Below are 72,089 nucleotides of genomic sequence, written 5' to 3'. Positions count from 1 at the left end.
ATGTGAAGATGGTGAATAAAATATTCTACTTCAAACCAAGTATGGGTTGGTATCATGAAGGGCACCTGGCTGTAGAATGTGATTGTGAAAAATTTCACCCCATCCATGCCAGCATGGAAATAGCAGATGTAAAAAATGCTCACACACACACACACACAACACACACACACACACACACACACACATACACACACACACACAAACACACACACGCACACACACACACACACACACATGCACACATGTAGCCTGTTGATGACCTTGTCCTCTTAGTGGATCTGTAAAGGAATTAAAGAAATTCCAGCCATGGGAACAAAACTTGGAATTGAGTGGCTTTAAGGTTATCCTGTATGACTAAAGTTTTAGTAAGTAGGAAAGATGGCTGAACCCTGGTTCCTTCAGGTAAATGGCCTGACTCAGTATCTAGAAAAGGAGTAGGTATAAACTCTAAAAGCAGTGCATAATATATTCTATGGACATGCAAGAGATGTAGTAGAATCACTTGTCTTAACATATTATGTCATTCATGCAAGCATGGAAAAGTGGATGTGAAACGATGATGACAATTCAATGGCAATATGGAATATGGATACTCTTTTACTTGTTTCAGTCATTTGATTGTGGCCATGCTTTAGTTGAGCAAATCGACCCTAGGACTTATTCTTTGTAAGCCTAGTACTTATTCTATCGGTCTCTTTTGCCGAACCGTTAAGTTACGGTTGTCAAGCGATGTTGGGGGGGACAAACACAAACACACGCAAATATATATACATATATATGACAGGCTTCTTTCAGTTTCCATCTGCTAAATCCACTCACAAGGCTTTGGTCAGCCCGAGGCTATAGTAGAAGACACTTGCCCAAGGTGCCATGCAGTGGGATTGAACCCAGAACCATGTGGTTCGTAAGCAAGCTGATGATAATAATGATGATGACGATGACAATGATGATGACAACAATGATATGGGTACCTCAGAGCAGACACTGAAGTTCTGTAATTTGTCAGTTTCTGTCAAACTATCCAACCCATGTCAGGCTAGAAAAGAGATGTTAAAGGACAATAAAGATGATACAAACACACACACACACCAGATGTTAAAACAGTGATATTGTAGCATATGGCTAAATATACTGCTGACAGGTTATTACCTTGTCTTACAAAACATAAAGCAACACACTGTGCCCTGTGTCTGGGATGGTCATTACTAGAATACTTAATCAATCAAAGCTGACCTAAATATTTATCTAAATGTATCTATCATCCTGTAGTATTTTGTAGTCCAGTACATTGTTCACCTGCCCAGTCTAATGTTGTTGTTGTCATTGTTGTTATTGTTCAACCCCATACCAGTCCAGTTTGTCCCAACCAGGCATGGGCAACCTTTCTTGAGAAGCAAGCTGCATTCAAGTATTCTTTTTAAGTCAGCCATTCATAATGTCATGGGCTGCACGTAGCCTTCAGGCTTCAGGTTGCTCATGTTTGGTATAGGTCAGAGGTTCTCAATATGGACAGTACTGCTCCCCAAAAGGGCATTGGACATACTGAAGGAGGCATTAGGCTTTAGCAATGACTTGAATGGAGAGGTAACATCATCATCATCATCATCGTTTAACGTCCGCTTTCCATGCTAGCATGGGTTGGACGATTTGACTGAGGACTGGCGAACCAGATGGCTGCACCAGGCTCCAATCTAATCTAGCAGAGTTTCTACAGATGGATGCCCTTCCTAACGTCAACCACTCCGAGAGCGTAGTGGGTGCTTTTACGTGCCACCAGCATGAGGACCAGTCAGGTGGTACTGGCAACGGCCATGCTCAAATGGTGTTTTTTACATGCCACCTGCATGGGAGCCAGTCCAGCAGCACTGGCCACAACCTCGCTCGAATGTAATTAATATACTAAATTTACCTATAGTAGTAATTATATTATTATAGGCACAAGATTGGCTGTGTGGTAAGTAGCTTGCTTACCAACCACATAGTTCTGGGTTCAGTCCCACTGTGTGACACCTTGAGCAAGGGTTTCCTACTATAACCTTGGGCCGACGAAAGCCTTGTGAGTAGATTTGGTAGACGGAAACTGAAAGAAGCCCATTGTATATGTGTGTGTGTGTGTGTGTTTATGTGTCTGTGTTTATCCCCCCACCATTACTTGACAATAGATGCTGGTATGTTTATGTACTTGTAACTTAGAGGTTCGGCAAAAGAGACTGATAGAATAAGTACTAGGCTTATAAGAATGAGTCCTGGGATCGATTTGTTTGACTAAAGGCAGTGCTCCAGCATGGCTGCAGCCAAATGACTGAAACAAGTAAAAGAGTAAAAGAGATAAAGCTAGTAATGATTATTAAAATAAAATGAGATCTCATCAGGCACAGGAAAGTCGTTAACTTGCAATGTATAAAGTAAATTTATAAATTTTGTCTTTGGCTGCTATTTTTAGCTTCTCTGGTGACCACATAGAAGCTTCATCAGTGGCTCAATAATATCTGTTGCACTCCACCTATCACATACAAAATAAGTCAATGCCAGAGCAGAGGTCTTTGAAAATAACTGGGCCAATAACCATAACTTAAATTATATTATCCTGTACATCCATTTTTTAAATGATAGTGTGGCATAATCTCAGACAGATTTGGCTGCTATTTTTAGCTTCTCTGGTGACCACATAGAAGCTTCATCATTTGCTCAAGACTTACTGTGGTAATATGTGTTGCACTCTGCCTATCACATACAAAATAAGTCAAAGCCAGAGCAGAGGTCTCTGAAAATAACTGGGCCACTATTTCATGGAACAGTTTCCTGTTGCCCTCGGTAGATGCAAATAAGGCAGTGCTGTAGGCTAATGATGCCCTCATTAATAATAACCATATTGCTCTGGATGATCTTTGTACAGTGGTAGCCAGCACATAAAAACAGGGACCTAGTTTTATTTAAACAGGATAATGTGTTTCTGAAAGCTAATGAAAGATAAACAAAACTGGTTGATTTTGGTAAACAGAAGAAAACCAAAAACACCATTCTCCTCGTTACATAAAATTGTCATTAACCTCTTATCAAAAAATCAAGAAAAACAAACAAATAAATAAATAAATAAATAAATGAATTGTAATTGAACCAACAAGGGCGTCTCTATGTGTTCACTTGACATGCTGGAAATAGCAGCCAAGTCACCCTCAAATCAATCCTTATTACTCTTAAAACGAGTAATAAAAATTTAAAGATGAGATTCTAGATAATACTGTATCCCCCTCATTGTTGTCATCGTTGTTGCCATCATCATCATCATCATCATCATCATTATCATTATCATCATTTTAATGTTTACAGCGGACTCACAGTTGAGGGATTGCGAGTTCGAATCTCAGACCGGGCGATGTGTGTGTTTATGAGCGAAACACCTAAGCTGCACGTGGCTCTGGCAAAAGGTAATGGTGAACTTCTGCTGACTGTTTCGCCACAACTTTCTCTCACTCTTTCCTCCTGCATCTTGCAGCTCCCCTGCGACGAACCAGTGTCCTGTCCAGGTGGGGAACCTATACACCAAGGAAACTGGGAAACTGGCCCTTATGAGCCAGGCATGGCTCGAGAAGGAACAAACAAACAATGTTTAGTTATCCATGCTTGCATGGGCTAGACAATGTTTACTGAGACAGATTTTTCTGCAGTTGGAAGCCTTTCCTGTTGCGCACCCTTACCTGTTTTCAAGAAGGATATTTCCTAGTGGCCAGACATGTTTTTGTAGAATATTGCATGTTGCACCATCATGCAACTCTAACTTTCACGAACGTAGCATTCATTAACATTCCTCTTGCATTTCTTAGGTCAATGCTTTTGGATCCACGAATTAAGTACAGTGAAGTACTAGGTCTATTCTTCTTCTTCTTCTTCCTCCTCCTCCTCTTCTTCTTCTTCTTCTCTCCCTCTCTACCCCCTCACAAACACATATATGCACACACACACATATGTATGTACATATGCACACAAACACACATACACACACATACATACACACACACATGCGCACACATGTTCCCACTGGAAGAAACTGCCCTGGAGAGAAATGAGCTCCATTAGGTAAAAAGAAAAAAAAACCCCAGATGTCAAAGACATGCATCATGTCATGACACTGTTGCTGATTCCATCAAGAGCTAAGACCACCATCACCATCTCCATCTCCATTACCATTCCCATCTCCTCCATGCCACCACTGTCACCACTCACTCACCTTTGACAGGCAGTCTGACAAAGTGAGCAAGCTGAAACTTCAAAGTCACTATCAACTTGTGAACCTTTTCTTTGTAAAAGTTCAATGAACTTCTCAACTAAAAAGCATTGAGTAACCCTTCAATTTAAAGTTAAATTGTTTTTATTTATACCTTGACATAAAACAGACATTTATACATTTATATATTGTGTTCTTACAGAAAAAGAGTTGGAAAATTAACTAGAATGCAAAAAAAAAAAAAAAATGCAATTTCTTGCCAGTGGCATGTAAAAAGCACCCTTCAAATGTGGGGCTTTATTGAGGTGATGGTAAGTGGCTGAGATCTTTGGTAATATGTCGTACTTGAGAAGACACGTCAAACCAAGTGAAAGCATAGTTGTGGCCAATGCTGGTGTCACATAACTGGCACCCATGCCAGTGGCACATAAAAAGGCATCTATTACACTCTTGGAGTGGTTGGCATTAGGAAGGGCATCTAGCTGTAGAAATCATGCCAAATAAGACTGGAACTTGGTGCAGCTCTCCAGCCTACCGGTTCCAGTCGATCCATCCAACCTATGACAGCATGGACAGTAGACGCTAAATGATGAGGATGATGATGATGTTCCATGCTTTAAGCATCACAGACAACAATTATTACAAGAAAAGATTTTTTAAAAGAATGGAAATTTTACATCCACCCCACTTCTTTTGTAATTTTTCAGTGTTTATTTTCTTTTGATATTTTTGTTCAGATTTATGTTTTAAACATCTGACTTCACGTTTTTTCAAAATTATACTGAACTTTAAAATGTACTTCTTAAAAAATAAAAAAGCAAGTTAAAACTGATGACCTTTATGAAAGGTGAATGGGTTGTAGGTGACTAAATAATATCCTCTCTTCCTCTCATTTTTTTGTTTTCAAACTCATTATTTACTATGTTTAAACATACACACTTGAAGAAATCACAATTTTTGGCTTACTAGGTTATTTCAGACTCTATTGTATAGGGACGCCTATATATAATACCACACACACACACAAATATATATACATGTATACACAAGGCTTTGGTCGACTGAAGCTATAGTAGAAAGCATTAGCCCAAGGTGCCACGCAGTGGGACTGAACCCAGAACCATGTGGTTGGGTTACAAGCTTTTTACCACACAGTCACGCCTGCGCCTAGACATGCGCGCGCGCTCACATGTCACCACTTAAATGTTTTACATGATATTTGCATGGGGTTATATGTGTTATGATGATTTTGTTTTATAAAACAAGACGTAATGTGTCGTTGAGGTACCCATGCCTTCACAATGTTATTAATGAGAATACAAAACGAAGCAATGCCAACCGAATCGAAAACTCGAGTTCGTTGTAAGCCGACGGTTATATATTTGTAAGTATATTGCCCGAAGGATTGTAGGTAACTGTTACGATTTTGGGCTTTCTCAGGGTGTTAGCGATGTAATCAGAGTGAAATGGCTCGATTCTTGTAGGAAACATGCAGGAATTCTATGACAATTATACGTACTCCATCTAATACAATCATAATAATTTAAGAATTTTTTTTGTAGCGAATTATATAATAAATAAATAAACATAAATATACTTACTTCTGAAGCATATGACATACGTTAAAATTCAGTTCTTATTTACTATTCACTGATCGGTGTTGTCACATCTCCAGCTGATCACCAAGTAAACATTGCGCAATATTGGAAAGTATAACGTGTTTATATATACCACAACAACTTGTTTTTTTTATATCTGAATACTTAATTTATGCAAGAACGATGTGGTGAATAGTGCATATCGTATCCTCAGTAAATAATGTCTCGTTTGACATTTGATTCACAGCATTGCGATTTGGGGGTTTTGTTTTTGTTTTTAGAATGGAACCACAAGCAGAAGCAGAAGCGATTGATGCTACATAGCAGCTAGGGGAGGTAATTATTAGAAGGGAAACAACAACATTCTGAAGAACTGAAGAAATTTCTTTCTCTTAAAAAAGTCGGCGACCTGTCAGAATCGTTTTGCACGCTGGAAAAATTCTTAATGACATTTCTTTCGGTTTTTCATTCTGAGTTCAAATTCCGGTGAAGTCATCTTTGCCTTTTATCCTTTCCGGGTCGATAAATTTAGTATCTGTTAAGAACTGGAGTTGATGTAATTAACTAGTCCCTCTCCCATCACGTCAAATTTCAGGCCTTATATTATACTGGAAAGAATTTTTCTCTTCTATATTAATAAATACGAAATTCTTTCTGTCCATCTGGGACCCCTGTCTCTCAGTCTACATTTGCTTTACATAGACATATTATACCTTTTTGGAATCAGGATGATCCCGGGACTGAAAATCTGCCCTTCATTTGGTTCTTGAATATCCAATATTAGGATCTGATTTAAAAGCATTTGGGTTGCTATTTCTAGCAGGTAAAGCGACCGCGAGAGGTTTCAGAGCCATAGTGTTACTGAGATAGGTGAGCAAGAGTTACCTCCCTCAGCTTAAAGTTTTACTAAGGAATTTAGTGGTTCTTCTATCTTTTTCAGTCATCAGATTGCGACCACGCTGGAGCACCGCCTTGAAAAATTTTAATCGAACAAATTGACATCAGTTCTGTCTTTTTTATGCCTGGTACTATTTTTATTGACATCTTTTACCGAACTGTTAAGTTATGTGAACGTAAACTCATCAACACCAGTTATCAAGCGGTGGTGGCGGACAAGCACAGACTCAAAACCAGAATATTTATATTATTGTTGGCATCCTTTTGTCTCGGGAGACAATAGTGTTGCGCATAAACTAACCCAGTCTGGTTTTTACATTTCATGTCCTCTCCAGTTTTGCGCAGGCCTGGGCTAGATGAAAGAAAATCCTGGGTAGCCCAATAGTCAGGATTCCTCTCTTGACATTGCTGATTTAGCCTAAAGGTGTGCAGAGCATTATGTTTGGCACCAGCTTAGTTGCAGGAGCTGTCGGAAGAGTGTCGGGTCAAACACTAAACCGCCTACGGGGCTCCACTACAGATTTCTTTGAAGGGTGTCTCTTTTTCGTAACCCTGGATAGGGGCCCATACCAGGTACTTCAGCCAGGAGTCATGTCAGGCAGGGTCGCCACTCCCTGAAGTAGTGAAGAAAATCGCTACCCACTACCTATGATTATATATATATATATAATAATACTAACTATTGAGTTTCTTAACTCTTTGGATCTTCCTAGAATGCCTTCTCACAAACTGACATTGAAAAAAGGAGTTCCAATCATACTTTTGAAAAATCTGGATCCCCCAAAGCTGTGCAATGGAGCAAGACTGATTGTCAGATAAATGCATCCACATCTTTGGGAAGCAACAATCCTCACTGGACAAGGAAAGGGAGAAAATGTGTTTATTTCAAGAATTCCCCTGATTCTAGTAGACATGCCCTTTGAATTCAAGAGACTTCAATTTCCAGTAAGAGTTAGTTTTGCAATGTCAATTAACAAGAGTCAAAGACAATCAATCAAAATTACTAAACTTCATTTCATGCAGCAGTGCTTTTCTCATGGTCAGCTCTATGTTGGTTGTTCTAGATTTGGAAATGGCAACAATCTCTCCATACTCATACCAAATGGTAAAAACAAGAATATTGTTTATCCTGCTGCTTTACAGTGATTTCCAGATGTCACACTGATACGAAATTCTCCAAATGTGATACTCTGTGATATAAATCTGAGATGCTAGGATACCAATAAATGCTTTATTATTCCTTTCCTCTTTAGTTTTGGGCTGTAGGTCCAATTATCCCTCTGCTGGAGCTAGCTTAAAAGTCTGCAGTGAATGTGGCTTTTAAGTTAGTTTAAAGTATAATAGAAACGGATAAATAAATGTTTATGGTATTTAATAAGCTATGTTAGTGTATTTAGTTTAAATTACTACATCTTCAGCATTCTTAGATTATAATAATCCCTTCTAGTATAGGCACAAGACCTGAAATTTATCAACTCCAGAACTCAACTGGTACATATTGTAACGACCTGGAAAGGATGAAAGACAAAGTTGATCTCAGTGTGATTTGAACTCAGAATATAAAGAGTTGGAAAAAATGCTGCTAAGCATTTTGTCCGACGCACTATCAGCTTACCGCCTTATTCTTAGACGATGATGATAACAACAGTTTCTGACTTAGATACAAGGCCAGTAATTTTGAGAGGAAGGGTTTAGGTGATACCATTGACTTCAGTACTTGACAGGTTTTGGGGGATAGAACTCAGAATGTAAAAAACTGGAATGATTAGCAAATTATTTCATCTGTCTTTTTTTCTTTTTATGATTCTTTTGAGCGCCATTATTATTGGTACAGTCACAAAGACACAAATGTTTAGGAAGTTATACACATACACACACACACACACATATATATATATATATATACATTATATACGATGGATTTCTTTCAGTTTCCATCTACCAAATCCACTCACAAGTCTTTGGTCGGCCCGAGGGTAAAGTAGAAGACACTTGCCAAAGGTGCCATGCATGTGGTTGGTAAGGAAGCTACTTACCACACAGATACACATGCGCCTGATACTTACCACACAGCCACTCCTGCGCCTATGTATGTATGTATGTATGTATGTATGTATGTATGTATGTATGTATGTATGTGTGTATGTATGTGTGTGTGTGTGTGTGTATGTGTGTATGTATGTATGTATGTGTGTATGTATGTATGTATGCATGTGTGTGTGTATGTATGTATGTATGTATGTGTGTGTGTATCCACCTACACCTAACCCTACTGCCCCGCCCAACCACCCCCCACACACCTCCCCAATCCCTCCCCCTCAGACCTCCACGAGACCTACCACCCCTCCTACTTCTATTCCACCCACCCCTTCTCCACTTCCGTCTGTTGTTACCATTCCCCCCGATCTTCCCCTCTCTGCGGCTGAACGCTCCGTCCTTGGTAGGGGTCTGCGTTTCATTCCCCTCACTCCATCCTGTAAGGAATTCCAGACGCGAGTTGATGTCCACAGCTTTGTGCGCCGTGTCCGGTTGGGTGCGCATTACCACGACTCGCCACCCACACCCAACGAAGAGGATTGCTTCACTGGCCTGGGCCGCCGACCATCCCCGTGGACGCCTGCCCCTGGCCAGATCCTAGCAGTGGATCTTTTCGCGGGCGCTTGTCAGCGTGCATTGGAGCGGTTCAACTTCTCCAGGCGCCAACACCGCCTCAACATCTCCCCGGCTGAGCTCTTGGCTCTCCGTTCCCTCCAACGGCGCGCTGACATTATCATCAAACCGGCTGACAAGGGTGGAGCTGTAGTGGTGTGGCGCGTGGACCTCTATAGGGCCGAGGCTTTCCGCCAACTCAATGACACCTCCTTCTATTCCCCTCTGCCCTCTAACCCCACACGTAGCTACCAACAGACGGTATCCTCTACTGTCAACGACCTCATCTCGTCCTCCCGTCTCCCCCGCACTGCATCCAACCTAATTGTGCAAACCCCACGTACCCCCACCATTTACTTCCTCCCCAAAATCCACAAACCCAACAACCCTGGCCGCCCCATCGTCTCCGCCTGTAACTGCCCCACGGAGCTCATCTCTAAATACCTCGACCATGTCCTTGCCCCCCTAGTGGCATCTCTTCCCTCCCACATCCACGATACCAACCATGCTCTCCGGCTTTTCAACTCTTTCTCCTTTCCTCCCGGCTCCTCCAAAATCCTTTTTACTATGGACATCCAAAGCCTCTATACTGTTATCCCTCACCACGAAGGACTGCAGGCCCTTCGACACTTTCTTGACCTCCGCTCTAACCCTGTACCTGACACCTCCACACTCATTCGTCTGGCCGAACTTGTCCTTACTCTGAACTGCTTCTCGTTCGCGGGCGAGTTCTACCATCAGGTCTCGGGAGTGGCCATGGGAACGCGAATGGGCCCCAACTATGCGAACCTGTTCGTTGGCTATGTTGAGGCCCAAATATTCTCTAATTTCACTGGTCCCACTCCCGAACTATATGGTCGTTACATCGACGACATTATCGGTGCCACCTCACTCTCCCGCGAACATCTAGATTCCTTCCTCTCTTTCGTCCAATCTTTCCATCCAGCCCTCCACTTCACTTCCACTATCTCCAACACCTCTGTCTCCTTCCTCGACATTTCGGTTAGCATTCTTCACTCCACTCTTACCACCTCCATTCACTACAAACACACAGACTCACACTCATACCTCAACTTCTCTTCCTCCCACCCAGAACACACCAAGCTTTCCATCCCCTATTCCCAATTCCTCCGTCTACGTAGGCTCTGTAGTGACAACCATGACTTTGAGACTCAGTCTCAACGTATGGCTCACCACTTCACCCTACGTGGATACCCCCTCACCACTATCCACACCGCCCTTGCCAGAGCACGGTCCGTGGACCGTGTATCGGCTCTCTCTCCCCGAACCCGCCCTGTAGTCTCCCGCCTCCCTTTTCCCCTCACTTACCACCCCACGACCCTACGTCTCCAACGCACCATTCTTCGAGCTTTCCGTCATCTCCAGTCCGACCCGTCCACTTCACACCTCTTCCCTAACCGACCCCTCCCCTCTTTCAAACGAGCCCACAACCTTCGAGACCTTTTGGTCCATAGCTCCTTCCCTGACCCTACCTCCCAACCCGGCTTGTTTCCCTGCTCCCGCCCACGTTGCCGCACTTGCCCTTACCTCTCCAACACCACCCGCCTCACTAGCACCCACCATCGACCCTATCCCATCATCCACTCCTTCACCTGCACCTCCAGCAATATTATCTATTGCATCTCCTGCTCTCTCTGCAATTCCTTGTACATCGGACAAATGGGACGCCGCTTGGCTGACCGGTTCGTGGAACACCTTCGTGACATCCACCTTGCGAACGACACACCGGTCTCACGCCATTTCCGCTCCACCGGTCACTCCTTGCAACACCTATCTGTGTTCGGTTTGTCCTTACACAGAGGCCATCCGGATTCCCGTTTGCGCCGTGAACAGGAATTAATCTTCTCTCTTCGCTCTTATACGCCATTTGGTCTCAACTCTCCCCCCTCCTCACCTATCCTTTCCCCCCGACCCCTACTTCTTCAGTCCTTCATCCTTTCACCCCTACTCCCCTTCCCTTCTTCCCTCTTTCTCCCTCCCTCCTTCCCTCTTTCCCTTCCCTCTGCTCCCTCACTCCCCCTCTCCCTCTTTCCTCCTTCCCCCCTCCTCCCCTTCCTTCTCCCCCTCCTCTCTCTCCCCCCTCCTCTCCTCTTCCCCCCTCTCCCCCCTCTTCTCCTCACTACACCACACGACTTCACACATCACATCATATATGATGTGCCATACTAATACATACACCAACTAATACATACTAATACGTACTAATACATACTAATACATACTAATACATACACCAACCCTATACATACACACGTCCAGACCCCTCATACGCACTTATACTCTCTCATACACACACACTTATACATACTAATACGTACTAATACATACTAATACATACTAATACATACACCAACCCCATACATACGCACGTCCACACCAATCCTACGCACTAATACTCTCTCATACACACACACACCCTTATACATACTAATACATACACCAACCCTATACATACACACGTCCAGACCCCTCCTACGCACTATTAGCTGGTCCTTCAACCATATTATCAACTCTATTATCTCCCCTTATTTCGCTCTCGCGTCTCATGTTTGATCTTTGACCTCTGGCCGAAATCAGATCGCCATGTTGATTCGTTAGCTACTGCACGCATTTTTTTTCTCTCCTTCTTTCTGTGTTTTTTTTCTCCCCGTGTTTCTTTTCTGTGTATCTTTCTGTTGAAGAGCGTAGGCTCGAAACGTTAAAGACTTGTTTTATTTATATTTCCTGAGCGCCATACTAATACAATTGTTCGTTTGTTTTCCACCTGCCTTCGTCTTTTGTCTATTTTCATAAAGCTTCCCGTTATATATGTATGTATGTACGTACGTATGTGTGTGTGTATGTATGTATGTATGAGTGTGTGTGTATGTAGTATGTATGAGTGTGTGTGTGTATGTATGTATGTATGTATGTGTGTATGTATGTACGTACGTATGTATGTGTGTGTGTGTGTATGTATGTATGTGTGTATGTATGTATGCGTGTGTATGTGTGTATGTATGTATGTATGTGTGTGGTATGTATGTACGTATGTGTGTGTGTGTATGTATGTATGCATGTATGCGTGTGTGTTTGTATGTATGTGTGAGTGTATGTATGTATGTATGTACGTACGTACGTATGTATGTGTGTGTGTGTATGTATGTATGAAGGTATGTATGTGTGTGTGTGTATGTATGTATGTATGTAATACATACATGCCTGTAATATAAAAATGTGATAAATATGACTTTTCTGTAAATGTGATATGTGTCATCACAATACACCAGCCAGAATTAAGCCTGCCATTATTCCCGAATCCTTAATGTTGAGTTTCCACAAAGTATTCCTGTGGAAAAAATTTTCTTGTTCATCACTAACTGTACAAGGATTTTCAGGAAAATAAAATAAATGTGTGAATACATGAAATGTAATTTTAGAAGACATGTGGCCGCTCATATTTCTGAAAGTGTCAATCAGTTTTAATTCCATTTCAACAGGAAAGATAAAAAAGTCATTTTTAAGAAGTCAGCACAGATCTATATGAATTCATGTCAAATCTTTTAGCTCATGTTCTATGAGATTTTCATCAAAAGTTTTATCTTTTAATATTCTTCTTATTTGAGGTTCTAAAAATTTTGGTATTTTTCACTTATGACCTTAACAAATATCTTCCTTTAGAAGGCGATGAGCTGGCAGAAACTTTAGCACACTGGATGAAATGCTTAGCGGTATTTCGTCTGTCATTACGTTCTAAGTTCAAATTCTGCTTTGCCTTTCATCCTTTCGGGGTCGATACATTAAGTACTAGTTGTGCACTGGGGTCGATGTAATCGACTTAATCCGTTTGTTTGTCCTTGTTTATCCCCTCTATGTTTAGCCCCTTGTGGGCAATATTGAAACAAAATATCTTCCTTTAGTGAAGGTTAGTGCAAAGAAGTAATAAAACTACTGGAATTGATTGAGTATTAATTCTTTCAGAAATTAATGATGACCATTCTTTTATATTATAATCTTAAGATATAAAGAGTTGCAGTTCTTAATGAATTTTGCTTGCATGTTCATTAACATAGCAATTGCTTTAAGATTTTCGCATACATTCCACAGGCGATTGCAGTATTAAATTGCACTGAAAAGGTTTCCATGTTAAAATTAGATTCTTTTAAGTGCACTGAATGATCGACGGGGATAGTTACATATTACCATTATGGAATAAGATATCTTTTAAACTTCAAAGCGATGAATCTATAAATGTTTTCCATTTTCATACAATACATTTAGATAAACTTGCAAGAAGTTCATTTATGTCATAGAAGAATCCATTTTGAAATGAACTGCTAAGTTGAAATTTCTTGATCTATAGTAACATACTGTTGTATTTTCTTCAAATAAGCGTGGGAAACCTTGACTGATTTCTTCTCATTCTAAATCTCGCAGATAGTCTCTTAAATTTTATCTTGTAAAAAGAATTGGATCCATACTTTCTTTTGGTCTGTATTTGGAACCTGAGGAAAGTCCAATTCTCCAAGTGAATTTAACTTCATCAATATCTAGTTCAACTTTAATAGAGTTGATCTCGGCTGAGGAGGGTTATCACTGACGTTATTTAATCATGTGATACAGGTCTAGGCACAGAATCTAAGCTGATGTATATGATTTCAAACCTGTTTTTGTTTCAAACAAAAAAATCATAAATTAAAAATATTAAAAAAGTAGCAGTTTATAGCATGATCTTTCTGCTCTTTATAAATCACAGGTTCTGGAACAGGCATTGAGGGCTTCTTACTCTTCAGCCTTTCATGCAAATCACTTGAATGCTCTGTACAAATTTGCTCATGGCTTGTGTTGTAAGTCAAAATATAATATATATGGTATTTTAAGATTTGTTGTAAAAATACCCGTTGTGATAATTATGAAGCAACCACTAACACAGGAGGTAAAGTCCATGTCTGTTGAAAGTTAAGTTAGGATGAGCTATTAAAAAAAATATTAGTAAAAGGAATAATAGACGAATAATCATTTTGAAATCATAAGGTATCGAAACTGCAGGATATAAAAGAAGTCACATCTAAAAAAAATATACGTTAGAGCAGTGCTTTTCAACCTTTTTGCTGGAGTGGAACCCCAAGGAAACATTCCACTGGCTCAAGGAACCCCTGTACAATAATTTGATAGTCTTATGCACACATATCTGCACAGGAGAATTACAAATTACTGCCGATTTTAGCAGTTTTGTAACTTCTTGCGGAACCCCTGGACTGTACTGGCGGAACCCTGGTTGAAAACCACTGACCTAATGCAACAATCAATGCTCAAGTCTACTGTCAGCAATTAGAGCGTTTGAACCAAGCTTTGAAGAAAAAATATCCGCTTTAGTGAATCAAAAAGGAGTGATGTTTCATCAGGACAAGGCGCAATCCCAGTACCAGTTATGCACTGGGGTCGATGTAATCGACTTAATCCCTTGTTTGTCCCCTCTGTCTTTAACACTTTGCGGGTAGTAAAGAAATATACACGTGTATATGTAGGCATGCATATTTGAGCACGCATGCGCATAAGGATTGTTTCCTTCCCCATTTCCGTTTTGAGACCATCTTATTATTTTCTTCCGAATTGTTTTCTTCGAACTGTTTCACAATCTTACGACAATGTCACATAAAACATCATTTCTGTAAGTATTAAAGCTCAAAAGCATTATATGTATTGATTTTGTATATTTTCGTTGATTCCACTAACTTTTAATGTATTGATATTGCTTGTCGGACATCAATATTGTTTCTATCCTCCACCACTTTGTCTAAAAATTAATGATTAAACAGATTTTTAGTCGTGTAAAAGCTGGATATTTTAAAATAAGGGATCTTTTCGGTTTGAACGGCAGTTTTTAAAATAATTTCCACGTAACTAAACACTTTTAAACTTCGTATACTGGTAGAATGTGTTTATAAAACATCTTTTTCTCTTGGCTTTATTGAGAAAATTCTATAGTTTGTAAGATATTTGTTGTTTTTTTCTTCAATTTCTGCAATTTCAACCAATCAATGACGTCTATTGAGGTGAAAACATTCTGTGTCGTATGAATATGTCCCTCGTTTAAGAAACAGATTGGGTTTATTTACATTTGTGAAGAAAAACAGATACCCTTTCCCCCACCCCTAACCCTAACCCTAAAACAGATTGAAATGCAATAGATCGATACTAGGGTCATAATTATGGGTGACAATTTCATATGACACCGCTAGAAAAAACTGCCGTTCAAACTGAAAAGATCCAAAATAAGTCTTACAACAAATGCCTTTCAGATGGCTTACATTACGAGTTTATTGGAATTTGATTTATGAAAAGAAAATAATAATTGCGGCGATAATTCACACATTTCATCAAAATGTATGAGGAAACAAAGTCGAAATTATTGAATTATTCAACTCTGCCCTGAAGTTTATTGTCAGTTTATTTTTTACATAAAATTCCTTCATAATCGTAATCTGCTCCATCTGAAACAGATTTGTAGAAAATTTTATGAAAAAATATCAGGTTTTTTAGACAGTTTTGAGGAAATTCCTCTCTACCCTTGCGGAAAAAGTTTTCACAACAAATTCCGATTGAACTCTAAAGTTATAGAAAGACAGAGAAAAAAAAAACCAATTCATTGGGGCACACATCTGTAGTAATGCCCAGTTTTTGTATACATTTGCTGCTTTCTTCCAAGGAACCTAATGCTCTTAGCTTAGTTTTTCCTTGGGGCTGACCAGATTGGAGCAATCTCGAGTATAACCAGCCAAAAAGGCAAAGATAATCTGGAACTCGTCTGAGGATAGAAAACTCCTAATGACCCATCCTGGTCTTCCTTGTATCGTCTGTCTGGATGTTTTGTGTTCTTGTCCCATTTTTGTATTTTTTATATATAAAATATAGCGGCGTACATACACTTTGGTCTTATATATATATATGTGTGTGTGTGTGGGTAGGCAATGGGCTTCTTTCAGTTTCCGTCTACCAAATCCACTCACAAGGCTTTGGTCGATCAAGGCTATAGTAGAAGGGTGCCACACAGTGGGACTGAACCCAGAACCATGTGGTTGGGAAGCAAGTTCATACCACACAACCACACCTGTGCCTACATGATGGTCTTTTAGTTTCCATCTCCCAAATCCACTCTCAAGGCTATAGTAGAAGACACTTGCCTAGGGTGCCACACAGTGGGACTGAACCCAGAACCATGTGGTTGGGAAGCAAGTTTTGTACCACACAACCACACCTGTGCCTACATGATGATCGTTTAGTTTCTATCTACCAAATCCACTCTCAAGGCTTTGGTTAGCTCAAGGCTACAGTAGAAGACACTTGCGCAAGGTGCTACACAGTGGGAGGCAAACTTCTTATCACACAGCCAGTCTGTGTATATACGATGGGCTTCAACACAGTTTCCAAATTCATGCACAGAGCATACATATGTATTCAGTGACATTTGTGTGTAAACACAGGATGATTTTGATTGTTCAGTGAAAATTTTCTTGTTTGTCTTTATAAAAATGTCCCCTGTTGTATCTCTATTTTCAGGTATTCTCTCCATACCTAACACTATTTTTTTTACTCTGTTATTACAGATTATCAGATGATATTGCCCTCAGAGAAGTATTTACATCAGATGCAACATATATTATTATTATTTTTTTAACAAGTAGAGGAAAATATCATTCAGATCAGGATGAACTTTACATAAATATCTGGTGAATATCAATGAAACATTATTGATAAGTATTTCTTCTCAACTGGAATGTTTATAAAATGATTTTGTGTTCTCATTAACTTGGACAGATTTACAAAAAAAAAGTTCACAATATCTTGTGATATTGATGAAGATCACAGCTGATGGGGAACATAGCAATAGATAAAAAAATATTTATATATTTAGAATTAACTGATTTGACAGTTGTAGATATTCGGATGCACTGAGCATGAATTTTGACTCAGTTTTGCTCTATCAGGTCCTGATTTTGACACTGTATATGACCTGTGCTACATTCAAATGAAATCCCCCATTCCAATATTTAAGAGTCTGCCACCTCAAGAATTAGTTGATGTTCCAGAAATATTGTAATGCACTCTGAGGAGTCTGACACTGATTTTGATCCCAGCATATTTGAAAATCAAAATGATCCAGAAAAGTTTAACCAGGTCAAATTCAATAATGTTGTCAGGGATCTAAATTTGCCAACCCCAAAAAAAGGCTGTGGAAATTTTGATTTCAAGGTTTAGAGAGAAAAACTTGCTTACTTCAAACACAAATTACATTTTATAGAAAAAGAGAACTTCTTGAATATTTTAGAACTGAGGATAGTTTAGTATATTGTGGAGGCGAGATGGAAAATGAGGTTTGTGCAAACAACGTGAAACTTAAAACATTGTCTGAAAATATTGACTGTCCTATTGACAAAAGGATTAAGAAAGGGAAAAAGTTGTTTGACTGTGATGTCTGTGGTAGATCATTCTCCCAAAAGGGCAACCTTACTACACACAGATGTATTCATACAAGAGAGAAGCCATATCACTGTGATATTTGTGGTAAATCATTCTCTCTAAATCATCACTTAATGATTCACAAACGTATTCACACAGGAGAGAAACCATATTCCTGTGACATCTGTGGTAAATCGTTCTCTCAAAACAGTAACCTCATTATTCACAAACACATTCACACAGGAGAAAAACCCATATCACTGTAATATCTGTAATAAATCATTCTCTCAGAATGGTTACTTAACTACTCATAAACTTATTCATACAGGAGAGAAACCATATCGTTGTGATATTTGTGGTAAATCATTCTCTCAAAGTGGGTACTTAACTACTCATAGACTTATTCATACAGGAGAAAAAACATATCAGTGTGATGTCTGTGATAAATCATTCTCTGGAAGTAATAGCTTAGCTATACACATACGTATTCATACAGGAGAGCAACCATATCATTGTGATATCTGTGGTAAATCATTCTCTCAAAATGAACATTTAACAAACCACAAACGTATTCATACAGGTGAAAAACCATATCACTGTGATATCTGTGGTAAATCATTTGCTCGAGGAAATGTTTTGACTACTCACAAACGTATTCATACAGGAGAGAAAACATACCATTGTGATATATGTGGTAAGTCTTTCTCGCGAGGAAATGTTTTGGCTACTCACAAACGTATCCACACAGGAGAGAAGCCATATCAGTGTGATATCTGCAATAAATCATTTTCTCATAAGGATCGCTTAACTACACACAAACGTATTCATACAGGAGAGAAACCATATCACTGTGAGATTTGTGGGAAATCATTCTATCAAGGAAATACTTTAACTATTCACGAACGTATTCACACAGGTGAGAAGCCATATCACTGTGATACTTGTGATAAGTCATTCTATGGAAGTAGTACCTTAACTAAACATAAACGCATTCATACAGTAGAGAAGCCGTATCACTGTGATATTTGTGGTAAATCATTCTCTCAAAAAAGTCACTTGACTAAACATACAGGTATTCATTCAGGAGATTAATGGTATCAGGATCAAGATTTAGGCCAAAGTAAATACAATACAATTTACATATCTGTACAATATGTTAGTTTTAAGTTGTGGTTTATATTTTATATAAACATATTTTCTCTCTGTATATTTGATCTATAGTTTTTATTAGAAGAAAAATAAAGTGGGAAGACTAGGAATTTCAGAGTGTTATTGGACACTTTGGCATTGAAGCAGCCATATCTGGTCCAAATATTCTATCTGTTTAATGTTCAAGCCACCCAGATCTGGCCTCTTCTGACAATCCTACAATGTCATTCTATAAATAATAAACCACAGAATCAAAATCATGAAGCTATGAGATAATACTTGATTAATTCAAAAGTACGCGAATAAATATTACGTTTGACATAATCTCAATGCTGAAGTATTAAATTTAAGCTATGGGAACATATTGTACAGGCATGTAATGGATCCCTAACTAAAATTTGAAACTGTAACACAATGTTTGGAAATCTTCAATAAAAGTTTTGGCAAACAAAAATAAAAATTGATATTTCTTAATTAAGTGGTGATGTCCTCAAACAAGTGGCTAACAGCTTGCTTTGGACAGAATATGTAATGGGCCATTTCACATCAGCCTAATAAGAACTGCCCCTCAAAACATGTGATAAAACCCTCTATAGTTCCTTAACTTTAAAAATGTCCAAAATTTGTGAAACAACTTACGTAATTGCATATAAATATAAATATTTATAATAAAGTAAATTTTCTTAAATTGAATTTTCAATGTTTTTCTTTTCTCGATATTTGTACACATGCTGAACAGCTTAGTGCTTGTGAACTTTAGCTGCCCATATTGTAGCTTTTTACTTTTGACTGCTCATTCTGGTTCATGTGATGGTCAGATCCATTTAGTTGTACTTGGACTGCTCACATCTTTAACATGATGGACTAGCCTAATATCTGTTCATCAGTTATAAAATGGGAAATTCTGGCTCATAAAGTCCCCAGCAGGGAGAGTTTTGCTATGAGCAACCTGGGACCTATGAGCAACCTGTGCAAACAATTTTGATTTCAATTGGCAGAAGATGAAACAGACAAAGAGATGGACAGACGGACATAATGCCCATTATAGTAAGATAGCAAATCTGTCCACCTACGAGGGGAAATAAAGGGATAATATCGCAAATCTAAACCCTCTAAATTCATGAACTATGCAGGGGTGGGGAAATCCAGAGTTACTCCTCATCGCCGGAATTTTAACAAAAAAGAATCAAAGGTGATTTATTAATACAAAACTCAATATCCACTAAATAATCATACTTTTTCACGTTTTTTACGCTAAAATCCTTCCTGATTTCCTCCTTTGTAATCCCCAAAAATATTGTGACCATTGGTCCAGCTGTTTGCCTGTGAAAAAGGAAGAGACAGACATAATGCCCATTATAGTAAATTGATGACAATCACAACCATCATATCAAACATACACATATTCCTGCCACCATCATATTATGTATGTAGATATATATATATATATACACATAGCAGGCTTCTTCCAGTTTTTGTCTTCAAATCCATTCACAAGGCTTTGTCCGGCTCAGGGCTGTAGTGTAAGACAGTGCCACACAGTGGGATTGAACTGAAAACATCATAGTCAAGAAGCAGGCTTCTTTACCACATTATTACACCTGTACTGTATATATATATATATATATATATATATATAATAATAACAAAGGGTGAAATTAATTAATTAAGAAGTAATCAGTTGCTAAACCCTAATTATAAAGTATATATATATATATATATATATATATATATACTCACACACACACACGTACACATTTCTTCTCACCATTGTAATATACACCATGGAAATAGAGAGAAACATTTCATTTGTTCAGGTAAATGTTTATTTCGATACCTTATCTCTATCTCATACTGTTGTTTCTCCTCTATTTCAGAAAAACAAATGTCATTGGCATCTAAGAATTGTATACTTCATCAATATTTATTCTTGTTCAAAGACTCAAAAGAAAATGTTATACCAAAGAGACATAATTTTCCCTCAACTCAGATTGATAGCAGCAATTGTCTTCTTGACTGTCTGGAATGTGTGCAAGACTATTTTGCCTCTGATTTAAACTTCAATGGATGTATAAAGGAGTTTGCAACCCACATCATATATTGACAAGGATCACAGTAGTACAAATATTTATTAGCAATAAAATATATAAAAGTGAAGAAGATAAACACATGGAAATTGTGGTGAGGAAAGAACAATGATGGAAAATGAATTATGTGAGAATAAGTTTGAATCTAAATTACAGATTGAAAGTATTGGATATTCTACAGATATAAATAAGGAGAAACAGAAAACATCATATCACTGTGACATCTGTGGTAAATCATTCTCTGAACATAGTAAGGTAATTACACACAAGCGTATTCACACAGGAGAGAAACCATGTCACTGTGATACCTGTGGGAAATCATTCTCTGGAAGTAGTACATTAAGTACACACAAGCATATTCACACAGGAGAGAAACCATATCACTGTGATGCCTGTGGGAAATCATTCTCTGGAAGTAGTACCTTAAGTACACACAAGCGTATTCACACAGGAGAGAAGCCATGTCACTGTGATACCTGTGGGAAATCATTCACCCAAAGTGGTAATTTAACTAAGCACAGACGTATTCATACAGGTGAGAAACCATATCACTGTAACATCTGTGGTAAATCATTTTCTCAAAGTTGTCACTTAACAGAGCACAAACATATTCATACAGGTGAGAAACCGTATGACTGACTTTTGTGGTAAATCATTCTCTGAAGGCAGTGCTTTAAGTAGACACAAACCTATTCATACAGGTGAGAAACCATATCACTGTGAGATCTGTGGTAAATCATTCTCTCAATGTGGTCAATTGACAGCACACAAACGTATTCATACAGGTGATAGGCCATATCACTGTGACTTCTGTGGTAGATCATTCTCTGAAAGTAGTAACTTAATTAATCACAAGCGTATTCATACAGGTGAGAAACCATATCAGTGTGATATCTGTGGCAAATCATTCTCCTGAAAGACCGTTTTAACAAAACGTAGATATTCATATACCACAGTAATTGTATTAATGTGAAATTTCAAGTTGTCAGTGGTTGCTTCAATAAATGATGAATTTATCTTGTATTTTATTTAATATAACTTTATTACACTTTCTCTTTCTCTCTTTTCTCTTTTACTTGTTTCAGTCATTTGACTGTGGCTATGCTGGAGCACTGCCTTTAGTCGAGCAAATCGACCCCGGGACTTATTCTTTGTAAGCCCAGTACTTATTCTATCGGTCTCTTTTGCCGAACCGCTAAGTGACGGGGACGTAAACACACCAGCATCGGTTTTCAAGCAATGCTAGGGGGACAAACACAGACACACAAACACACACACATGCATATATATATACATATATACGACAGGCTTCTTTCAGTTTCCGTCTACCAAATCCACTCACAAGGCATTGGTCAACCCGAGGCTATAGCAGAAGACACTTGCCCAAGATGCCACACAATGGGACTGAACCCAGAACCATGTGGTTGGTTAGCAAGCTACTTACCACACAGCCACTCCTGTGCCTTTATTGTCAAATTCTTGTTACTACCCACTTTCACTTATTATTTGTAGCTCATTTTCTTTTTTAGACAAGGCTATAAAAGCAAAGTGGTAGTCTTGATAAAACTAGAAAGCCGTAGGCAGCAGAAAGCTATGTTAGGTAACTAGAAAAGCAACTTAGGAATGAGGTGTATTTAGCAAGCGTAGAAGCAGAAAGGAAGAGGTTTGCCAGCGTCTTAGAGCATGTGGAAGAGTGACATGTACATGGGAGGAAGAGGGTCTTTCTATTATGAGCCTAACGTGGGGACCAGCTATCTCAATAGCAGTAATATAATAGATCGGTCAATTAAGGATATAAAGAGAAACATAGTCCTCATGCCTCAGGAATTACTGCTGGGATGTTTAAAAAAAGAGCTGGGGTAGGATATAGTCTAGTTACTCTTTACTCTTTTACTCTCTCTTTTACTTGTTTCAGTCATTTGACTGCGGCCATGCTGGAGCACTGCCTTTATTCGAACAACTCGACCCCGGAACTTATTCTTTGTAAGCCCAGTACTTATTCTATCAGTCTCTTTTGCCGAACCACTAAGTGACGGGGACGTAAACACACCAGCATCGGTTGTCAAACGATGTTGGGGGGACAAACACAAACACACAAACATACACACACACAAACATACACACATATATATATGCATATATACGACAGGCTTCTTTCAGTTTCCGTCTACCAAATCCACTCTCAAGGCTTTGGTCGGCCCGAGGCTATAGTAGAAGACACTTGCCCATGTGGTTGGTAAACAAGCTACTTACCACACGGCCACCCCTGCACCTAGTTACTTTTATAAAAAATTAGGTTATAGATGAAGATATTATCCATAATGACTTGTACAGCAGCATTATAGTTATTTGTTAGAAGGATAAAGGAGATGCCTTAGAAATACTTATGGAGGAATCAAGTTGCTGGATAAGTTAAGGTAAGTTATGGAGGGAGTTATAGCCCAGTTAATTAGAAATCACTTTTTTGATTTTTGTATCTGGGAAAAGTACTCTTGGTGCTATCTTAGTCAGACATCTGCAAGAGAATTAATTAGGTAAGAGTAAAGGATTGTACTTGGCTTTTGTTGACCTGGAGAAAACCTTTAAGAAATTCTGTTGGTGTATCATCTGATGGTGTGTGAGGAAGCTTGAGGAAGAGAATTGGCTACTGAAAACTATACAGGCTATGTACAGGAGTGCTTTCAAGAGTTCAGGTTTCTGTTCTCAGTCCTCTCCTATTCACCAATGACTCTCAGGCCATACAGAGGGTTTTGAAGGCCTTCTGCCCCTCGCATGACAGAATCTATTATAGAATTACAAAAGACTTTCCACATTTGGAAGCAAAAACTGGAATTAGGACCTTAAAGATAACTTAGCAATGACCTAGTTCTTGTAAGCAGAGAAGCAATTTTACTCACTTTAAGTAAGTGGCTTGATATGTCAGAAAGTTATAGACAGGAATTGCATACAGTGTACTAGTCGACTTAATTAGCAGTGGAGGAGAAAGTTCTGAAAATATAGTTGCTAGAATAAAAATAGGATGGAGAAAGTTCAGCGAACTATTAACTAGGCTGGAACCAAATACATTTCTTTCTGAGTGAAAGGTAAATTGTGTTGCTTGAGCGTGAAAATCAGTCCTGCAAGGTAGTGACACATGGGCTCTGAATGCAGTGGACATGCAAATACTAGAGAGGAACGAAGCAAATAAGCTCTATTGGATGTACAGTGTTTGTGCTCATGTAAGACAAAGTTCTAATGTATTGAGACTGAAGTTAAGCATAAAAGGAATTAGATATAGTGTGCAAAAAAGAAGGAAGGAAGGTAGGCAGCTAGGTAGGAAGGAAGGATGGATGGATGGATGAATGGATGGATAGATGGATGAATGAATGGATGGGTGGATGGATGGATGGATGGATGAATGAATGAATTGATGGATGGATGAGGACAGTTCCATAAAGATGAGCCATACGCTGGATGGATTCGGATGAAACTTTCAAGGATGTTTGGCCTCGTGAATGGCCAAACTGATTAGAATTTGGGGTCGGGCACTATTTTGTTAGCAAACAGTAGGTAGATGGATGGATGGATGGATGAATGGATGTATGTATGTATGTATGTATGTTCGTTCGTTCGTTCATAATAATGAAACGCCGATAATTTCGATGATACAGACATGTGTTATTGAAATTATCGGCAAAATCGAGGAAAACTTTTCTTGTCAAGGTATTTCAAAACCTGAAATCTTTCGACATGTCAGCTGTCGATAATCAAAATCGATTGTGTACCGATTCAGAACAATGAACATGTCCTCATTGCCTCATCCGCGTTGATATATCTGAATGCTTTTATCTATGATATAACGACAGTTTTCTTTATATCGACATTCATTGTTCAACTATTATATCTTTACCCACAAATATCAGGACCACAACACCCCATCACCAACAACACATCAACAACAATACTAACATCGGAACATTTTCAGTAATTCCAAAGCCGTATTTTCTGTTTGTTTAATGAAGCGCATGTCTCTATTTAATGACTTTTCTGGCTTTTTTTCTTTCTTCTAAGCAATGAAAGAAAACGTATTGAAATGCTTTGTGTGTTTAAACTTCGGTGGTTATGCGTAAACTAGTTTAATGCAAGTGGATGGTACAGACAGTAGTGTACAGTCTGCGTGTTTTGGTCATATGTGGACGCATTTAAGTCTGTAGGTAACACTGATTACAGAACTTAGGGCTGGGAGCAGTATTGGCATTTATATAGAGTCCTGACATTTGTAGACCCTATTATGGGTAATAGGGGCAACTACTGACCGTAGAAGAGAGTAGGGACAGCAGAGAAAATGAACAGTTCTGACATCAGCCCCTCATATAACCATCTAAAGTGAAAGGGTTACTCCCTACCTCAGTGAAAGTAAGTATTTTTTTATCACAACCAATTTTGTGTGTGTGTGTGTGAGAGAGAGAGAAAGAGAGAGAGAGAGAGAGAGAGAGAGAGAGAGAGAGAGAGAGTGTGTGTGTGTGTACAGTAAGAAGAGAGTGAAAGTTTGTTATTTCTTTATTGCCCACAAGGGGCTAAACATAGAAGGGACAAACAAGGACAGATAAAGGGATTACGTGGATTACATCGACCCCAGTGCGTAATTGGTACTTATTTAATCGACCCCGAAAGGATGAAAGGCAAATTTGAACTCAGAACGTAGCGGCAGACAAAATACGGCTACGCGTTTCACCCGGCGTGCTAACGGCTCTGCCAGCTCACCGCCTTCAATATTCTTACCCCTGTATTCTGTGGCCCTCTGTCATTAATGACTTAGGATTAAGGCCCTAGAGTCCTCACCCCCACTAGAACAGCATTGTCTGTGTCTGAACTATTTGATATGCAAATGGCAGTCTCTGTCACACAAGCACTGCATTTAAGGGTTGCCCATATGCTGTTTGAGCTGCATTGTTCTTCTTGTCTGATGTTTTATTCTGTTCTATCTCTCAAGTAGGGGGTGTTCGAAAGAATTCGATCCTGCACAGTGTCCCACATCCCAACGTCACTAATGAATCCTGAGAAACAGCACGGCCACTACAACTTGATGACAGCGAAAGCCTTTTTCATGCTTGTGTATGGTTACAAGGAAACATATTTGGAATCAGGGTTTTCCTTCCGCTAGATGGATTGCACTCCCCCACCTGGTTAACGAGCTCCATCTTTCTCGATTGAGTTGCTAATTAACCCCCAGCTGGGACACTGACAATTCATACTATTCTTGTCAGAATTGACCTGTGAACAACAGTGGCTAAAAGGAGGGTCCTCCCTCCTCAAATCCTTGGAATTCCCGAAGCAGGGCCCCACTACTAAAATCTTACCCAGGATCTGTGCCTATATTAACAACACTAATTTATGTTTAATTTTCTATTCCAAATCATAATTTATTTCTTATTTTTCTTTTTTTTTTAAGTTATCCTTCCTCGCATACTCAAAATTTTTACCTCTTGTCATTTTATTTCTCTCTTCTCTTTCAGGATACCTCTCTGTTACTCTCTAATTCTTTTCCACCCTTTCTGTCTTTTTCTCCCCCGTTTTCTCTTTGTATATTAAATTTCACCTTCACTTTTTGCTGAATCTCACCCTCTTTCTCCTATATCTCTCTTCTTTCTCTAAAGCCATTTGCTTCCACGCACTCTCTCTCTCTCTCTCCCTCTGATGATCTTAAAACAAGAATGTCCCGGTTCCCTTCTACTCGTCCAGCAGTTGTGATCAGAATGCTGCTGTTAATCCTTGCAACAATTCTAACCGTTACTTCAGATCGGGAATTTAGTGAAGCTCACTATGAGTTTTTGGGGCCTGGTTATTCCTATGGCTACCTTCAGACACCTCCAGAAGAACAGTTCTCCTCAACAGAAACTCTACTGGAATGTGCCGGCGTTGCTCTAAACAGCCAATCGGAGTTTTTTACTTACGACACAGTCAGCTACGTTTGTAAGAATTACTCACCGAAAAATATAATGACAGTCGTCAGCACGAATGACAGCAACGAGCTGTCCTATTACAGAAGTAAGTGGCGCATTATCATCGTCGTTGTTGTTGTTATTGCTGTTGTTGTTGTTGTTGTTGTTGTTGTGGTGGTGGTGGTGGATTAGTTCTCTTCCATTATTTTTAATATATCTTATGACTCCTAATATATATACTTAATTAATAAGGTTTTTTCCCATGGTTATTAAATATTATGCCTACTCTTAATATATGTACTAAATAAATAAAAGTTTTTTTCTCCAAACTTAGTAAATATTAGGCCTGTAGCATGGCAGTTTTCAGCCATTTTGAAATATGACTATAGCGATTTCTAATATCGTCACTGTTGAAAGGCAAGGCAAGAAATGATCTCGTTTGAGGTTACAGCCATCTTTGGTCAACTAGTTCCTGTTGTAAACACTAACCTGATTGGTTGACACGTGACGCGATTTGTCTCTACTTATTTCGCACCACTGTCCCGAAATAACCAATCACGGCCTTTGGTTAAGATTCCGTTTTTGAGGCTCGTTTGAGCCAACCAACCGGTATATAAAGGAGTGTTTTCAGACACTTTTCGTCTTTTAGTTCCAGTTCTTCTAAGAACTAACTTTAGGCCACAGCGTTACTCAACCAAGCGATATACGATTGTTCCGGCTACTGCCGGCTACGCTAATATACACAATCATAGAAAGCCTACTATCTTCCCCGTCGCCACCATCATGTACCTTTTATGCCAGCCGCATTCACCCTGATTGTCCTGCCACACACACAAACACACAGACACAAGACATGCGAACGCTTACAAACTCCTAACGTTGACACGATTGTGAAATAAATAATATTTATATCTCAACAGCAAGACTTGTCGTCAATTCACTTATGTTCTATTGTTACGGCATGTATTTACGGCTTGTAATAATTCGTTAAGAATATGACCACGTGCGATCGTATTCCCTACACAATACGACCACGTGCGTTCATATTTCTTACAGGTCTAACATTTTCTTTTAATTCAATTTATTAAAATAATCACCACTTACTAGCCAATTATGATTATATATATTAATGGAAATGGATATATATATATTTATGTAAATGTAAAATGATTTCTATATTTTCTATAACTATATAAGATACAAATGTTTATTGCTGTCGAACAGATTTTCGAAATCAGTAAATGTATTTACTTGAAAATCTTTATATATACCTTGCACGGTGAGTTGTTCGTCGAGAAGCGGTGCCTACCATACGTTGATAATAGGCAATACACCTTGAAACCTAGGTCCGTGTGTGGCATCCGCTTCTTGGGGAATGATCTCCCTTTGCAAGATAGAGGACGCCGTGATGGCGTCGGCCTATCTGGTGACGTTGATGTTCGCCTGGGGCTAAATGCAACAGTGACACCCCCACCACCCTGCTCTGTCCCTAGCCATATTCAGTTGGCTAATGTCCCTTATGTTATGGAGCAGTCACTGTCTATATCTCCTTTAGAGAATTATTATTGCATTTAGTTAATTGTCTAAAGGATATTTGCTTAGTTTTCTTGATGTAAAATCAGGATGCCAAGTAGTAGTAAGCATTGGAAACTCTAAGACATTAATAGCCTATAATTCCCCTACCTTTTAAACTTCAACATGAATAACTTTTGACATTTATTTTACCCCTTCCTATATCTATAAATGTGGAGGCGCAATGGCCCAGTGGTTAGGGCAGCGGACTCGCGGTCGCAGGATCGCGGTTTCGATTCCCAGACCGGGCGTTGTGAGTGTTTATTGAGCGAAAACACCTAAAAGCTCCACGAGGCTCCAGCAGGGGGTGGTGATCCCTGCTGTACTCTTTCACCACTCTTTCTCCCACTCTTTCTTCTGTTGGCCTGCTCGCTTAGCCAGCGGGGTGGCGTCATTCGAAGGCTAAAACAATGCGAACACATTGTGACCAGCGATGTGTAACAACATCTGATGGTCTGGTCGGTCACGTGATCACGTGACGTGATACCTATAAATAGAAAAATTCCTTTTCTCCATCCAACCGAAAATCCCTCCCTCCCCACTAACAGATCTAAATAACTAAAGGAAAAAAATCTATAGTCAGAAGGTAAATTTTAATACTATTATGTTCTTAACAATCAAATCAACCTCTCTGTCTGTATATCTACCCTCTTTATAATGTTGGCAAAAAGCTAAAACAACCTTTTGCACATGTTGGTAAGCCAGAGATCATTCTCAAATAATGCCGGTTCCTTTTCTGAACATTCCATATGCTGCTACAATCACTGGTATTGTAAAGGCGGCGAGCTAGCAGAAGCGTTAGCACACCGGGCGAAATGCTTTGCGGTACTTCGTCTGCTGTTACGTTGTGAGTTCAAATTCCGCCGAGGTCGACTTTGCCTTTCATCCTTTCGGGGTCGATAAATTAAGTACCAGTTACGCACTGGGGTCGATGTAATCGACATAATACCTATGTCTGTCCTTGTTTGTCCCCTCTATGTTTAGCCCCTTGTGGGTAATAAAGAAATAGGTATTGTAACTGCTTTGAGATGCCTCATTTTTTTCGGTTTCAACGAGGAAATTTTTATATTTTCTGTATCATTATCAATATTTCAGATAGCGCGTGGATTAAAACCTATTCATTATCAACGGAAGCTGGTTTGAAAGTTTTTGATTCCTATGACAGTAAAGGACATTTTTCATCCTGGAAGGTGAACAAATGCAATGATACCTTTTGTCCCAACTTCTTCCGACATCCTATCCTTGATTTCTGGGAACACATTCCAATTGACGAGGTATGTATGCATATGCATATACACAAATAGACAACCACACACACACACACACACACATAGATACATATTTACATATATACGACAAGCTTCTTTCAGTTTCCGCCTACCAAATCCACTCACAAGGCTTTGGTCGGCCCAAGGCTATAGCAGCAGACACTTACCCCTGGGTGCCACGAGGTGGAACTGAACGTAGAACCATGTGGTTGGGAGGGAAGTTTCATACCTATTTCTTTACTACCCACAAGGGGCTAAACACAGAGAGGACAGACAAGGACAGACAAATGGATTAAGTCGATTACATCGACCCCAGTGCGTAACTGGTACTTAATTTATCGACCCCGAAAGGATGAAGTTTCATACTGTACAGCCACACCTGCACCAGATACCTAGCAGGATGTCCCTGAAATTATTTTGGAAGGCTGCCAAGCTTGAACAAATTATGTAGTTGGCACGTGGAGGTTTACTTCATAACAAACTGCAGTTAGAAGAACATTTATCACAGACAAAGGTCTCTCTCTTCTTTGTGAGTGATGAGTAAATGGGTAAAAATATCGACTAAATTAACTTACGATATATGGTTGATCAAAGTTTTATTGAACTCGGAAGAAAGTAAAGCAAGTTGACCTCGGTGGGGATTGAACTCATAGTTTAACGGTTTTGTCCTCTTTCGGGTGAGATGACAAGACAGGCTTACAAACAAAACCTTGTAGGAACAGACCAAACAGCAACTTATCAAAACCCAAATCAAGAGGAGGAAAGTAAGCGTGAAAGACCAAAAAAAAAAAAAAACAACAACATGGGGAAGTCCACAGGATTGAAGAACTAACAGACAGCAATTAAGAAGAAATATCCTAGGATGTATTTCTTCTGTAAGTCTGATAAATGAACACCCTGTAACAATGCTTTCTGTCATGTATAGATCGCTACACATTTTGGAGGAGGGTTAATTATTAGCTGTGTAGATATAAAATCTCCCTTCGTTTACTACGGAATATTGTATACCATTACATGAAGTGTTGCATGTTCACTTGTGGAAATAAAACAAGAAACAAACTTTAAAATTACAGCGATACTTTATTCCTCTGCTTAATAATACAGTGGTCAAAATAAAGACACCACGGATACTGGTAGTTGTATAGTTCATCCATCGTTTGGATAATTCAGCTCGGGTCGTCGTTCGTTCGTTGCATGTGTTTCGTTTAACGGCAGGAAAATAACGTGATTTGCTTTCGTGAAAATCTTTCACCCCTCTGTTGTAGATGTTTTGTTAACTGCAGAATAAGGCTCCAGAGAAGATTCCGGATAGTTGCTTTAGAATTATTTTGGAAGGCTGCCAAGCTTGAACAAATTATGTAGTTGGCACGTAGAGGTTTACTTCATAACAAACTGCAGTTAGAAGAACATTTATCACAGACAAAGGTCTCTCTTCTTTGTGAGTGATGAGTGAATGGGTAAAAATATCGACTAAATTAACTTACGATATATGGTTGATCAAAGTTTTATTGAACTCGGAAGAAAGTAAAGCAAGTTGACCTCGGTGGGGATTAAACTCATAGTTTAACTGTTTTGTCCTCTTTCGGGTGAGATGACAACGTGATTGGATCCTTGATCGAATCCTGCGCAATATTTGACCAATCAAAGTACAGGACTCAACCAATGTTCCAAACTCAAATGATAAGTCAATCATTTCAAATTAACGTGTGAAGCCTATAAAAAGCTAGTCGACTCCAATATGCCATAATAGAAATTAGTTTCGCTACAAATTCAAGCAACACTATTCAACAGGCGTTGATTTTATCCACCAATCGTAAGCATACGCATATTGATAGTATATATGACGGGGTGCTGAAAAGTTCTAAGGGTGTCACGAAAGACCTGGTTGAAGGCTCAATCTTCCGAATTCTTTTACAAAGCTTCGGAAAACTGAAGAACCACTGCAATAAGTGTGTGAATCCGAGAGAGGAACATGTTGAATAAATTCATAATTAACTGATCCTCTTGTTGGAGGATCCTAATCGAACAAATCTACCCAAGTTTTTATTTATTTTTTTAAAAACTCTAGTATTATTCCAACCATCTCTTTTGCCGAACTGCTAAGTTATGGGGATGTTACTTTTTTTTACTCTTTTTAGGTGAAACTGGTGATTTATAAAAACCAAACAGCTGTGGTTAATATGGTGTTTGATGGACAAAATACAAATCGTGAAACCTGGTTCTCTCATGAAAAGCTGAAAAGTTCCCCATGGAATGATTTATCTTCAGCCACCCCAAAGTTTTTCTCACTACAGGGACTTAAGTATGTCATACTAGCAAAAAGACCGCCACCCAAGCGCTTTTCCACTAGTCTCTAAATTATATTTACACATTTTATTCACAATCTTTTTAATTTTACTGATATCTTACAATTAATTTTCCTACAGCTTATCCTCGACTTACGACCGAGTTCCGGTCCGACTGACAGGTCATATGTCGGATTTATATTTTTCAACACTGTTTTCATTCAAATGCAACTGGTGCTTGTAAGCGACGGAATGAGTGGCAGGCATCCACTGCCTTGACCTGAGGGAAACCTGCGTAACCAGATGCTGCCATAGTTATTATACGTGCAGCTGCCCAACGTCCGAAAATTGATCATTTATTTATTTTTTTATTTCCTTACTTTCTGTGGTCGCAAGTACGGATGGTCATAAGTCATATAAGTCATAAGTCAAGGAGAAGGAATGCTCACTCAGTAAATATTCCTTTCATTATTTTATGTTTCAATCTCTCTCTTTTACAAACAAACTCAAATGTAGTCCTGGGTAATCGTCGCCCATGTAGGTCTGATAAATTGTATCAATGACAAATGTTGCTGATGATTTATAGATATATATGTGAGTATAATTTGCGTATTATATTGATAAAGAAACAATTGTACAACATTAATCTATTTTTTTTAGTTGTATTTCAATTTCCTTACGTTGAGGGTAGTGCTTTTTCTATGTGGAGGTATCGTCGGCGGCTATACCAGAATACGGAGCTATTTCTAGCACTAGAGTTGACCTATTTAACGTTAACTCTCTTATATATATATATATATATATATATATATATTCCGCCGTAGGAATGGCTGTGTGGGAAGTAGCTTGTTTATCAACCACATGATTCCGGGTTCAGTCCCACTGCGTGGCACCTTGGGTAAGTGTTTTCTGCTATAACCTCGGGCTGACCAAAGCCTTGTGAGTGGATTTGGTAGACGGAAGCTGAAAGAAGCCCATCGTATATATGAATATATATATATATATATGTGTGTGTGTTTGTGTGTCTGTGTTTGTCCCCCCAAGATCACTTGACAACCGATGCTGGTGTGAATTTAGCTTTGAACGACCTCTTATGGACTTCCTGTATTAAAAACAGGAAAAATAGAAAGAGACGAATCTTCATCCAGCCAATGCGCAATGAGAGTATTTATTGTTTTGGTTTGTCTTTTGTTGTTTATTTTCATATACTGGTACTTATTCTATCGGTCTCTTTTGCCTTTCATCCTTTAGGGGTTGATAAAATTAAGTACCAGTTACACGCTGGGGTCGATGTAATCGACTTAATCCGTTTGTCTGTCCTTGCTTGTCCCCTCTATGTTTAGCCCCATGTGGGTAATAAAGACACACACACACACACACACACACACACACACACACACATACATATATATATATATATATATATATATATATATATATATATATATATATATATATATATACGACAGGCTTCTTTCAGTTTCCGTCCACCAAATCTGCTCACATGTCTTTGGTCGGCCTGAGGCTATAGTAGAAGACACTTGTCCCAGATGCCACGTAGTGAGACTGAACCCCTCCCTGACCATGTGGTTGGGAAGCAAACTTCTTACCACATAGCCACGCCTGCGCCTATCATATATTTAGTAAACGTTTTGATTTTCTCAACCTGAAATCCCGCCAACTTTTATTAACTCCACAGGGGGGATCGTCACTTTTGTATAGAAAATCGGAATGGCTGTTCAAAGGACAACGGCTGGCTGGTCATCAACGATGGCCCACATTATTGTCCGTATGAAAATGGACCGCGCTACCCTTTAATCCGTTATTCTGGTACAAAATCTAAAGTCACATGGATCAAGGGTAAGTGTATTATGCTTTATCTCGTGCACCAGTGTCTGTTTTAACGTCAGTAGAAGTACTAGTGGTGGTGGTGGTGGTGGTGGTAGTAGTATTAGTAGTAGTAGTAGTACTAGTAAGACCAGAAATTTGGATGCGGGGTGTTTATTCGAGTCTAGGACATTTACCTCTCCATGGACAATCCCCCTCTCCCCCTCAAGGAAAATTATCCCTGAAGACAACAGATGATGATTTAAAACGTCTTAATATATTGGAAAGGAGGTACATGGCCTAGAGGTTAGAGCAGCGGACTCGCAGTCGAGGGATCGCAGGTTCGAATCTCAGACTGGGCGATGTGCGGAAGGTAATGGCAAACTTCTGCTGACTCTTTCGCCACAACTTTCTCTCAATCGTCCAGGTAGGGAACCTATACGCCAAGGAAACCGGGAAGCCGACTCTTATGAGACAGGCGTGGCTCGAGAAGGAACAAACAACAACAGTATATTGGAGAGGGCTAATTAACCAAGGGTGGTAATTGTCCTAGGGGGCAGTTGTCATCGGCAGGGGGGTAATTGTCCTGGAGGGGGTGGTGGTAATTGTTCTAGAGAGTTAATTGTCCAGATAAGTTTTTTTCAATTAAATCGAGTCAGTACTATTCATAGTACTTCATGTTATGAACGAAAATTCATGGATTTGACCCCAGGACTAAAATAACCGGAAAAATACCGCGAGACACTTTAACTGATTCTCTAACGAATACTTCACTCAACTGACCTTAATACAGGGGTGGGGTGCTGAAAAGTTCCTGGTTTTAAGGGTGTCGCAAAAGGGCTGGTTGGCGGCCCAACCTTCCGAGTTCTTTCACAACAGGGTCAAAATAGCCGAAGATGGTTGTTATCTAACACGAGATCATTTCTAATATATCTCTCAAACAGCGAGGATATCAGCTGAAAGGTAAAGTCGACCTAGGTGGAATTTGAACTCAGAACGTAAAGATGGACAAAACGCCGCTAAGCTTTTCGTCCTGTGTGATGGTGATTATTTAAGATCGCCGTCATTAGAATTATTGAGGATAATATTATCCATTACTGATATTACTGTTGTTTTATTTGCTGTTCTTGTTGTCATTGTTGTTGCTTTTATTCATTCCAGGATATAGTATTGGTGATACCGTAACCGTCTTCATCCGCTTAAAAACCTAACTAACCAATCAACAGATTTCCTGATCATGATTCAAGAATTACAAGTTAATAAAAACCTCACATTGTAGCTATAAACAGTGACTTTTTGTTGTGATTCTTTTTCTTTATTTTTCCTCTTTCAAGAGAAAGACAGAGTTATTGTTGCCCTTTGTGTCGTATGTACTAGCGTAAATATATTTATGTGTGGTGGCACGTAAAAAGCACCACCCGAATCGGGGCTGATGTCAGCGCCGCCTTCACTGGCTTCCGTGCTGGTGGCACGTAAAATGCACCAATCCGAACGTGGCCGTTGCCAGCCTCGCCTGGCACCTGTGCCGGTGGCACGTAAAAAGCACCCACTACACTCACGGAGTGGTTGGCGTTAGGAAGGGCATCCAGCTGTAGAAACATTGCCAGATCAGACTGGAGCCTGGTGCAGCCTTCTGCCTTCCCAGATCCCCAGTCGAACTGTCCAACCCATGCTAGCATGGAGAACGGACGTTAAACGATGATGATGATGATGTGCATGTGTGCGCGCGCATGTGTAATATAGTCTGTTGAGCATAACACATTCTTATTTCGAGTTTCATACGTGAAACCAAATCATTTTCTAGACTAACCAGTGTCTCCACTACTTTTCCGTTAAGTGTCATTATATAGGTAGAAAACTCAGTTTCTTAGACATCCTTGAATGCTTTAGCATCGGGATTCCCTTTTATATATACGAGCACCAACAATTTGACCTCTCTGAAAGTCCGATAGATCTGTAGTGGATTTTGCAAGCATGAAGTGGATTCGATCTACCATAGCCAAATTTAAATTAACACTGCAACAGAACTTTCCCCACGATGGAACAATGGTATTTCTCTGACAGCAGTTTTACATTTTCCAGATGCCTTTAGCTAGGCCGAAATAATGTTTTCACCACTTGACCCTTTCTAATCTCTTCTACTCCACCAAAAGCTAGAATAGAGATAACAAGACCACCAACTAAATCTATTGTTCTCAATGATATATCTATCTTTCTAGATAGTTGTATAAGCAAGCACACCCCAAGCAAAAATCAGTCAGTCACTTCGGTGACGACTCAAACAAGTAGTCACTTGGCGACAACTGAACAAGGCAGCTCGTGGCGACTCAATTAGTTAGGGAACGGACTGCTAGAATCATGATCACAAGGAGTACCTCTACTAAATTTAATGATCAGCGAGAGAAATAAAAATTACTGTCAGCAACTGTGAGTGAACACCCTACCATTCTCTCTTCCTCTAATTATGTTCTCTTACAACAACATTCTATCGCTATCTGTGGATTACTACTAACTATTCATATACGCCAAACTATGTAAAGAAACATCTAACTTTCTTTCGTATGCTCTTGGATTGATCATAACCTGCCCGTCGAGGCAAGGTAATGTAACGTAACGGTAAATAAATACTTTCTTAAAACTTCATGCATTGTTCATCTTTCACATCCTATAGTATGCAATTATAACAACAACTTCTTATCGTCACAACAGCTGACTCCGATATTTCATAATATTGTTTAGTAATCAATTTCTGTCGTTAGAGATCTGTCATTTTAATGGATTTTAATTACCTTTCTTTTGATGATATCTGAAAAGAAGCAGCAATTTTAGCAAAACATATTAAGCAACACTAATAATAAATTTTCAAAAGCTTAAAAATTAACAAGCTTTTGACGGTTTTATAGATATTTCAAAATTATGATGCTATGATGATGTTAGTATTTCCATTATTTTTGTCCAACCCCTGCATATATATATATATATATATATAAATTAGAAAAAAAAACACGTTTTATCAATTCAATAATGAAAAATTAAATTACATATTATAGAAAGATTAAATATAAGATAAAACATATAACGATGATTAAGTAATGCGCAAAATCTATATATATAAAACTGTAGTTGTGTGAGTGTCTGTCTCCTACGATTTTGATTCCTAACTCCTCCCACATTTTGCGGTGCAGTTTAACCAAATTCGGGTATCTTATAGTCGTGATTCATATCGAGCCCGTCTGGCTATTAGCGCGCGTCTACGATGAGTCTACGATTTAAAAAATAATTTAACATCATTTTTTTATTCCATTTTAATGCATAATTTTTCGTGTGTCGATGGCGGCGGAGTTGGCGTCTACGCTCAAACACCTGCACCTGTGTTTGCTTCTCCCCCTTCTTCCCTCCCTCGTGAAGCTGTGGGGAAGGGAGTGTAAGGAAATCAACGTCGTAATGCGTTGTCAAGGAGACCAGCGTTCTTTTAGAACAACGACTTCATGGCTTGAAGACACCAAAACAGAAATGGCTAAGAAAGCCCGAATTGGCATCTATAAAGGAAGTAACTCTCTAAAAATGCTTATATAGTTATTTCCCTTACAAACCCGAGCAACGCCGGGCGATACTGCTAGTAATAAATAAAACATAAGTGCATAACAAATCAACAAGCTTATACTAACGATCGTAATACACATTCATGTATGTTCTTTTGTTTTAAATATTCTGCCCACTTGTAGTTATTATACTAGCAAACTTGCTTATTATAGCGTGCTGGGAAAACAGTTATAGAATTGATTTTCTTCTTGCATGTGGTTGCATGAGCAGAACTGAAGATAACTGATCAATGAACTTGCAAGAGTGGCTGTGTGGTAAGTAGCTTGCTTACCAGCCACATGGTTCCGGGTTCAGTCCCACTGCGTGGCACCTTGGGCAAGTGTCTTCTACTATAGCATCAGGCTGACTGAATTCTTGAGAGTGGATTTGGTAGACGGAAACTGAAAGAAGCCTATCATATGTGTGTGTGTTTGTGTGTATGTGTGGTGTGTGTGTGTGTGTGTGTGTGGTGTGTGTGTGTGTGTGTGTGTATGTGTGGTGTGTATGTGTGTGTGTGTGTAGTGTGTGTGTGTGTGTGTAAGTGTGTGTGTGTGTGTGTGTGTGTGTGTTTGTGTGTCTATGTTTGTCTCCCCACCATCACTTGACAACCGCGTGTTTATGTCCCCGTAACTTAGCAGTTCAGCAAAAAGATCCAGGCTTACAAAGAATAAGTTCTGGGGTCGATTTGTTCGACTAAAGGTAGTGCTCCAGCATGGCTACAGTCAAATGAAATAGGTATTTCGTCTGCCATTGCGTTCTGAGTTCAAATTCTGTCGCGGTCGACTTTGCCTTCCATCCTTTCGGGGTTGATAAATAAAGTACCTATTTCTTTACTACCCACAAGGGGCTAAACACAGAGAGGACAAACAAGGACAGACAAACGGAATAAGTCGATTATATCGACCCCAGTGCGTAACTGGTACTTAATTTATCGACCCCGAAAGGATGAAAGGCAAAGTCGACCTCGGCGGAATTTGAACTCAGAACGTAGCGGCAGACGAAATACGGCTACGCATTTTCGCCCGGCGTGCTAACGTTTCTGCCAGCTCTAAAGTACCAGTTACGCACTGGGGTCGATGTAATTGACTTAATCCTTTGTCTGTCCCTTCTATGTTTAGCCCCGTGTGGCAATAAAGAAATTTAAGAAATAAGAAGCTTGGTGATGATGAGATGATACAGTTACTGGTTTGTATGACTACCTACATGTGTAGTTAAGTTACTTTTTTGAGAGAACACCTTACTAGTGATATGGTGTCTCTCCTGTATGAATACGTTTATGTATAGTCAAGGTATTTCCATGTGAAAATGATTTACCACAGGTAACACAATGATTTGGTTTCTCTCCTGTATGAATGCGTTTGTGTTTCGTTAACTCACTTGCTTGAGAGAATGATTTACCACAAATATCACAGTGATACGGCTTCTCTCCTGTATGAATGCGTTTATGTTTAGTTAAGGTACTACTTCCATAGAATGACTTATCACAAGTATCACAGTGATATGGTCTTTCACCTGTATGAATACGTTTGTGTATAATTAAGTCATTACTTACAGAGAATGACTTATCACAAATATCACAGTGATATGGCTTCTCTCCTGTGTGAATACGCCTGTGCTTACTTAAGTCACTGCTTCCAGAGAATGTTTTACTACAGATATCACAATGATACCTAGGCATCACTGTCAGCAGTGATTTGCGTTGGACAAAGCATATCTCTAAAATTGTCAAGAAGGCCGAGGGTGTCTTGGCATCACTCAGCAAGACCTTTGTTAGCCGCTCTCCAGCCATCTATTTAAAACTGTATACAGCTATGGTACGACCACACTTGGAATTCGCATCATCAGTTTGGAGCCCCTATCTTGCTCAGAACATTGACCTCCTGGAATCTGTCTAGAGACGTGCAACCAAACGCATACCCTCCATCAGACACCTACCATATTCTGAGCGCCTTGTTTCCCTGGGCATGGATTCACTGAAGCTCCGGCGTCTGGCGACGGACTTGGTAAACACCCACAAAGTTATCAACCACCTCACCAACAACAACACTGAACACCTTTTTGATCTCCATGTGTCTAACACACGTGGACATGCCTACAAAGTCAGAAAACAACACAGCTCCCATGACTTTCGGAAACATTTTTTCACGCTCAGAGTTGCTGAAGCATGGAATAAACTGCCTGCGTCAGTTGTTGACTGCCATGACACTGCATCCTTTAAGGCCCTCATGCTTTCCGAAATCCGCCGAAACTACACCTGATTATATATACACTTTAGATGAGTTGTAGTGCACCTGAGCACTGTACACAATTATTATTATTATTATTATTATAAAATATGGTTTCTCCCCTGTATGGATACGTTTGTGTCTGGAAAAGTTACTACTTCCAGAGAATGATTTACCACAAATGTCACAATGATATGGTTTCTCTCCTGTATGAATGTGTTTATGTGTCGTTAATTCACAACTTCGAGAAAATGATTTATCACAGATATCATAGCAATATGGCTTCTCTCCTGTATGAATGTGTTTATGTATAGTTAAGGTATTTCCATGTGAAAATGATTTACCACAGATATCGCAGTGAAATTGTTTCTCTCCTGTATGAATACGTTTATGAGTTGTTAAATGATGGTTTAGAGAGAATGATGCGCCACAGATATCACAGTAATATGGTTTCTCTCCAGTATGAATACGTTTGTGGGTAGTGAGAGTACCTTTTTGAGAGAATGATCTGCCACAGATATCACAATAGTACAGTGTTTTTTTCTTTCTCTTTCAATGCAACAACAGAAAAATCATTCCTTTCAGACTCTGCTTTAAATTTAGCCTTGTTCTCCCATATTTCATTTTCCATAACTTTTTATTTCTTCACCACAATACAGAAATGTTTCACTTCTTAACAAAAGTTTTTTCTGCTATATTTCCAACAACTATGATCTTTGTTGATATCTGAAAATGTTAGGAAACATTCTTTGCAAATTTCTCAAAGATTAACTACATAGAATGCAAAATTAACTGGTAAACATTCCAGATAGTGAAGAAAACTTGCTACTGATCTCTGGTTAAAAGAAAAAATTCATTGTTTATTCTGATGAAGTCAACAAGAAAATTTATAAGCTCCTCTTTTTGTCATAAAAGTTGATAAATATTGATGACGTATCTCATGTATACAATTCTTTGCCATCGATGTCACTTGGTATTCTGAAATATAACAGAGAAACAATAGTGTAACATACAGAGGATAGTTACAAAGTAGAGATGCAATTGTGGAAATTTTGCTACATTTCTCTAGAAATGAACAGTGAACAAAAGCTAAAATAAATCATTTGTTTTCATAAATTTGTATTTTGTACGGTTAAGCCCACTATTCCCATAAAATGTGTTTATGACATCTGGGTAATATTTAAATCAAAATGACCACAGGCCAGTTTCAGTATAAACAAGTTTGTATTTAAACAAAAAAGACTGGCAATATATCGAGCTGGCAGAACCGTTAGCGTGTTAGAAAAAATGCTGAACGGTATGTTTTGTAGTTGTCTATATTTATGTACGTTTAAGACGGCGCAATGGCCCAGTGGTTAGGGCAGCGGACTCGCGGTCATAGGATCGCGGTTTCGATTCCCGGACCGGGCGTTGTGAGTGTTTATTGAGCGAAAACACCTAAAGCTCCACGAGGCTCCGGCAGGGGATGGTGGTGATCCCTGCTGTACTCTTTCACCACAACTTTCTCTCACTCTTACTTCCTGTTTCTGTTGTACCTGTATTTCAAAGGGCCGGCCTTGTCACTCTCTGTGTCACGCTGAATATCCCCGAGAACTACGTTAAGAGTGCACGTGTCTGTGGAGTGCTCAGCCACTTACACGTTAATTTCACGAGCAGGCTGTTCCGTTGATTCGGATCAACCGGAACCCCCATCGTCGTAACCGACGGAGTGCTTCCATTTATGTACGTTTAAGACGGCGAGTTGGCTGAAACGTTAGCACGCCGGGCGAAATGCGTAGCCGTATTTCGTCTGCCGTTACGTTCTGAGTTCAAATTCCGCCGAGGTCGACTTTGCTTTCATCCTTTCGGGGTCGATAAATTAAGTACAAGTTACGCACTGGGGTCGATGTAATCGACTTAATCCGTTTGTCTGTCCTTATTTGCCCCCTCTGTGTTTAGCCCCTTTGTGGGTAGTAAAGAAATAGATATATTTATGTACGCTTTGAGTTCGCTTCCCACGAGAATCAACTTAGTTTTTCATAACTTTTGAGGTCGATAAATCAGAGTACCAGTCGTGCATAGTTATTGATGTTATTGACTATATCTTTCCCACCAAAATTTCTGGCTAAGTGCCAAAAATTGAAACAATTAAAAAGGCGATGAAAAAACAGATATAGCTTTTCGAAATCTGCTTCACGATAGGAAGAGTATCGAAGGATCAGAAAGCGATGTCGTTGCGAACGTTTGGTTACCAGAAGCTAGTTATCACTGAGGTAACTTTCCATGCCTTTACCCTGTGAGTTCAAATCCCAATAGGATGCTTGCTCTCATTCATACTTACTCAGACACTCAAAAAGGACGTGACATTAGACTTATGTTCTAAATTACAGTATATAATCAAGTAAAATTCAATCGTATGTAATCTGGGCAAAATGAATAGGAGTTACTTTAAACCACATGTAATATGATAACTAGGTTTTCAAAAATAACTGATCGATATTCCAGTTTGTAAGGATATTATCCTGTACTCAGAACGAAGTAGCGTATTTTTTAAATGTATTTTCACTTCTACATAATCACTCCATCCTCAAAGGGTTCGCCAAATTTTATTATTAGCAGACCAATGTTGAAGTGAATCTTCGTTAACTTACTGTTTTCAGACGCAAATAAGTGAATCAGTGCCCTGATGACATCACATTATATATTTCCTCAATTATCCGACAAATTCCTCTACTGACTGACTGAATTCTTCGTTTTATTTCCATTCATAAGTTCATTCCACTATTTTCTTTATCCCCATTTTACACACTTGTAAGCTATTTCAACAATATTTTATGTCATAATTATATATTATATATACAATAAATCGATTTAATCCTTTTGTCTGTCCTTGTTTGTCCCCTTAATGTCTACCCCCTTGTGGGCAGTAAAGAAATTATAATATCGTCTTGACTTAATTTAATGTTTACAAAGCGTATTTAAAAGATTTCATGCAAGTGTATTAACTGAGGACATTTTAAACACTATTACAAATTGAGGAGGGTTAAATGGGTGTTTTGCTGTTTTGAACAGAGTTGGCTTCTTCGTTAATTGAAACACAACGGTTATTTTACTCGGTGGTGGATGATTTTTGATTTATCATGTATTGGATGCAACTTAGGGTAAGAATTAGTGCGAATGTTGGTGTTTCTGAATGTATTAAATTATATGAGGAACTTTCCACCTATGTCACCGGTATCATTAAAGCTGGAGAAAATTGTCACTGACACCGCTTACTGAATATGTTTATAACGAAGTCCAATTAAACTAAATATATCATGTGTAGTAATTATCTCGTGTTGAGGAGAACGTTAATGATTGTGGATAACATAAGGTGTCCTACATATTTCAGGGTCTATGTTCCATCTCCTCCATGATTAAATATTTCATTTCATCACAAACTACGTTACATCCTTAATTGGTTGCTTAATTGGTTTTACAGAATAAGGGGAAATGAGTTTTAATCAACAACTAAAAATGAGGGAATACCTTGCCTCCTTTTCTTGACTATTTGTGTTGCATTCAAATCTAAAACATATATACGATCACAACACATTATCTATTTTTCTACTATCCATGGTAAACAATGGTAATTTATCGAGAGCACGTACATATATATTTGGTACCTACATATAAATATACACATTTTCTTTCAATGACATCGCTGTAACACCATAACATTTTCTCCACCCACCCCTTTTCTTAACACAGAAAAAGAGTTCCTTTTTGCTAACAACAATATCTATGTGTCTCGTCGAGAGGAGCCAATGAGCAAAAAACTTTCTCCTGGTAAGTAGAAAATATACTATGCTACATATTTCCCATACATACAATCAGAGACCTTATGATATCTAAGACAAGAAACTGAACTAAGTTATATACACAGACCAGTGCTTTTCAACCTTTTTGCTGGAGCGGAACCCCAAGGAAACATTCCACTGGCTCGAGGAACCCCTGTACAATAATTTAATAGTCTTATGCACACATATCTGCACAGGAGAATTAAAAACTACTGCCGACTTTAGCAGTTTTGTAACTTCTTGCGGAACCCTGGTTGAAAACCACTGCGTTAGAGGATAACTCAAAAGAATTTCGAAATCAATGGAGAAATATATTTAGAATTATCTCTTATCTGTTGACCATATTACTAATAAATAACAAGTAGTATTATAGTTAATCTGTAGTTGTTCCCCTTGGTTTTATAGTTATCTCCCTTGATGTCTAACGTGCTAACTGAGTTACCTTCCTTGTTAAAATACAATTAAAGCGATTCGATAATTTACATATTTTTTTGTTCTTTTACTCGTTTCACTTATTGAACTGTGGCCATGTTGGGGCAACAACGTCATAGTCAAATTCCGTAATTATTCCTGTTCCATACATGTTTTATCGATCTCCATCAAATAGCTATGTATAACTATCGATCTCCACCAAATAGTGATTACCCATTTACACTGGTACACACAAACACACGTCTCCACGGCTTCAGGGCACTGCTGTCTTAAGGAATGAGCAAAATGGGAAGATGTTTGGCGACCCCATGGATCTAGAGACCCAACGACAATCTAAGTATGCTATGGTTTGATGTCGATAAATAAATACTATAGGCTCGAATGCATTGTTTTGCTTCGGGCGGTGGGGTGAGGCTATAATGCTGTTGAAATTACCCTCTCTGTGAAACCGTAGAACGGAGGGAAAAAGTTATCCTCAAGTCTTAGTTCTTAACTTAATATTTGTAACAGAATTGGTTCTGCTAAAAGAACCCATGGGTCGAGCGGGAATATTAAACCAAGGGAGGGACGAATACTACCATCTGTGAATAGTTCCTATGATTCTCTGCACGCTTTCCGTGTATGAAATGTCACTAATAAAAAAAAGAAGAAAAAGAGGTCAATTGATACCTGCCAAAGTCCCATGCAGCGGGACCGAGACTTTCTTGTGAAGTGATCATCTTAACTCTACAACTTTCGTAGCCCTTTCTACAGCTCAGCAATAATATAGTTAATTACTTTTTATACAGAGTAATAGTAAACAGTTTACTTAAGTAATTACAAGAAACGTTGAGAGGAATATGTTTTACGCAATATTTTACAGTGAAACAGTGAATCCTATTAAAGAATATACATGTAATTTGGCTCTAAAATAAATAAATGTAGATCAATAGCTTCTATGAAATGCTTGCTGGATATACTCCACGTACTCCACGTACGCACGCACGCATGCGCGCGTGCGTACGTACGTACCTATGCATGTATGTACATATGTATGTATGTATGTATGTATGTATGTATGTATGTATGTATGTATGTATGTATGCATGCATGTATGTATGTAGCTTTTAATTTTGTCTCATTCCAGTCATTAGACTGCCGCCATCACCTTGCGGCTGCCGGAGTGAAGAGTTAAAGTTGAAGACTTTCAGTTGCATCCATTACTTATACATATCGCCTCTTTCCCTATCTCTACTGGACTTATGAAGAAAATGTGATGGTGCTGGTGTCTTGGTTTGTTAAAGAAACTGAAATTTGAATATTATCATTGTAGGTATACTTTATGCAGAGCTAGTCTCATTCTGTCGCTTTTCAAACTTGGATTGCTCTAGTCTGACTAGTATCACCTGCACAGTAATCATCAGGATTCAAGATTTTCATACACTTACCTTGTCGTAGATGAGTTGATAAAATGCTGAAGGGCTTCGTCTGTCCTGAATCCGTTGAGGTGTCTGTAAATGACTTTTTGCCAGAGGCAATTCCGTGATATGCTAATTAACTCAATGACTAGGATCCTGGCAGGTGCTGCTATCCTAGTCCGAGTAGATATACTCTTTCACTCTTTTACTCTTTTACTTGTTTCAGTCATTTGACTGCGGCCATGCTGGAGCACCGCTTTAGTCGAAGAAATCGATCCCAGGACTTATTCTTTGTAAGCTTAGTACTTACTCTATCGGTCTTTTTTGTCGAACCGCTAAGTTACGGGGACGTAAACACACTAGCATCGGTTGTCAAGCGATGTTAGGGAACAAACACGGACACACGCACGCACGCACACGCACGCACGCACGCACGCACGCACGCACACGCACGCACGCACACGCACGCACGCACACACACACACACACACACACACCACACACACACACACACACATACACACACACACATACACATACGACGGGCTTCTTTCAATTTCTGTCTACCAAATTCACTCATAAGGCTTTGGTCGGCCCGAAGCTATAGTAGAAGACACTTGCCTAAGATGCCACGCAGTGGGACTGAACCCGGGGCCATGTGGTTGGTAAGCAAGCTACTTACCAGACAGCCACTCCTGCGCCTATATGGAAATAATAGTGACTAGAAAGTGGTCCCACACTTCTCAAAACTCTGGAACTGCCGAACCAGGACCCACCATCAGACTCATGACACATAAGTATGTATCAATGTGGTGGTGCATTTCTTAATGGTTTGGATGCTGCACTTATGATCGTAAGATTATGGTTTCGATTCCCAGACCGGCCGATGTGCTGTGTCTTTGAGCAAAACATTTCATTTCACATTGTTCCTGTCTACTCAGCTGGTAAATACGAGTAATCCTGTGACGGACTGGCGTCCCATCTAGGGGGCATTATATTCGTCACAGAATCCAGGAGATCGCCGTTACGAGCCTATGCATCGGGAACGGCTTTTGATCTCTTTTGATACCCATCCATCCATCACATCTATCCATCCGTCCGTCCATCCATCCATCCATCCATTTAATTATTTATTTATTTATTTATTATTTTATTTATTTATTTGAGGAAACATTTGGTAATTTAATAAAGCAATTCTTAACTAACAAAGGCCAAACCTACTTTAAGAGAAAATTGTGTACACGCTCTCGGTAAGCTTTTCTATAAGAGTATTCTATGAATTCTCCCTGAAAGTCGAAGACTGCTTCAATGCCGGACCTAAATCGTCGCCAATCTTGCACGAAATGGTTCTTATTCATTTCGGAGATCACCTGAACTAATTTGGCCTTTAATGAAGCTTTAGTATTGTGAGGATGTCGGTTAGTCTCCCTTTTAACGATAATACCAGTTCTTGTTAATCGAGGCAAAGAATTCCTTCCCTCAAGCTTTCACCTCCTCTTGGTTGATGGAGTGTCACAAGCGCAGGAAGTGAGCCAGGGATCGGAACAGGTAATAATCCGAGGGAGCTGGGTCCAGACTATATGCTGGCTGTGGCATCAGTTCGATTTCTTCAAGTTCCTGGAGTTTATTATGGGTCGTTCGATCGGTATGAAGTCTTGCGTTGTCTTGCTGCAGAAGAGCCCACATTCTGTTAACCAATGCCAGGTATTTTTGCCGCACAATGGTATACATCGCTCCAGCAGTTCGGAGTACAGGTTGGCATCGATGGTTCGACCACCCGGAACAAACTCCTCGTGAATTATCCCCTCACAATTTCACCAAACGCAGAGCATCACCTTGTGTTTGAAATGTCCATGTTTGGCGAAAGGTTTTGGAACGTTTCCCTTGCTTAACCAATGCTTATGCACGTTGTGATTGCGGAAAAATATCTCACTCGAATTATTACTTGCTCCGATCCATGGCTCACTTCCTGTGCACACGACGTTTCATCAAATAAGAGGAGATAGAAGCTTCAGTGAAAAAGTTCTTCGCCTCGAATATCAGAGTGGGATCAAAGAACTGGCAAAATGGTGGCTTCAGACGGTGCAACACGATGGCTCTTACTTTGAATGCATGGCTACTTTTGTTGTAACTTGACAAACAAAGCAAATATATCAAAATATCGCAAAACGTTTGACTCAACACAATATATAAAAGAAGCTGGTCGGCGAATAGTCGATCACTTCAGAGAATACTATTGAACACTCTACATACAGCTTATCACTTATAGTTTCGGGACCATGTCTACTCACTGTCTGTACCATTGTATTTTTTATCTCGTCTGCATCGTGAACAACAATAAATTTTCCAGTTTAATACTGCCCATCCATCTAGAATACGTAAGCTCATTGCTTTCCTTTAATAACACAGCATTGCCTCTTCAAATCCACAAAAACCGATAAAGATATACTTGTGCGCATCAACTCCGTCTCTACACACACCATCACACACGCTGTATTATATCTTGTTCACACTAACCACTCAGTAATATGTAGCATCCATCTTTACTCTTCATAACATACACGTACAAACGCACGCATGGACACATATGCATTCCTAAATAAACGCGTACATAACAGCATCTCAATACTTTTTAAATCGATTCTTAAACCCGCCTACACTCATCTTGGTTATCTTCCTTCCCTCTCATTCGGTTCTAAAACATAATTCATCACGCTTCCGCTTTATCCACTTCTGTTCTGCCATTAAGTACGTGGTTTTCGTTATAAACAACATTACTTTTCAAATTCTTTTCATTGTTTATTCTTTACTAAACTTGACGAAGGACAACTGTCCAAAACGTTCATAATCGTTTCATCATACACAGTTATATACTTTCTACTCTCATCCATTGTTTTGCTATGTATTTTTGTGATGGATTTAGGTCTGTGCTTGATGGACTTTATATGAGTAGGGTGAATAATGTGATTTCATAATTATATATAATTGGTTGTTATCTGTTTTTGTGGAAGGTTAAAAGTGATGTGCTGTAAGTGAACTATTAATAGGTTCATTTCAAATTTTATCCCTAGGATGACGATATTTTAGGATAGTTGCTAGTGTGACGACATTTTAGGACAGTTGCTAGTCACACGCGTAAAGTCTTCCACAGAAACATGACATCGCCTACACATGTGATTGCACTTTGGGATTACAAGAGCGTCATTGTCTCTCTTGTTCACCAGGTGCTTTGTGGAAATCTCCTATTCCTGGATTGCAAACGCATAGCCTTCAAAGAGTGACGTGATGTAGTGGTCTTGTGTCCAAGTGAGGCTGCGCTTCATGTCAATTCTACTCTTTCAATAACTAAATTTGTACTGTCTGAAGTAAGAAAACAACGCAGAAACCTTGTGACAGTATGGCTTGACTATAAGAAGGGATTCGACTCTATCCTTCATTCATGGCTGTAGAAGCTTCCGGGCAACATACCCATGCATGGTCTTTATTTTTGTATGCTGAGTGCTTTCCATCAAGGTCTTCTTTGAGGTAAGAGAACCCAGCTGTTTTTGGGACTGTATAGGAGATCATCAGGAAGAGAGCGCTTCTTGAGGAGTTCATTGCCAACTCGTACAATGTTGCTTACTTCACTTTTCAGGACTGCATTAGTATATTTATTTGTTGTTTAGTAGGTGCTGCCTGAATGATACCATACGGCATTCGAAGGACGTCTGCACTGATCTCAGGCCTTTACCACCTTCATTTCCTCTTAGGTAGAGCCTGTCAACATCACTGTTTCTGTGGAAGTTTCCAGTTGTTGTCAAGATTTTGCGGGTTTTGATATCTATGGAGTGGATTTCCTCTACAGACCAATCAAGTACTCCAAATGCTGGAATCAGCACTGGTACTGCAAATGCATTGTGGGTCACTCTATTTTTTTTCAGAGTACATTCATATGATACAGTTTCTTTTATACCTAGGCACTTGTAACATTCTCTGTGTGGAATGGGGGAGATAGAGAGACCGTTGATGTACAGGTTTGGGGTTTGGGGTACTGAATTTCCTCGTTCTATAACCAAATACGAACATTCTTTTGGCCAAATTCCATGGCTATATCAGCTGAAAATATTGTTATTAATTCCAGTTGTTTTTTGGCATTGCTAATACTTTTAACATACATCTTCAGGTCGTCTGCAAAGAAATTATGAATTATATTGATATTTCTGGCAGTTGAAAATCCTAACATGTAACCATTTGTTTTCTGCAGTAGGAATGATAATAGATTCACTGCCAAAATGAAAAGAAGTACAGAAAGACTATCTTCCTGGAATATTGCCTTTGTAAAGCCTATACTATTAGAAACAATTATTCTGTTCTCAGTAGTAAGGGTAAGAATAGTTGTCCATGTCTTTGTGAGTCTCTCTATAGAAGCAATTAGGGTAGTAGGTACCTTTGCCAGATGTAGGCACTTCAACAGCCATGAATGAGGGATAGAGTCGAATGCTTTTTTTATAGTCAAGCCATACTGTCACAAGGTTTCTGCGTTGTTTTCTTACTTCAAACAGTATAGATTTCTTTATCGAAAATTGTTCAGCGTTCTCCATATTTGCTTTTTTTTTTTTGTCCTTGTTGTCGTACACATTCGCTAGCTTTCTTACAAGGGGGTCTAATGCTCTTAGCTTAGACTTTTTTGGGGGGCAACTAGATTGAACCATCTCAAGTGTAACTTCCCGAAATGGTCGTGACATCTGGGACTTGACTGATGAAAGAAGACCAAGAATGACCCGTATTCTTATTCTTATTGTTGTTTCTCTTGTCTGCCTATCTATCCGAACGTTTTAATGCCCTCTATTGCGTTTTTGTTCCATTTTTATATTTATATTTATATGTATGTATGTATGTATGTATGTATGTATGTATGTATGTATGTATGTATGTACGTATGTACGTATGCACGTATGCACGTATGTACGTATGTACGTATGTATGTATGTATGTATGTATGTATGTATGTATGTATGTATGTATGTATGTGTACGGATAGACTGATGGATGGATAGACGGATGCACAACAACGTCCATCAGAATAACTGAAATAAATGTAAATATTTAAAAGCTTTAAGTTATCAAAGGAATTAACACAGGATCGAAACACATTGGATTTATATATCTTCAATATGCGGGCAAAAAATGTGAGACTTCTGACGGGCCCATCTCACTGATTATTGACTTTTCGTTAGAGGAGATGTAACTTGATGTGTTGCCCACCATTTTCCCATTACTAACTCAAGTCCCTCTAATACAGTGATTCTCTAACTGTTTTCACTGGGCTGCATTTTCGGAATCAAAATTTGCTCGCGCCTCACCAAAAGTCCAGAGAGGATTAAAGGGAGATAACCGCAAATTCGCAGTCAGAGCATTATCATTGATCACTCCTGGCTCGTTTTGAGATTCTTGTTCGGTCTCTTCATTCTAAAGGGGTTTTTGAGTGTTTCAATGAATTCCCCATTGTTCACGGTACTGAATGTCAAGGAGTATGACGCCCTTATTATTTCCAAAAAGCAGTCACTTTCTGTAGCAATTGCAAGCTCTTCAACAATTCAGGCCTTGAAGAAGACGTGTGAAGTTGTTCTATGAACTGAGCGTTAGTTTTCATCTCATAATCTACTCACGTTTCATCCCTTATCTCGAAATAGAAAAAAAAAAAAAAAAAAATTTCATTGGCGTCATACATTTCCAGAAGATCCCAGTATACTTTCAAACTCCACTCTTTCAAATCGGTATACACTTTCTGATACCCAAAGTTTTCTATCATCTTCTTATTTCTTTATTGCCCACAAGGGGCTAAACATAGAGAGGACAAACAAAGACAGACAAACGGATTAAGTCGATTACATCGACCCCAGTGCGTAACTGGTACTTAATTTACCGACCCCAGTGCGTAACTGGTACTTAATTTATCGACCCCGAAAGGATGAAAGGCAAAGTCGACCTCGGCGGAATTTGAACTCAGAACGTAACGGCAGACGAAATACCAATTTCTTTATTGCCCACCGGGGGCCAAACATAGATATGGACAGTACAACTGATGGGATCAGTGAATCGATATGATTTTACATAAATGTGACATCAAAAATAAAATACAATACATAAAAATCGAATGGAATACACAGTACAAAAACAATACAATGAAGCGATGATCAAGTTACGCTCCGATCCCACAAGCCCCGATCTACCGCTGATACCTTTTTATTTTTCCTTTTTTTTTTTTTTTTTTTCCTCGTCTATTCACACGGTTCCTTGCACCTCAACACTCGTGCAACATACTTCCATCTCTTTTGGAACGTACACTCTGACACACCTCTTCTCCAGCCACAGTTTCCTTTTCAAATGAAAAAAAAAAAAGGATCGTAAATTGTCACCAGAGATAAAGTTGCCTGTCTTAATTCCTTTTATCCTAGTATTCCATACAGCCTCTTTTGCTATTGCTACAACCGTGAGAAAACAATTCTTACCTTCGTTCGTTAGAACTCCCGGTGGGTCAATTTTTATAATTGACTCAGACGACAGCCGTACTCTTCCTTCGCCGTACAACAGATGTTCAGCATAAGCCCACATTTCAGTTATCTCCGGACACTGAACAATAGCGTGAGGGACGGTTTCCCTGTCCCCCACCGCATCTTGGACAGGTCGGCGACTGACGTTTACCATGTCTTGCGAGCTTATCCCAAACGGGCAAGGCACCTCTGTAGCATTGCCAGTTAAGGACTTTTGGAAGTTGTCCAACGTTCTCAACCCGAATGTACGATGAAACAAGCTGTCCAGTTGAATAAATCCGAGACCTAGAGTCGACCCCAGGCCATCGTCGCATTCAGACTCTACCAACCCACTATATAAAATCCGTGTGGAACCCCCACCCCTGGCGTTGCCCGAGCGCCGGAACAGCAAGAGGGCCTTACGGCACTCTTTATGCCACTCACTCGACCTCGGTCTACGAGAACACCAGGCTTCCTGTTCGCAAAAACTCTTGAACTCAGGGAACATTTGTCTGGCCAGCGGAGACCACACCCGTTCACTATCCAGGAGAATCCAGAGGTGCCTCAACCTCAACGCATGTCTGCGCATCATTAACCAAGGCATCCCTAAACCTCCATTTAAAGGCTTTTGACAGCAGACAGAGCGTTTCACAAGTGGCGACCTGCCCTTCCACAAAAAGCGAAAGAGCTGTCTCTCCAACCTGATCAACCACGATCCGGACAGGGCACGACAGTCAGGCGGTAGGTAATGACCGATGCGATAAACACATTGGCCACTTCCGCCCTCCCTTTCAGGGATAGCCACCGCCAAGACCAAGTCTTGACTACTGCAGCCACCCTGCTCAATACCTCCGTCCAGTTCTTCTCTATCTGGAGGCCTGGTCCAAACCAGACTCCCAGCAACTTAACCGGTCCCTCCGTCCAGCGCCTAACAACACTGTCTGAAGGCATCGACTTGCCAACCCAGGTGCCGAGCTGCAAGCCGACCGACTTTTCCCGGTTAATCTTTGCTCCTGCTACCTCCTCGTAAGCCTCCATAGTCTTACCTACTTCACGTAGGCGTACCACTGTGGTTACACTGATAGTGATATCATCCGCGAAAGCCGTAACAAACTCCTCTAGTCCTGGTTCTCTCGGGATGCCACTCAACCTTTGCAGTAATGGCTCGAGAGCCATCACATACAAAAGTGGTGAAAGCGGACATCCTTGACGAACCGAGCGTCTGATGCAGAACGGCTTCGAAAGGAAACCGTTCACCCGAACTATCGAGTCAATGTTGTGGTACAAAGCGATAAACCACCTGAGGAAGCCAAGGCCCAGGCCAAACCGCGCAAGTACAGTCGCTAGGTATCGATGGTCAACCCTATCAAAAGCTTTAGACTGGTCCAAATGCACCAATGCCTCACCTTTGCCAGATTTATTACCAAACCTCTCTATGGTATAGCGAATAAGATGGAGGGTATCCTGAATGGTTCTGCCTGGGATGGCACATGTCTGTGCCTCCCCGACTATACCATTCGCGACACGCGCCAACCTTTTTGCTAGAACCTTGGCCAAAATCTTCACTTCTGCGTTTAACAGAGTGATGGGCCTGAAATTCTCTAGAACGTCCCCCTTGTCCGGGTCCTTTCTGACCAACGTCACTACTCCCCGGCGCACAGATCTGGGGATAAACCCATTCTGTTTCCAGTTCGCGTACACGTCAGTCAGTAGTTGCCCGAACAAGTCTGGCATACATTTATACAGCTCGTACGGAAGACCATCAAGTCCCGTGACTTACCCGCTTTACAATCGGCCAAAGCCTCCATCACCTCCTCAAGTGTGATTGGCCCTTCGCAAGACTCCGCATCCGACCCCGAGAGGCACGGCAGCCCGGTAAGAAAGTCCTCGAGGGCTCTCCCACCACCAGGACCGCCGTCACCCCGAACAGCTGCGAAGTACTACTCCCGAAAGACCTCACACATTTTCTCGGGTTCGTTTATCAAGACACCATTTTGATTCGTCAAAGACCGAATAGAGGAACTATTTCCTTGCCGAGCTTCCACCACTCGGGCCCATCCAGCGGCTTTGATTCCTTCACTTCCCATTGCACGTAACTTAGCTCTGGTAATACTTCCCATGTGGTGGGCTTCAAGATGCTGGTTTAACTCCAGTCTTTTCACCCTCGCTTGGTCTGTATTACCAGTCCTCCAGGCTTCTTCTAGTTCCTTAACTAGACCATCTCCTATTTTACGTCCCTTCTTAGCTAAACTTATGCTAACCTAATAGACTCATATTTGATGGCTCTTTTTAGGGCGTACCACCATTTGTTATTAATGATGGTACCTGTTAATGCCCTCTGTATTAACATCTTGATCCGCTTTCTGTACTCCTCAATCGCCAAAAGGGACGTATTGAGTTTCCAGTAGCCAGATCCCTGTCTATGCAACTTATCTACCGTCAGTTTACAGGTAACCATCTTGTGGTCACTGTAGCTGACTAGAAAAAACTGTGGACACTCAACTATGGACTTATCTTTTTCTCTAATTAAAATCCTATCTAGATATGTTCTGGTAGACCCGTCACTATTTGACCACGTCCACTGTGGAGTGTTCGGGTGCTCCAACCTATATGGATCTGCTAGCTGAAATTGACTTAGCAGATCCCGAAAGCCTGTGTTACATTTTCTGTTCATGTTCGAGTTTGAGCCAACACAATCTGTGTGTGCTGCACATATTGTATTAGAGTCTCCTAACACTACTAGTGAATGCGACGTGGCTAGGAACTTTCCTAGGCCACGAAAGTATTCAGTTTGCGGGCCAATAATGTTTGGTGCATAAATAGCGACCAGCCTGATTGTCTTGCCACAACTGAATGTCAAGTCGAGAACGACCAGCCTGCCTTCTGGGTCAGAAAAAACCAACTTTTTCTCGGCTACCCGGTTTCTTTTTAGTAGGACCAACACCCCACCCCCACCTCCCCCGCCCGACTCGGAGAAACGTATTTCTCGTAGCCGTTCAGGAGGGGGAGCAGATCTCTTGGCCCCTTCACCCGGGTTTCCGTTGCAACAATTACATCCAAATTTCTCGACCTGATGTCATTCAGAAAGCGTCCTTGCTTCCAGCTTGACAACAGGCCATGAACATTTAAACAACCAATGTGAATAGCCATCACTTACCTGTTTAATTAGGATTGTCCGGTGGAGGGGGACCCTCCACCTTTTTTTTATCCAGGGTCGGAGGTGGACGGTCTTGGGAAATAGATTTGTCAAAATCCCGTCTCACCACCGACACAGAATTATCAGGTGGAGGGGGAATCTCCACCTTTTCCTTTTCTCGCGGGATCGGAGCTGGTAATCCATGAAATAGACTTGTTAAAATCTAATCTCAATGAAGATACAGTCTTTCTGTACTTATTTTGTAGAATTCTATAAGTCTTATTTGAGACTTCATATATGTCGTAATTGATAAATTCCTCTGAAAGGTTATCAATTTTTTTTACAGTCTTTATGAGTTGAATGTCTCTCATGAGCTCAGTATCTTTAGTGTATACGGCTATTATGCCTTTTTCTTCTTTTTCTCTTCTGGCAGTCTTTTTTGGTCGTTGTTCTGTAGTAGTCGCCGCTCTCGGCTGGGTTGCTGGTTGTATTTTTCTTTTGTTTGTTGTTTTTTCTCATCTGTTTCTTCTTTATCTTCTTCCTCTTTGTCTTTTTTCTCCTCTTCCTCCTCTTCTTCATTTTCCTTGCAGTTCCTTCGAATGTGGCCTAATTGACCACATAAAAAACATCGAGGTTTTCGGCCCTCAACAAACACCACGAGGTTCTCCTCCCCTACCTCAATTGTCTCAGGAATTGTTTGAATTATTTTAGGGTCCGCTTGAATGAGAAGATTAATTGTTTTGCCATCCCAGCGTGGGTTTTCCGTAGCGGTAGCCTGGAGGAGAGTAATTTTTTCTACCTCTTTGATTAGGACTGCCGCCAACAACCACATAGGTTCGACCTCTGGCGGGACCCTTGTAATTTTTATTCGCGACGTCCTCATCCCCATATAATAGGGTATTAACTCCACGTCGTTCGTTTTCAACGTTTCCACTGAGTTCTTGTGTGCTATTTCTTTATTGGTGAACTTACTTACTTCCACCGTTCCGAATTTTTTTCCTCTTCTCAGAAATACTACGTCGCCCATATTGGCTTTAAGCACTTTTCTATTTTCTCTTCTGACATTCTTTCAATTTTTCTATTTTGTAGACAATATGTTTTGAAAATTATTGTTTTTTGCTTTTCTTCCTGTAATAACTTTTGCGGAGGTTCAATTTTCACACTGTTGTCATTTATTTCCATCATTTTGCTGTATTTCATAATTTCGCTTTTATTCGTCGACAGTATCTGGGTTCCACCCCCAGCAGCCAACGCAAAACTTTTTTTTCCATTTTTTGGTTCTATCTGGATGCTAGGCACATCAATTATTCTCTTCGACACAATGCCTTTGTTCTCTGGCAAAGTCGGAAACTCTTCTGGTGAAAGTTCTGACGAGCTCTCAGACACATCTCCAAAAATATCAAATATATTATCCTCTCTGCTATTCCTTCTTGTAGCGGGGGAAACCCCTATTTCCTTGTCTGTAGTTGGCTCCTCGCCGGACATGTATTTGCTCCTCTCAACAGGAGAAACAAGTATTTCTGCTCCAACGGTAGGCTCCATGCTAAACGACATTCTTCCCCCCAAAGGGGGAATGAACAACGCGTGCTACCACAAGCACTAAGTGTTTTCAATTGAAAACTCCAACAGTTAAGTTATTCAACAGTTTAACAAGAAACAACAGTTGTTAACAATATTAACACCACGAAACAGCAATTCTTACTTCACGAACACATGTGCGGCAGACGAAATACCGCTAAGCACTTCGCCTGGCGAGCTAACATTTCTGCAAGCTCGCCGCCTTTTCTATCATCTTCTGTGTTGCATTGTGACCACTCACCAAGTTCACAGGTCGTCACTCTTCTGTCTACACGAATCAATTCCTCCACTCGCTGGTGATTCATTTCAGTGGTTGCAGTTGTTGGGCACCCACAGCATAGTTAGTCTTCAATTCTATCTTAAACTTCTTCATCCATTTGTGAACATTCTCCTTGTCAATGATGTCGCTTTAGCAAACACCCTAATGTTTTCTTGGATGTCAGATAATCTGTGCGTCTGTTTGGAGCCCATTATTTGCTTGCAACGAAGAAAACAGAAAGAAGTGTTACTATAGAGAAATAGTTACTCTCTCAACGAGTGAATGTCTAATGACCTATGTCAGTTACTTAAACAGTTACGCCTACTTTCGCATTACTTTATGGACAACCGTCGTATAACGGCTTAACACAAAAATATAACTCTAAAAACAACGTTCAAAAAGCTGACTTAAGCCCTCAACTTAATTCAAATGCTGAATGTTAGGCTTAGACATAATCTTAGCTTTCTTTCTAACTCTAGCGTGAATCACTATTATTAAACTTTATATGTTTTACTCTTTTACTCTTTTACTTGTTTCAGTCATTTGACTGTGGCCATGCTGGACCACCGCCTTTAGTCGAGCAAATCGACCCCAGGACTTATTCGTTGTAAACCTAGTACTTATTCTATCGGTCTTTTTTGCCGAACCGCTAAGTTATGGTGACGTAAACACACCAGCATCGATTGTCAAGCGATGTTGGGGGGACAAACACAGACACAGAAACATATACATATACATACATACATACATACATACATACATATATATATATACATATATATATATATATATATATATCTATATATAATATATATATATATATTATATATATATATATTAATTAGAGACTTTTTTACTTTTTTTTACTTTTTATTAAAATTTTATGTATTGATTAAGTCTTTCCTTGTTTGTTTTGCAAAATAGTGGTTTTGTCTCTAATTAATATTATATAATATTTTACTATAAAATTGGATTTAATCCTAAATCTGATTTTTTCCCTGTAAATTTGGATTTATTCCCTAATATTTATTATATATATATATATATATATATATATATATATATACGATGGGCTTTCAGTTTCTATCTACCAAATCCACTCACAAGGCTTTGGTCGGCCCGAGGCTATAGTAGAAGACACTTGCCTAAGGTGCCACACAGTGGGACTGAACCCGGAACCATGTGGTTCGTAAGCAAGCTACTTACCACACAGCCACTCCTAACTTTTAAATGTATCTTTTGGTTACAGGTCCATCTGTAAATACGAAATCTTTAGTCTAACTATACTTCCTGACTCCACTTCTAAAGGACAATTCTTGACGCTTTAGTCTTATCCCTAAATCTTAAAAATGTACTACTGCGAAAATTTAAAATTTGCTAATGTGCTTATAAGTTGCTTCAAAAGTAATGAATATTGTAAATGAAATTACTAGCGAAGCAGGAGAAAAATTATTATTGCTAGCTGTAGACAATATCTTATGAGACGGGAAGTGTAGAAAAGCAATAAAATGAGTTTTGGTAATTGAAAGAGAAAATGAATAAAGGAAATAAATTGAAAACGTGTGTGATTTATGCATTCTCATACGAAGAACAGTGTTACATGTACATGTTCTTTATATATATATATATATATATAATACAAAATGGGACAAGGACGCAAAACATCCGGACAACTAGGTGATACAAAAAGGGACAACAAAACATCCAGATAGACGATGCAAAAAAAAACAAGGACGATTCATTCGAAGCTTTCTATCCTCAGTCAAGAACCGGAGCATCCTCGCAATTTCGGCTGATTCCTTGGGACTGGCCAGATTGGAGCAATCTCAAGACTAATCAGCCGAAATTGCGAGGATGATCCGGTTCTTGATTGAGGATAGAAAGCTTCGAATGACACGTCCTTGTTTTTTAGCATCGTCTATCTGGATGTTTTCTTGTCCCTTTTTGAATCACCTACTTGTCCGGATGTTTTGCGTTCTTGTCCCATTTTGTATTTTATATATATATATATATATATATATAAAAGTTGAGTTGTGGGGTATCGCACGAGTGGGATTATATAAGAAAAAAGGTTTGAAAATGCAATTTAAACGATGTTTATTTACTTAACCGGTTTCACTCTTTGGTAAAAGATTGTCAAAAGTAACATTGAATAATATGGGTTCAAAAAAGTTTTTTACATAATTGTCACATTGAATATTATGCATTCAAAAAAGTTTTTTACATAATTGTCACATTGGATATTATGAATTCAAAAATGTTTTTTTATACAAAATTGTCACATTACATGTATAAATATAGTTTTTGGTAACACAGAAGTTCAATAGTGTGAAGAGAATATTTGGAAAAATTGGCAGAAAAGGATAAAACAAATATATTATTGGAAATTTGGTTGCGTTAATTATTGGTTGTCGCAAATTGTCACATTACATGTATATATATATACAGTCTTTGGTATATATATACAATCTTTTGACAGCAAAAATTAAAATGGATTTTTTATACATCTCAGAATATTTTAAGTTGAAGGCGAGAATATGTTGTTACTGACCTGTTTGTTTTGGCAGAAAGGTTGAATTGAGAGAAAAAAAGGTTGTACCCAGTGTGGTGTATACTTCCCCTTCAAGCATCAATGGTTTTGGGGTTATCAGGAGGTTAGTATGTGGGTGTGAATAGATGTGTCCGTGCGTGCTGGTCAAGCAGCGTCTGTTTGTCACACACATACACACACACACACACACACACACACACACAACACAACACACACACACACACACATAGTATAAAAACACACACCACATACACACAACACACACACACCCACAGAACACACACACACACACAACGCACCCACATATATAATATATACACACAACACATAAATATAACATGTATTTGTATATAATATACACACATATATATAACACACATACACACACAACACACACACACACACACACACACACACACACGCACACATCCATACATAATATAAATATCACACAAATACACCTAGCATATATATACACATACAATATACAAATACAGCATGTATATAATGCACATACACAATATATGCATGCAATATACGTACGCAATACATACATATAATATATATATATATATAGACAATGCATATACATATATACATGTATACATATAAATAGTGTTCACATACACATACATAGATATACCACATATACACACAATATACATACATACAATGCATACACATACACGTACGCATACATATAATATATATAAACACACACACACATAACATACATACACAATGCATACATATATATACACGCAATGCATATACATGTATTCATGCACATATGGCACACCTACAATATACATATATACAATGCACACATACACACACATATATACACTTAATTGTACACATACATATACAATACACATACATACAATATACATATACACAATGCGCATGCAAATAATGCACATGTTTATACACGCATAAACATGCAAATAAATATACACACACACACATACACACACATATATACACTTAATTGTACACATACATATACAATACACATACATACAATATACATATATACAATGCACACATACACACACACACGCACACAGTGCACACACATATATACACTTAATTGTACACATACATATACAATACACATACATACAATATACATATATACAATGCACACATACACACACACACACACCCACACACACAAATTACAAACCTATAGCGTACACACTCAAATATATCTCTACATACCGCACACACACACAAACAAAGTACTCACATATACACACATACCATGCATATACACACACAACACTCACATATATATATATATATATATATAAACAAATACATATGTAAATACATACACACGTATATAATGCTCACACACACACACACACACATACACACACACACGCACACAGTGCACACACACACACACATATATACACACGTGCACACACACACACACACACAACGCGCGCACACACACACACATACACACACACGCACACAGTGCACACATATATACACACGCGCACACACACACACAACGTGCACACACACACACACACACAACACTCACACACATACATAACCTACATATATATAATGCATGCGTGTGTATGCCACGTATGTGTGCGGTCAATGCCCGCTAGTGTGTCCTATGCGTGCCGATGCGTGCATGTGCCCGCCCGCACGACATGCTGTGAGCGTGCGCGTGTCCCTGTGTGCTTGCTCTGGATGTGTTTCCAGGGGGTATGTTAGAGTATGTTTAGTTGTGTTCTGTATTTTTGAATAAGATTACTTTCCTTATTTATTCGTGTTTGGTCTGTGGTGTTGTCCGAGAATTGGTATAGTGGGAAGACTAAGAATTTGGGGGACTTATTGTGTGCACAAAGGTCTAAGTGTCCACTTAGTGGTATCTGTCTTGTGGAGGGGTCCCTCAGTTGTTGTCGGTGAACTGTCATTCTTTCTCTGAGGGTAAGGCTCGTTTGCCCTATGTAGTCTTCGTGGCATCCTTCACACCTTATGACGTAGAGTAAATTTTTTGATGCGCACGTGAAATTATTTTTTATGATGAATGTGTGTCCCGAGTGGAACTTGTACGACGATCCCTCAATGAGGTGGATGCAAGTCTTTCAGTTGGGGCGACCACATTTTTTGATGGTGGGCGGTGGGTTTGTGTTGTGTAATTTTGCGTTGGTGAGGAGGTTTTTTAGGGATTTAGGTTGTCTCTTACTTTTTATTATTTTATGAGCTGCCAGTATTTTTTTCAGGCGTGGGTCTTGATTTAGTTGTGGAATGTTGTTGTATATAATAGTGTAAGCTTCTGCATTCCTTGGGTTGTGTGTTGAGAGATAGGGGAGGCTATTTACTGTACTGTGGATGTGTTTGGGTTTTCGTAGGTCTTGAATGTTGATTGATTTGGCCCGTTCTATTCCGTTGTCTACTAGTGATGCCGGGTAATGTCTTTCGAGAAGAATTGCCCTTAGTTCCCGGAGTCTTCTATTTCGTGTTGTGTCATTTGAGACAATAGTGCAGATTCTTCTCGCTAGGTTGAAGGGGATATTTGCCTTTGTGTGTTTTGGGTGATTGGAGATGAATAGACGGTATTGTTTAGAGTCAGTGGGTTTGTAATGGATGTCAGTTTCAATATTGACGCCTTTTTTAATGATTAGGATGTCAAGAAAAGGGAGTTGGTCCTGACTATATTCCATTGTGAATTGAATGTTGTTATTTACACTGTTGATAAGGTTTTTGAAGTCTATAAGTTGGTCGAGTGTGTGGGACCATAGGATGAGGCAATCATCTAAGTAGCGTTTCCAGTTCTCCAACAGGTATTTGTGGAAAGACTGGCCGTACTTATATTTGGATTTTTCATAGATATGTGATTCCAGGTAGGCCATCACCAGGTTTGCATAGGTAGGTGCAACTTTCGTACCCATTGCAGTTCCTGAGACCTGTCTGTAAGTGTTGTTGTGGAAATACATGAAGTTGTTTTGCAGAATAAATTTGAGGCCCTCAATTATGAATTCTTTTTTAATTCTTTCCGGGATCTCATTGGGATATTTATCCAGCCAGAATTTAATGGCTTCCAGTCCACATTCATGCGGGATTGTGGTGTAAAGATTAATAACATCAAAAGAAACGATTAAGGTGTCTTTATCGGCATGTTTGGGGAGATGATTTAATAGGTCCAGGTCATCTCTTACAATACTTGGAATGTGTTTCAGTATTAGCTTTAAGATGATATCTATAAAGTTGCTAAGTCTGTGTGTTTCACAACTTGGGCCTGCCACTATATATATATATATATATATATATATAGCGGCGTACGTACACTTTGTCCTCTTATATATATATATATATATATATATATATATATATATATATATATATATATATATATATATATACATGAAAAACAATGTTGCAAAACGTAAAGTCTTTTCCGTGTGATAAGCGACAAGTGAGAAGTAATACCATTGTTATAACATTTATGCGTGTGAACTTGCGATTCTCGTTGAATCATTAAAAGCAGTCGCTGGATTCAAAACTTTACTGGACTATTTCCAGGTTTTGTCAGGAGCTATGCCTTTGATTTACAAACTGCTTTGGACGCTTATTGACCAGTTTAAGGCTCCTCTAATTACACTTCTTTTATATGTCTTTCGTAAAAACGATAGTGTGGCGTATATCTGAGTTTCGTTAATTAGACAAATATACTTCATAGAATTCATTAACGGTCGATTTTCCCGACAGTACGAACTTTTAAGATGTCAATGTTTTCACATTCAAGGTTTACTATACGTTCTCTTTTGCTTACCAAGCCTTTAACACACAAGTCGATATCTGCTTTCTCCAATTTTACGTTAAATTATACACACACGCGTGCACACACACACACGCGTGCACACACACACACGCGTGCACACACACATGGGTGCACATACACGCGCGTGCACACACACGCGCGTGCACACACACACGCGTGCACACACACACACGCGTGCACACACACACACGCGTGCACACACACACACGCGTGCACACACACACGCACACACACCCCCCACACACACACAAGCTGTTAATGCTAAAATTACCCAAATTTCCCAACTTTAATTCCAAATAACATCAAATTCTTTAATTTACGAGATAAAGTAACTGGTTGATCGCAATCGGAATTCAGGGTCGCATCGATACACCAAAATTGAAAGCAATCTGAGCAAAATCAAAGGGGCCTCATTTTGCGAACGAAAAAGACTAGATCCGATCCGATCAACGGAACAGCCTACTCGTGAAATTAACGTGCAAGTGGCTGAGCATTGCACAGACATGCATACCCATAACGTAGTTCTCAGGGAGGTTCAGCGTGCGAGCGTGTATGTGCGTGCGTGTGCATGTATGTGTACGTGTGCGCGTGTGCATTTATGTACACGTGTGCGCGTGTGCATTTATGTACACATTCACACACACACATACACACACATACATACACACACAATTATACTTAAATGATCTGCGACCCATATTTGACGAGGCCACATCTAACTTAATAGTACAAATACTAACTTCGTTTACTCAGAATATCAGGGATTAAGCAACTTAAAAGAGTTAAGACTTGTACAATTTACCATTCCAGCCCACCTACTAGATTTTACTATCTAATCAGAAAAAATTTTGTTTTCATTTTATCTATATTTATCATGCTTGTATTTTCTAAATAAGAATATTAATTGAAATCCGCAGGAATATTCAATTCCGTACATGCTATTGATTTTAATTTCTAAAACCAATATCAATATTATAAAGCTGTGATTAAAAATTTGATTGCTTTCATTTGAAATTATTATTAAAAGACCGATTGCATCCACTCCACTGCTATGCTTTTCGGTCATATAAGAGGCTTCGGAATCCAATTACGGTTTTAACTTCAAAATGCTTTGATGATATGAAATAAATAGTTTATCTGTTAATTTCTTGTTTCGCTATTTGTGTAGTACACCATTTCTTTTGTCTAACTCATTCATTTTCTGAGTTTGCATCTAGATTCTTGTGTATATTTGAATAAATTATTTTTAGTTCCCAAGTAGCTTGCTTACCAGCCACATGGTTCTGGGTTCAGTCCTACTGCGTGGAACCTTGGGCAAGTGTCTTCTACTATAGCCTCGGGCCGACCAAAACCTTGTGAGTGGATTTGGTAGACGGAAACTATATATATATATATATATATATATATATATGTATATATATATATGCGTGTGTGTGTGTGTGTGTGTGTGTGTGTGCATGTTCGTGTGTCTGTGTTTGTCCCCCCAACATTGCTCGACAACCGATGCTGGTGTGTTTACGTCACCATAACTTAGTGATTCGGCAAAAGAGGCCGATAGAATAAGTACTAGGCTTACAAAGAATAAGTCCTGGGGTAGATTTGCTCAACTAAATGCGGTGCTCCAGCATGGCCGCAGTCAAATGACTGAAACAAGTAAAAGAGTAAAGAGTATACATCTCATTCTGCTTCGTATATTACAAATATTTTGCCACCTTTACCGATATATCATTGTCTAACAACTCCAGAAAATAAGGCAAAATTACCAGGTCTTTCTTTTGATCCTTTGGAGACGGAGCCTCATTCGGAGTTTCAGTGTCAAGAAGACGGAGCCCTTTTCACAAACTCGACAGAGGGCATGCACTTATTTTTCAAAAACAATTATAAAAGATAAAGTAATTACTTTACATATACTCTTTTACTCTCTTTTACTTGTTTCAGTCATTTGACTGTGGCCATGCTGGAGCACCGCCTTTAGTCGAGTAAATCGACCCCAGGACTTATTCTTTGTAAGCCTAGTACTTAGTCTATCGGCTTCTTTTGCCGAACCGCTAGGTTATGGGGACGTAAGCACACCAACATCGGTTGTCAAGCGATGTTGGGGGGACAAGCACAGACACACGAACACACACATATATATATACATATATACGACGGGCTTCTTTTCAGTTTCCGTCTACCAAATCCACTCACAAGGCTTTGGTCGGCCCGAGGCTATAGTAGAGGACACTTGCCCAATGTGCCACGCAGTGGAACTGAACCCGGAACCATGCAGTTGGGAAGCATGCTACTTACCACACAGCCACTCCTCGTGTAGCGCGGGATGCTGCTTTTCTTACTTGTTCCTTTACTCTTGCTATTTGGTTTGGTAAATATGTAGTTTTGACCTCATAGCAATCGAAAACGATATTACAGATAAACTTGTGTGTGTGCGCGCGCGCGAGTATGTGTGTGTGTGTGTATGTGGGCGTGCGCGTGTGCGTCAAATACTATACCAGCTGAATTAAAAATATAAAAAATTCTTATAATTGAACTACATTCTACACGTCGAAGACTAGTTAATCACGTGACCACGACGTGCTTCGACCTGTTAAAAAAAAAACACCAACTAAATCTTAGGAAATTTCCCCAAGACACCTATCGGTTTCTTTCTTTTCTTCATCCATGAAGTACAACTTGTGGCATTTACCAAACAAATTGACTCAAATTGTGGATCTTTTGTAAATGGGAGCCATCACCCTGAAGTGCGCGATATTTTAAAGACTAACTTTGTTGCCATTTTTTTTTCTCTCTTTTGGTTAAGCTTTCTTCTATTTAGGAGTTGTAGACTAATCATGGATACTGGAAATGAATGCTACTCCAGCGAAGGAACTTCTGTAAAAGCTTCAGTTCAAGCTGTTAACATTAACAATTTGATAAAACCAGCTGGAGAAAAACGCTAACGGCGCCGTCCCTCCAGCTGTATCTAGAAACAAAATTGATTTTTTTATTACCCACAAGGGGCTAATGAAGAAGGGACAATAAATCTGATTTTGGGGTTAGATGAGCGAATGATTGTACAAAAAAATGACATTAAAAATTTTTACAAAAATAAGAAAAGATAATAAAATCGGATGGTAGGACAGACCGGAAGACATTACGGATGGAGTGGGGGGCGGGTTTAATTTGGACTCCATGAACCCCGCCTCGCCACTGATACCTGAGATACATCCTGTGTCGCATTCATGAGGTTCCATCCACACGCAACATCGTGCTACATTCTTCCATCGATTTTCAAACATTTTCACAGTCAGGCATTTTCTCTCTAGGTATCTAGAAACAAAATGCCAACGAAAAGTCCGACCCGTAAAGAACCGAAACCTGGTGCCAAACATCCGAAATACCGTTCGATGGTTATGACGGTAATCAATAGTAAAATTTCACGGAATGGTGTTTCATTGAGAGCGATATTAAATTATATCCATTCAACTTTTGAAGTGAGTTCAAGTTCGAAGTTCGTCAACACGCAAGTGATGAAAGCGTTGGCGAATATGGTTGAGGACTGTGTGGCTATTTTAGTGACTGGCACGATAGGAACAGGTTACTTCAAACTGAAGTCTTCACAGAAATCCAAATCTAAAAGTAACGGTAACAGCAATATGAAGGCTATTAAAAGAACCACATGAAACTAATCCTTACCAAAAGTGGGCAGTCTACTTTAGATGATATGAACTTGACATTTACTAAATCCCCAAGAACCAGCAAATCTACTGCTAAAACGAAATCAAGAGAAATTGGTAAAGCAAATACTCCGCATCGAACGAAAACCAAAAGAGTTATTTCATCTAAAAGAAAATCTCTCTTACCCAAAAAACCTGAAACGAGCCAGTCTTTTGTATAAACGAAAATCTGATTCAAAAGATTCTACAAAGAAATCTAGTTCAAAGAACTCGAAAGCTAAGAGTCATGACAAAGTTCCAGAGAAATCGGTTAAAAACCCAAATAATATTCAGAAGAAACCACCCCCACAAGTCGAACCAAAATCACCGAAAGTGAAAAAAGAATAATAAAAAACACTAAAGCTACTAAATCGAAGTCCGCAGTTCAAAACCCTAAGAAGCAGCTTTCGAAATAGTATTTTTCTCCTTTTTATTGTAACACCACCCACTTATCTCTCATTTCAAGATTTTTTTAAACAGTGCAATGAAATTCCGTTGCATCCCTACTTACAACATTACTCTGTATTAAAAACAACAAAACATTTGAAATGAAGCAATGGTATAAAATTTAGCGACAGATTATATACTATTAGGGGTTTTACTTTACCCTGCTTTCATTTCATTCTTCTTGAAGTCCAGTGGAAAACAAAGCAATCATTGTTGCTCTGCATAATCGATTATATCCCTTCTCTGGATCGATGTACCAACCCTATTCTGTAACCACTATCCCTTTCTTCAGCTCGCGCATCCTAGAGAATTCACTACACTAAAGGTGGGGTGGAGGAGAATGTTTGCATCTACTCGCAACTGTAAGGAATATCTAAAAGCATTGTACATTGCAATGTTAGCATTTTTGGATCTTTTCGGTTTGAACGGCAGTTTTTCTAGCGGTGTCATATGAAATTGTCACCCATAATTATGACCCTAGTATCGATCTATTGCATGTCAATCTGTTTTAGGGTTAGGGTTAGGGGTGGGGGGAAGGGTATCTTTTTTTCTTCACAAATGTAAATAAACCCAATCTGTTTCTTAAACGAGGGACATATTCATACGGCACAGAATGTTTTCACCTCAATAGACATCATTGATTGGTTGAAATTGCAGAAATTGAAGAAAAAAACAACAACAAATATCTTACAAACTATAGAATTTTCTCAATAAAGCCAAGAGAAAAAGATGTTTTATAAACACATTCTACCAGTATACGAAGTTTAAAAGTGTTTAGTTACGTGGAAATTATTTTAAAAAACTGCCGGTCAAACCGAAAAGATCCGCATTTTTTTCTAAAAATACCAATAGCTTAAGCTTCTCCTTTCTAGTTTAAAGCCAATTTGTTTCACTTTTCATACTACAATTCGTTATAAATGAAGTGCTCGATCTGAGGAATCCCTGGTCTTTTTACCAGCTTGGAATAGTAATATAATAACAAACTAATTGGCGATTATGAAACTGCCAAAGCTGGATCGCTTTTAGATTTGCTCGATCAGAGCAAACCTAGTGCTAAAATTTTAATTCTCACATCAATAAAGTGGCCAAAATCCAGTTGCTTATGTCCACAAAATTCCATCTACGTGCAATGAATCAAAGAATACACTTGGAGAAAGCTACTCTCTCATTGTTTGTAATTATATTTCATCTTGGACAATGTCTCGTTAAATACAAATGAATTAAAATGAACAATTTAATTATTTAGACATGTTAATATAGAAACTTTTTAAAACTCAACTGTAGTTAAAAAAGTGCAGATTTTTATTGATTTTATTATTTTTCGTAAGTGAATAAAATATCTTTCTTTTAAAACTAGTTACAATGTCCTGAATAACAGCTAAACTGGCAGGTAGAAGAAACAATTGAAAGCTGGACCCGCAGATAAAAGTCGATTTAGGAATAAACTGTAGAGCAAGCAACAAGTGAATTGCATGCAACTCGTAGAACCTTCTGAAACTTCATTTGTTTTTTAGTAGCATTAGTGTGACTGGCCTGATGAGCCATATCACGTGCGTCCTGCTCCTCGAAAAAGGTAGCCCATTCCTGGTGTAATCAGCTGAGGATATCGAGCGAAGATGGCTATTAAAATAAGCAACCTAAGGTTTAGCTACAAATATCCTACATACTAAGCGAGAAGCTCTTCTGCTGTTTTCTCTGCCTACTCTGTTTCTTGGGTTTTGGTGCACTCTGGTCAGGTAGTAACCCTTTGACTCTGCATAAATTTCTATTCATAACGCGCGCGCGCATGGTGTGTTGGGGCAGTTGTCTATTGAACTGAATACAGCAAATATTTCCTGGAGACAAACGGTGGGATAAAATGCCAGGCAGAAGCTGACTAATCAACGAAATTAATTTCAACTCGACTCGTTACCAACTGTCTTACAGACATAATACCACACATTGTATTTTTTGTTTGTTTTTGTGACCCCCTTCGGTCATGAATGACCATTGGATTGCACCTAGAAAGTTACCCTCCGAGGCACAAGTCTGGGCTAGGTTGTTTATGGAAGACCAGCAGTCGCTCGCACATACCAGCCTCCTCCTCTCCACGCCACCGATGTTATCCAAGGGAAAGGCAAAGGCTGATACAGCTTGGCACCAGTGACGTCGCAGCTCATTTATTAACATGCAAGTGGCTGAGCACTCCACAGACAAGTGTACTCTTAACGTAGTTCTCGGAGAGATTCAGCGTGACACAGAGTGTGACAAGGCTGGGCCCTTTGAAATACAGGTACAACAGAAACAGGAAGAAAGAGTGAGAGAAAGTTGTGGTGAAAGAGTACAGCAGGGTTCACCACCACCCACTGCCGGAGCCTCGTGGAGCTTTAGGTGTTTGCGCTCAATAAACACTCAACACTCACAATGCCCGGTCTGGGAATCGAAACCGCGATCCTACGACCGCGAGTCCGCTGCCCTAACCACTGAGACATTGCGCCTCCACACACATTGTATTATTTAAGCTAATAATTATAGTTTCAATTTTTGGCCAAAAAAAAGCGAGTAATTTTAGGGGGCAGTGGGGCTTGTTGCATGATTATGTTTGAGTTTACACGTTTTCGAAATAACTAAAGATTGAAATTATAGTTTCGTATTTGAGAGGATTGTTTGTAGATTAGTTACTTGTCCTTATAGTGGAGGCGCAATGGCCCAGTGGTTAGGGCAGCGGTCGTAGGATCGCGGTTTCGATTCCCAGACCGGGCGTTGTGAGTGTTTATTGAGCGAAAACACCTAAAGCTCCACGAGGCTCCGGCAGGGGATGGTGGTGATCCCTGCTGTACTCTTTCACCACAACTTTCTCTCACTCTTACTTCCTGTTTCTGTTGTACCTGTATTTCAAGGGCCGGCCTTGTCACTCTCTGTGTCACGCTGAATATTCCCGAGAACTACGTTGAGGGTACACGTGTCTGTGGAGTGCTCATCCACTTACACGTTAATTTCACGAGTAGGCTGTTCCGTTGGTCGGATCAACCGGAACCCTCATCGTCGTAACCGACGGAGTGCTTCCACTTGTCCTTATGCAACCAATAAGCAAACCGATCTCTTGTTTTCCGTAACGCAGCAAATCAAGTTTGCCAGTACTTTCATTATGTTCAAATATAAAATGTCTATCCTATGCTGGTCATTGGCCGGTAGTAGGTTGTTTCAGTCGAATTTCCATAAACTGAATCGGCGAAAACGTAAATTTCACTTCATTTTTTTTTTACTTGTTTCAGGCATTTGACTGCGGCCATGCTGGAGCACCGCTTTTAGTCGAGCAAGTCGACCCCAGGACTTCGAAGTCACTGTCAATAATTTCTTGTTTAACAGTAATATCTATCTATCTATCTATCTATCTATCTATCTATCTATCTATCTATCTATCTATCTATCTGTCTGTCTGTCTATCTCTGCCACTCTGTCTATATAGACAGAGAGAGAGAGAGAGAGAGAGAAATTGAGAGAGATATAGTGAGAAAGAGACGTAAAGAGAAAGAGAAAAAGAGAGACCGTCATTCAGTTACTTCTGCTAGGATCTTATGGAGATGGTGCTTGAAAATTTTGTCCCTACAACACTTCACATTATAGGGACGAAGAAAATGGATAAAGGGATATATATATATATATATATATATATACTAGCAGTATCGCACGGCGTTGCTCGGATTTGTAAGGGAAATAACTATATAAGCATTTTTAAAGAGTTACTTCCCTTATATAATAGCAAAAAAAATGGGAAAAAATGATGGTAAATTTTTTTTAAATCGTAGACGCGCGCTAATACCCAGAAGGGCTCGATATGAATCACGACTATAAGATACCCGGTTTTGGTTAAACGGCACCGCAAAATGTGGGAGTAGTTAGGAATCTAAATCGTAGGAGACAGACACACAACTTCACTTTTATATATAAAGATATATATATATATAAGTGAAGTACTTTGCTCAAGAGCATAATGCACCGCCTGTCTGGGAATCGAAATTATGAACTTGCAATCATCAGTGCAATAATCTAACCACTAGGCCATGCAATTTCACATTCACGTCTATGTCTACGCACACACACACATGCACACACAGATACATGCATACATAGATACATACATGAACAAATACACAAACATGTAACATAAAAACAGTGAGACAAAATGAGACAGACAGACGACAGATAAACAGACAGACCGACAAATGGAGGGAAATTGAAACGAGACATCATAATACTCCAGAATCGAATTTATCGAAGTTGGAAAAAGATAAAAAATTGTGAAACGAGGAAAGTATCGAATTAAGAGAAAAAAAAAGTTTATGTGAAATCGAAAACGATTACACGTCAAAATTTAACAAACTAAACTGAATTGATATCTCCGGAAATTAGAATATAATGACTGAGATGATTTTTTAAAAATATTTTAAAATTTGAAGTAATTTCTCGGTAATAAAAAAACAGCACACGACTTTTCAATTACTATGGTATCAAAACATTTTATTACTGTAAAATAAAATGGATGAGCAGACATACCAGTTGTGTTTACACACACACACACACACGTACACACACACACAAGTATACATGTATATACACACACACACACACACACACACATATATATATACAAGTGGAGGTACAATGGCCCAGTGGTTAGGGCAGCGGACTCGCGGTCGTAGGATCGCGGTTTCGATTCTCAGACCGG

The 72,089-nt window shown here is 39.3% G+C and overlaps 4 protein-coding genes and 1 long non-coding RNA gene across 7 annotated transcripts in view; 3 read left to right on the top strand and 2 right to left on the bottom strand.

The window, feature by feature from the left end:
* The window catches only part of LOC115211092 (serine/threonine-protein phosphatase 6 regulatory ankyrin repeat subunit A), an 86,321-nt gene extending 80,158 nt beyond the window's left edge, over positions 1–6,163 (bottom strand). For 2 of the 3 annotated variants that reach the window (XM_029779982.2, XM_029779983.2), the window contains exon 1: positions 5,827–6,161. The gene's annotated coding sequence lies outside the window, so the exon portion shown is untranslated. Of the gene's footprint in view, positions 1–5,826 lie in introns of all 3 variants that reach the window. The other variant, XM_036502486.1, reaches the window with a different exon arrangement.
* Positions 6,164–14,955: 8,792 nt separating this feature from the next.
* On the top strand, positions 14,956–17,056 carry LOC118763129. Its single transcript, XR_004998885.1, has 2 exons — positions 14,956–15,040; positions 16,977–17,056. It is a non-coding gene; the product is annotated as an uncharacterized LOC118763129 (long non-coding RNA).
* A 7,950-nt stretch (positions 17,057–25,006) lies between these two features.
* LOC118763127 lies at positions 25,007–35,172 on the top strand. Its single transcript, XM_036502488.1, has 6 exons — positions 25,007–25,460; positions 26,561–27,092; positions 29,654–29,832; positions 31,965–32,128; positions 33,811–33,971; positions 35,100–35,172. The coding sequence occupies exons 2-6, from the start codon at positions 26,759–26,761 to the stop codon at positions 35,147–35,149; spliced, it is 888 nt and encodes a 295-aa protein (XP_036358381.1). The 5' UTR covers positions 25,007–25,460; positions 26,561–26,758; the 3' UTR covers positions 35,150–35,172.
* A 3,588-nt stretch (positions 35,173–38,760) lies between these two features.
* On the bottom strand, positions 38,761–46,750 carry LOC118763189 (zinc finger protein 239-like). Its single transcript, XM_036502649.1, has 4 exons — positions 46,614–46,750; positions 40,694–40,723; positions 40,083–40,292; positions 38,761–39,163 (listed from the first exon to the last, which is right to left on the bottom strand). The coding sequence occupies exons 1-4, from the start codon at positions 46,748–46,750 to the stop codon at positions 38,761–38,763; spliced, it is 780 nt and encodes a 259-aa protein (XP_036358542.1).
* Positions 46,751–66,559: 19,809 nt separating this feature from the next.
* LOC115210587 (histone H1.4-like) lies at positions 66,560–67,282 on the top strand. Its single transcript, XM_029779189.1, has 2 exons — positions 66,560–66,863; positions 66,978–67,282. The coding sequence occupies exons 1-2, from the start codon at positions 66,560–66,562 to the stop codon at positions 67,280–67,282; spliced, it is 609 nt and encodes a 202-aa protein (XP_029635049.1).
* Positions 67,283–72,089: the final 4,807 nt, after the last annotated feature.

This window comes from Octopus sinensis, linkage group LG4, assembly GCF_006345805.1.
Source record: "Octopus sinensis linkage group LG4, ASM634580v1, whole genome shotgun sequence".
Taxonomy (NCBI): Eukaryota; Metazoa; Mollusca; class Cephalopoda; order Octopoda; family Octopodidae; genus Octopus; species Octopus sinensis.
Note: the sequence above shows the minus strand (reverse complement) of the source record. Positions and strands in the feature narration are given on the sequence as shown.

Bases quoted from the DNA above. Each gene is read 5' to 3' on its own strand.
- LOC115210587 (XM_029779189.1), top strand. From the start codon at position 66,560: ATGCCAACGAAAAGTCCGACCCGTAAAGAACCGAAACCTGGTGCCAAA. The intron at 66,864-66,977 runs GTAACAGCAATA...CCCAAGAACCAG, and splicing joins ATCCAAATCTAAAAGTAACG to CAAATCTACTGCTAAAACGA.
- LOC118763127 (XM_036502488.1), top strand. From the start codon at position 26,759: ATGTCCCGGTTCCCTTCTACTCGTCCAGCAGTTGTGATCAGAATGCTG. The intron at 32,129-33,810 runs GTATGTCATACT...TTAACTCCACAG, and splicing joins TTCTCACTACAGGGACTTAA to GGGGGATCGTCACTTTTGTA. The intron at 33,972-35,099 runs GTAAGTGTATTA...TATTCATTCCAG, and splicing joins TAAAGTCACATGGATCAAGG to GATATAGTATTGGTGATACC.
- LOC118763189 (XM_036502649.1), bottom strand. From the start codon at position 46,750: ATGAATAAGAACCATTTCGTGCAAGATTGGCGACGATTTAGGTCCGGC. The intron at 40,724-46,613 runs GTAGGTTTGGCC...GTTATATTTCAG, and splicing joins GTACACAATTTTCTCTTAAA to AATACCAAGTGACATCGATG. The intron at 40,293-40,693 runs GTATACATGAGA...GCATTGAAAGAG, and splicing joins GACATCGATGGCAAAGAATT to AAAGAAAAAAACACTGTACT.